Source organism: Triticum dicoccoides, chromosome 7B (assembly GCF_002162155.2).
Source record: "Triticum dicoccoides isolate Atlit2015 ecotype Zavitan chromosome 7B, WEW_v2.0, whole genome shotgun sequence".
In the NCBI taxonomy this organism is placed as follows: Eukaryota; Viridiplantae; Streptophyta; class Magnoliopsida; order Poales; family Poaceae; genus Triticum; species Triticum dicoccoides.
Genome location: NC_041393.1, coordinates 257,990,685 through 258,062,773, shown reverse-complemented (window position 1 = coordinate 258,062,773; position 72,089 = coordinate 257,990,685).

Here is a 72,089-nt window from a genome sequence, read left to right as displayed (position 1 = left end):
CTCGTCGCCGTCGTACTCACGCCGACCGCGGAAATCTTCATTCCGCCGCCACCGTAGCTGTCTTCCTCTGCCAAGTTAGGGCGTGGGAGATCTAACCTGACGAGCTTCACATCTGTTCTTCTCACTTCGTCGTGTTCTTCACTTCGGGTAATTAAAAGTTACTTTTATTACTCACTTTGATTCTCAAACTTTCCTGAAAATCTTCAACGGTGTTTATTCTTCAAATCTTCACACATATGAACACCTCACATCATATGATCTTGAACTATTTCTCTAAGCAATCATTTTTTTCAAGATTCCCTAATTGTGTGGATCTTCAATCTGTACAACTCTGGAACCTAAGACAAGAACGCTTATTGAAATTCCTCAAGGTTCATCTGGTCAAATTCCTCAAAACTTGTTCTTTTCGAAAAACCTTCTCAGAACGCATATGACCTCTGCGAATTCCTCGCACCTGTACTCTGTTCACAGGTACTGATGTCTGCTGCTGAATCACTAGGTTCTCATCAACTTAACTCATTTGCAGCGTTCCTCGAAGAAAAACTGCTTACTTCTTCAGAGAACTCGATTGTTCAAATTCCTCAACTGAAGAATATGGCAGACAGTAAGAAGCCGCAGAAAGGAGGAAAGAAACCTGAGGTTATGACTGCGTTTGAAATCCCTGAGGAAATTTATGCTGACTGTTGCACACCTGATGAAGCAAAATTTGGCAAAGAAAACAAAAATCAGCGCAAGGTGTGCATTCAGAGGATTGAACGGAGATGGGCAAGGGAATGGAGGGAATACAGATATGTGACTCCAAAGTACATGAGGAAATTCGCCCTCAATCCTCCATGCCCAAGAGCTCCATTGGCACCTGGCCAAGTAGCTGACCCCACAAGCATCAAACGTGGTGAGGACTTTCCTGAAGAATGGGCTAAGCGCCAAGCTAAATTGGCAAGACAAGCCAAGGAGGCAGTGAAGAAATTCAATGAGGATTCTGCCACTGCTACTGCTCCTGAGGCCTCGGTCAAACCGAGGAAATCCATGCCAAAGAAGCCTGCTCGTAAGCCAAGTGCTTCACCAACAGTGCCCTCACGGCAAATTCCTCACACTGCTACTGCTCCACCAAAGTCCTCAACAGCTCCTTCAAAGTCCTCAGCTCCTATGCATCTGGCTACATGTCAAAGGACTGCTGGTTTCTCGATTGCCTCTGGTGTTTCAGCAAGTTCCTCAGCTGCACCAATTTCCTCATCAGGCCCCACACTGTTGAAGACCAAAGCAACAGCTGGACGAGGTCCTCGGCCAAGTCCAAAGAAGAAACAGGTTGCATTCCATGTGCCTTCTGATGATGAAGCTTCTGATGATGAACTTGCAGAAATCATCAGAGACAGATAGGTGAAGGCCGCTAGAGCCAAAGGCACATCTGTGCCACTGCTGTTGGATCCGAGGAAAATCCTCGATTATATTGATCTCTGGCACAAGGATCCAAACACCCCAATGCCTGATTTTCATCTGACCCCTGGACAAAGTCATATGTTGACCCATTTCATCACTAAAGAGAAATGGAAGTTTGAAAAGGCAAGAGAGATCAGGAAAGCTCAATACAGAAAGGAGAAGCTCCTAAAGAAAAACGTTGTCAGAATGACACCTGAGGAACTTCTCCAGGCTCAGTCTGAAATTCAAGCCCTTGGCAAAGACTTTGATGCCTACTATGCTGATTGGCAAGGAGCTAAAGTAAGATTCGTCAATCTGACGAAGAAATTCAGAAATGTTGCAGCCCCATCGCAACAAGAAAATCTTCAGGCTGCAGACTCTGCTCAGCCTGCTGAAGAACATGCCAGCACCGCTGATGACTTCAGCCTACTGAAGATAATGCTCGTTCCAGGGCTGGTGAAGAAATTGCAGCCGCTGAAGAAATTGCCAGGGCATCCACTAGTGGTGCGCCTGAAGAAATTGAACAAGTCAGGGCAACTGCATCAGTTGCGCCTGAGGAAATTCATCCAGATTCCTCAGCTCCTCCTGCGCCAACACCAACTCCAATTCTTCCATCTGCTTTTGATGTGAAGAAGACCAAGGCTGCAGAGCGAGCTGCAGTGAAGAGAAGGAAGGCATCAGCTGCGTCAAACTCTTCGGCTGCGAAGAAAATGAAGCCAATGACCAGCTCACTCGAAAATCCAATTGATGCTGTTCCGATTTCCTCCATGCCATCAAAGGACCTTGTTCCTTTTGGAGAAGACTATGAGATCCCAAGCGGATCTGATGAAGAAAATCACTCTGCTGCTTCGTCAGAGCAGATTGATGAAGAAATTGAGTGGAAGCAATCCCTTCAACCCCAATCATTTCCTCGCCTATGCCTCAGTTCACAGCTGAAGAGGCCAGTGTTGAGGAACTTGAAGAAGAGGTGGATATTGGAAGCACAAGGCCAGTGATGAATGATGACTTTTGGGAAAGTCAGCATCCAAATTCTCCACTCTTCACACCAATCCAACAGATACCTCAGTCCCCTCCTCCAACTGTTCAAATGGGCTCTGAAGAAACTCATCCCACTTCATCTGTCCATGAAGAAATTCCAGCCACTAGTGTTGATGAACCTGTTGCTGCTGATCCTCAGACTGCACCTCTTGAGGAACAAGAAATTCCTCAGCCTGAAGAACCTGAGCTCGCGATTCCTGAGGTGGTGATGCAACTCACTGACACCACTCTGCCAAAGCCAAAGAATCCGTTCTCAAGCAAACAGAAGTTCAAGGCTGAAGATTTCTTTGCCAAGCACATATTCTTCACTAATTATAATCCATATGATTCTACTTGCATAAGGAAGAGGCGTTTCTGGACTGCCAGCCAAGCCAATTTCTATTCCTCAGTGCTCTTCAACAAAGACAAAGTCTTCGATCATGCACATATTCCTCATGTGGACATGGAGTCTCTACCCGGCTTTGAGCCAGTCCTCAGTGTTCTTCACGACGCAGGACTTCTGAATTTCGGCATTGATATCCGTGACTGGAATGAAGAACTCATTCTTCAATTCTATGCAACTCTGCACATCACCGGAGATGCTGAAGACGTGAACTGATGGGTATTAGACTGGATGTCTGAAAATACTCACTACAAGGCACCAGCAACTGAATTGCTTCGTGCTCTACCACTCAGTCCTCCACTTGATGGTGCTCGTTGTATCTACAACGAACCAAAACTTTCAAATCACTATATGCAAGTGCTGATGAAGCCTTTGAAGCCAAGGCAGGCCCCAAGAACCAAATTCCTCGTCAAGGAATTATTGTATGTGCCTCAGACTGTCTATCGAATTCTGACAAAGACAATGAGTCCTATCAAAGGCCACGACTCAAATGATGAAGAAGTCGTTGGCATCATGAAGAATATGCTTTTCAACATCATTCATGGTGTTCCCGTCAACTTCCATGATTTCTTCATGAGGACTCCGGCCAATATTGCTATGTCACCATTCGAGCTGAAGCCCTATGCTCCTTGGATTATGAGATTCATCAGGGCAAGATCTTCACTGAATTACAAAGCTGGCACTCTGAACCACTGTAGCTACTTGCCTCCCATTGAAGTCCTTAAATGGATAGTTTCATTAGCTGATGATAAAGGCAAGGCCGCTGCTGTGATCGATGAAGGCATTCGTCCATTGGATGGTCAATTTCGCAAGGCTGTATCTTACTCTACCAATGACGATTCTGCCACACATGACTCTGCCGCAAATACCTCAGCCAAGCAAAATCCTCAAGCCACAGCACCCAGGGTGATTACTGACAGTGAGTTACTCCTCAGTCTTCATCAGAAGGTTGATCGCAATCACAAATGGGTAAAGCGTCAGTTTGTTGCACTTCTTCACAATATGACCTCAACACACAATGAAGTGAAGAAGAACCAATACTACCTTCATGAAACCTTCAACCGCACCTGGGCTGTCCTCACTCATGTCCATAGCGCTGAAGAACTGAAGACTATGGGTCTCAAAGAAGAATTTGACTGGTCTGCACCTCCTCCGAAGAAATACAAGAGGGTCAAAATTCCTCCACTGGTGGCCAGCTCTTATTCTTCAACGCATGACACTGATGAGTATGAAGATTTGGACGACACTGCGGCAGGCCCTGCTACAACAAACAACCCCGACGATGCTGGTGCTCCTCCATCGACTTGAAATTCTTCAGGGGCGTTAGTCCTCAGTCACAATCCTTTTGGTCATTTGATGACAAAGGGGGAGAAATTTGAGTTAGTCTTCAAGCGGGTCTATATTAAGGGCATTTTTTAAGTTACAACTCTCATTCTTCTGAAACTTTTATTTGGATCGAGTTGTAATCTTAAACCTGATGGTGCGCTGATACTTTTGTTGCATTATGCTTTGCATGCTTATTCCTCGTTAATGACATTGCACGCATGCTGAATCTCATCAGGCACCATATTTCATCATGCATTTCAAATTCTTCATATTATATATCAAATGCATGTATGAATTACAAGATATAGGGGGAGATCTCCATGATTCAACTCTTCAAATGTGCATTGCCTCAAAAGCAAATTCCTCACTATGCACATCTTCAGGGGAAGTTCTTCTATATCTTGTAATCAAATTCCTCAATATCAGTGTATACACTTCATATTTTTATCCCCGTTGAAAACTTAACCTATGTTGTCATCAATCACCAAAAAGGGGGAGATTGTAAGTGCATCTAGTGCCCCTTAGTGATTTTGGTGTATTGAAGACTTATAGGTTAAGGGACTAATGCGTTTGTGAGTGTACACAGGTCTATAAGTCTATGAGGAGTTTGATATTTACAGAGAAAGTCGACCCCTAAAAATGAAGTTCTTCAACTGAAGACTTTGATATTCTGAAGACTTTCTGAAGACTTTGAAAGTGAAGAAATTGGTGTGACCTTGAAGACTTGGTATTCATTTGTGGAACATGAAGCGTGAAGACTTTTGTTTTCGTAGTTTCATTTTCTCTTTCTTGAGTCATAGGAAACACCGTACTGTTAAAGGGGGTCGAGGAAATACTAAGGAAAAATTTCCGTGTGATGCTCAACTCAAAATCCTACACCTACCAATCCCTTCGAGTGAAGCCTTTGGAAATCTCATACAGTTCAGTCACTTTCTTCAGTAACAGAGATGAAGTTCTTCTGGTCGCTGATGAATTTGTTCTGACTGAGGAGTTAGGAACTCGTCAGTGCGAATTACCTACACAGTGAGGAACATGATAGCCCTGAGGAATTTGAGAGTCAAATTTCCGACCGTTGCTGTGCTGCGCGCCAGCTGTCCCAAAATATCTTATCCACCTAACGGTCATATCATTGAGGGGCATTTATGTCTTATCATGTCGGGCTGCTCCCTAGGCTATAAACAGCCGCCACCTACAACCACTAGCTGGTTGGCTGCTCCGAGAGAACTTGACACTTGTCATTTGAGAGCAACCCATCCTCCGAGGACTTTGAGCTAGAAAATCATCAAGTGAGGAAAACCCAAAACCAAACCCCTACAAACCCAAAGTGATTGAGCATCACTGAAGAAATTGATCCTGCGTGGATCCGACGCTTCTTACCTTTGAAGACTGTGCTTCTTCCAGACAGTTAGGCGTCAAGGTCTAGAGCATCAAGGAGGAATTGTGGATTGCCGAGTGACCATGTCTGTGAAGGTTTGGAAGTCGCCTGAAGACTTACCACGAGTGATTGGACAAGATCTGTGTGATCTTAGTTCAAGGAGAATACGGTGAGGACTGGGTGTCCTGAGCTGCGTGCTCAGCGACTGGGTGTCCGGGACTGTGTGTCCTCGAGTTTAAATACTCAGCCGCTCCAACCAGACGTACAACTGAGACAGCAGTTGGAACTGGTCTACCAAATCATTGTCTTCACCAACCTAACTGGTTCTATTTCCTCAACCCTTTCATTTCCTCATTACTATGTTGAGTGTTTGTTCATATCTATGTTTGAAGACTTTGACTGAAGACTTTCTCAATTTCCTCAGTTCAATTTCTTCAGTCTGTTTGTCTTCATCTTGTGTTATCCTGTGATTACGCTTTGTGTACTCTGTGCTAGTCTTCATTTCATCATGATGACCATGCTTGTATTCTGTTATGCTTACTTCTGAGTACTTATTCCGCTGCTAATAGTTCTTCGCTAAGGAATTTCCTCACCTGCAAATTCCTCAGTTAAGAATTCATAAAAATCCCCTATTCACCCCCCCTCTAGGCGATATAACACACTTTCAGAGACCGTGATGGAGCTCCTTCTAACACTGTTAGGAGTCTGAGCACCTCACGTTCTTCGCGACTATCGTCGCCCCTACGCCAGCGGAGGCGTTGGCACGAGTGAAACTACTCCTAGATTTTCCTTCCACTGCGGAAAAGCTCAAAGAATGGAGAGCTACTATTCAGAGCCTCCTCGGTTTCGTTGACAAAGATGGGCATGTACAGGCGGAGCCTTCACAGCAACGGTCCACTAGGCTGGCGCATGCCGATGGCGGAAAGAATGGAGGTGGTGTGACCATGGTGCACTGTCCTCCACCATGACAGCAGCGGTCGCCAGTTCGGCGGGTCGATGCCCACGATGACGGATTCACGGCATCGTCCAACCCACGAGCTCGTCGCGATCAACCTCAAGTTCTTCGAGAACGGATGGAAGAAGATGATCGAACTACCATCGAGCGGCAGCGGGAAGCGTGCCATCAATCTGATAACCATGCAGGGCCCACCATAAACAGGCCTGCGCTGGGGCACTTTGGTGATCTATGTTACGAGGTGGGTTGTCCGCCTTTTACCCGTGAGCTGCGGCAGTTCCAGTGGACCACTACCGGCATGTTAAAACCAGAGGTCCCAGAGAAATACAATAGCAAGACTCATCCGTCTGAGTTCCTGAGCATTTACAACATCGCCATGCAGGCTGTCGGGGCTCGAGACGTCAAGGTGCTCGCCAACTATTTCCCGTTGGTACTCAAGCCCAACGTCAAGTCATGGCTGATGCACCTGCCAATAGATTCCATCTCCTCTTGGTTGGATCTGTGCCACGGGTTTGTTGGCGCCTTCACCGGAGGCCACCAAGCCCTGGCCAGGCAAGCAATTTACACCTCATTCCCCAGAAGGATGGCGAATCCCTGTGCAAATACTTACAGAGATTCAGCCGTGTGCAGTACAACATCCCAGATGTTCATCCTGCCACTTTTATTAGCGCGCTTCATTAGAATGTGTGTAACCACAAGATGCGTGAGGAGCTGGCGATGAACAAGGTTAGGGATGTTGCTGAGCTTTATGTTTTGGCCGATAGATGCGCGCGGGCTGAAGAAGGAAGGAAGTACCCCGCCGAAGACGCCAGAGCAGGAACTAATTGCAGAGAAGAAGACTCCGCCGCCCCAGCAAAGAAGGGCCGACGACGTAACAGGAAATGCAAGGGCAAAACCGTGATTACCGTCGAGGAATCCGGCAACCCCGGCACCGCCAAGAAGGCCAAGGTTGACGACCCCTGCAAGGAGCTTGTCGGGTGCGCCGCCTGCCAGGCCTTGGCGGTTACCGACAAGCCAGAGGGCTCCAACAAGCAGTACTGCAAGATCCATTGCACCAACGGCCATGACCTCTAGAACTGCCGACAAGTTGAAAAACTTGTCGAGAGGCAAAAAGATGAGTATGAAAGGGAAGATAAGGAGAAGGGCCAGGATGGTGCTGAGGGGTCCGGCAAGAAGCATGGTGGCCGAGGAGGCCTCCGCGGCAAAGATAAGCAACAAGAGAGGCTTGCTTCAGGCTGCAACAAGAAAGACGGGGATGATGACCATGAAGAGGATGATGAGTCCAGCGAACATGAGTTTCAGAAAGCTACAGAAGCCATGTGCATTGATGGTGGCTCCTCGCTGCATTCTTCTCACCACTGACTTAAACACTGGGCGCATGAGATCAATGCGACAGAGCCATCGGTCGATGCCCAAAAGTCATTGAAGTGGTACAACATGCCTATCATTTTTGACGTCGAGGATCACCCTGATCGCACAATAATGGGCCGGGTGTTTGCCATTGTTGGTCTTGCCAACAATTTGCAACCTCAAGGTGAAAAAAATGCTAGTTGACAGTGGGGCCGGTTTGAATTTGATCTCGCCCAAGGTGATCAAGAGGTTGCAAATTCCCGATGGAGATCTCGAAGACAGATGAACTTTTCAAGGGATCAATCCAGGAAGAAGCCATCTGAAGGGTAAGATCACGCTACCAGTTAGGTTTGGTGGTGAGCTGAATTACAGGATGGAGAATGTGACGCCCCCGATTCAATCATACACTAATCATGCACGCAAATGTGTACGATCAAGATCAGGGACTCACGGGAAGATATCACAACACAACTCTAAAACATAAATAAGTCATACAAGCATCATAATACAAGCTAGGGGCCTCGAGGGCTCGAATACAAGTGCTCGATCAAAGACGAGTCAGCGGAAGCAACAATATCTGAGTACAGACATAAGTTTAAACAAGTTTGCCTTAAGAAGGCTAGCACAAACTAGGATACAGATCGAAAGAGGCGCAGGCCTCCAGCCTGGGATCCTCCTAACTACTCCTAGTCGTCGTCTGCGGGCTGCACGTAGTAGTAGGCACCTCCGGTGTAGTAGGGGTCGTCGTCGACGGTGGCGTCTGGCTCCTGGACTCCAGCATCTGGTTGCGACAACCAGAAAGAAAGGAAAGGGGGGAAAAGGGGGGAGAAAGCAACCGTGAGTACTCATCCAAATTACTCGCAAGCAAGGAACTACACTACATATGCATGGGTATATGTGTAAGGAGGCCATATCAGTGGACTGAACTGCAGAATGCCAGAATAAGAGGGGGATATCTAGTCCTATCGAAGACTACGCTTCTGGCAGCCTCCGTCTTGTAGCATGTAGAAGAGAGTAGATTGAAGTCCTCCAAGTAGCATCTCCAAGTAGCATCTCCAGTAGCATCGCATAGCATAATCCTACCCGGCGATCCTCCCCTCGTCGCCCTGTGGAAAAGCGATCACCGTGTTGTCTGTGGAACTTGGAAGGGTGTGTTTTATTAAGTATCCGGTTCTAGTTGTCATAAGGTCAAGGTACAACTCCAAGTCGTCCTGTTACCGAAGATCACGGCTATTCGAATAGATTAACTTCCCTGCAAGGGTGCACCACATAACCCAACACGCTTGATCCCATTTGGCCGGACACACTTTCCTGGGTCATGCCCGGCCGCGGAAGATCGACATGTCGCAGCCCCACCTAGGCACAACAGAGAGGCCAGCATGCCGGTCTAAACCTAAGCGCACAGGGGTCTGGGCCCATCGCCCTTAGCACACCTGCACGTTGCGAGGGCGGCCGAAAGCAGAACTAGCCCCCTTAATACAAGAGCAGGCTTACGTTCCAATCCAGCGCGCGCCGCTCAGTCGCTGGCGTCACGAAGGCTTCGGCTGATACCACGATGCCGGGATACCCATAACTACTCCCGCATAGATGGTTAGTGCGTATGGACCAAATGGCCATACTCAGATCAAATACAAAGATCTCGTTAAGCGTGTTAGGTATCCGCGAACGCCGACCAGGGCCAGGCCCACCTCTCTCCTAGGCGGTCTCAACCTGCCCTGTCGCTCCGCCACAAAGTAACAGTCGGGGGCCGTCAGGAACCCAGGCCCACCTCTACCGGGATGGAGCCACCTGTCCTTTCAGCCCCCTCATAAGAATCACTTGCGGGTACTCATCGAGCTGACCCGACTTTAGTCACCATCTATATAATATGTATGTATGTATAGTATATACCCGTGATCACCTCCCGAGTGATCACGGCCCAATAGTATAGCAAGGCAGACTGACAAGAATGTAGGGCCAATGATGATAAACTAGCATCCTATACTAAGTATTTAGGATTGCAGGTAAGGTATCAACAGATGTAGCAACAATGCCAGGCTATGCATCAGAATAGGACCAACGAAAAGCAGTAACATGCTACACTACTCTAATGCAAGCAGTATAGAGGAGAATAGGCGATATCTGGTGATCAAGGTGGGGGGGCTTGCCTGGTTGCTCCAGCAAGAAGGACGAGTCACCACCACCGTAGTCGAACTGGGGGTCCCCGGCAGTCTCGGGGTCTATCGGAAAGAAGTAACGAAGAGGGAACACAATAAATAACAGAGAAATCAAAGCATCACAAAGCGTAACAAGACAATACGCGGTGTTTGATGTGCCCTAACGTGGTAGTAGGTGATACCGGTGAAGGGGGGAAAACATCCGGGAAAGTATTCCCGGTGTTTCGTGTTTTCGGACAGATGAACTGGACAGGAAAGTTGCGTGTTTGCTATGCTAGGGATGTGTGGCGGACGAACGGGTTGCGTATCTGGATTCGTCTCGTCGTTCTGAGCAACTTTCATGTAGAAAGTATTTTCATCCGAGTTACGGATTAAAAGATATGATTTTCTAAAGATTTAAATCATTTTCAGGAATTTAATTAATTATTTAAATCCAGCATTATCCAGAATAGTAAATGATGACATCAGCATGACATCAAAGTGATGTCAGCATGTCAACTGGTCGGTTGACCAGTCACACCAGACAGGTGGGTCCAGTGGGACCCACATGTCATTGACAGGGTACTAACAGAGTTTTAAAACTAACTAAATAGGCTAATTAGTGGGTGGGGCCCGGTAGTAAGTGAGAGATTAGTGTTTAATTAACTATTTAATTAATTAGCAAGTTATCTATTTATTTTTATTCGTTTATGACATGGGGCCCGCATGTCAGTAGCAGTAGCTGCCACGTCAGCAGTTGACTGGGTCAACCCAGTCAACTAGGACCCGCAGGGCCCACTAGCAGTGGCTCTGGGGTGGCCCCAGGCCAACCACGTAGGCGGCGGCCGGCGTTTGGCCGCCGGCGACGTCAGAACGTGGCGGGGGCACCCGGGCCTCGTCGGGATTTCGCTACACGGCGCCGTTCGGCGCGCAGCTTGGTCCAATCGAACGGCCACTCGATGCCGCGTCGAGTGAGGGTGGTGATATGGCCGGACTTGGCCGGAATCGGCACCGGCAACGAGCAGAGGCGGCAGCGTCGTTCGGGACATCATCGGGATCACGCTAGGAAGCACCAAACCGCGCGCAACAACTTGCGTTCGAACCGCAGAGGCATTCTACGTCATTTGGCGGTGGCGCTGGACCAAATGGTTGCCGGAAACATGGCCGGCGACGAGCGTTGGCGGCAGCGCGCTCGGGACGTCGATGGAAACTATGCTAGGAGGCATGGGGAGGTGTGTGCGTGTGTGCGTTCGGTTCCTGAAAGCACAAGGAACACGATGCCATGCTCACGCGAGCACGACGGAGATCATGGCCACAGCGGCAAGGCGATCCGCGGCGACGTGCTCACGGCAACGGCGACGGGGCAGCTACGGTGCGCGAGGGGGCTAACGAAGATGGCCGGGAGATGGGGAGCTCACCATGCGGAACGCAAGATGGCCCTTGGGTGGCTTAGTAGCTGCAGAAGGCGTCGCTGGAGTTGGTGAAGAACGCGGCAGCCGGAGATGTGGACGAAGGGGATCCGGTGATTCGGGGCTCCCCCGCTCCAGCTGAGGCCTCCGGTGGACGAGGAAGACGATGGAGGCGTCGACGGACACGCAGGTGCGGCGAGGCGATGGCTGTGGCCGCGCGGTTCACGGCGGCGGGTCCATGGCGGTGTTCGGGCATGGTGGGGGAACGTGGAGGAGAGCACGGTGGATCTGGAGGGGAGAGGGAGAGGTGGAGTAAATATCTGCAGGGGGAGGGGATCTGACGAGGCTGAGAGGGGGGCTGTGGCGTCCTTATCCACTCGTCGTCGCCGGCGAGAGGGTGCGGCGGGGATGCGCCCCTGTTCCGACCCGGGTCGGGGGAACAGGGAAGGGAGGCGACAGGGGGAGGCGGGCCGATTCGGGCGGATGGGCCAGGTGGGCCGGCCTGGCTGGTTGCGGTCCCAGGGGCAGGGGCTGTGGCGTGCGGGTGGGTTGGTGGCCAGCTGGGCCAGTCGGCCCAGTGGGGGGGTCTTTCTCCCTTTTTTTGTATTTATTTGTTTTCTGTTTATTAGTTTTCTCTTTTATTTTGTATATATTTTGTTTTATAAAATATACAAGTAGTATCTAAATTAGTGTTACAAAATAACCCCATGCCACAAAAAGTTTGGTGACAAAATAAAATAGTTTAGTAATTTATTAATTGTAAAAGGCATTTAATTAATTGCTTTTGCTATTGTTTAAATCCTTATAGTTCATTTAAGCATTTTATAAAAGCTTGGTTTCTCCACCATAATTGCTTACGATTTATTTGAAACAACCCGAACATTTCAGTTTTAATTTTAGCAAACATTTCTTGTTTGCTTTTCTTTTGAATTTGAATTTGAATCAGTTTCGAATCATCGCGAGGTTAACAACAGTGACCGTGGTGACGTGGCATCATTAGCGTGGGATTACTGTAGCTTAATTATCCGGTCGTCACAAATCTCCTCCACTACAAAAAATCTCGTCCCGAGATTTAAGAGGGGGACTAGGGGGAAAGGTCTGGTTACGAAATCCTAACGAATCTTCTCGTCTTTGGTTGCTCTTCTCGAAGAGGTGGATCCATTACGTTGAAGTCTTCATTTCTCTGCTCCAGGTCATCATGATGGAGCCGTCATCCTTTCTTCGGGATCTCCAACGTACTAACGAATCAATAAGGGGCAACTCGGCTACGACCAAAATGCTTATGAGGGAACAATCTGGGGGTTAACCCAAGAATGAGCATAAGAGTATCTCTCGAGTTGAACGTATAAAATACATCGAGAGTAAGGTACAAAGGTACAATAAGAGGTTCGAAGTGGATAGATAGTTGCTCGAGGTTTGAACCAGGGTGAGAAAGGGGTTCAGAGTAACGAGAGTAAGGATTGGGTCTGATACCAGAATAGAACACTAGAAAGGTGGCCCGTGAATTAAATACGAGGCCAAGCGTGAGGAATAAATTTGACAATAGGGTGTATAGGAGAGTCAGGTTTCGATCCTGTGGAACTGTGGTTATGGGCCCACCATGTGGTTTAAAGTAGAAAGGGGGTTGATATCTTGCACGGTCATGATAGCAAGGCATGTCAGAGGGTAGCCTGTCAGTTATGTCGGTAACAACATCGATACCAAGGGCGAGGGACGAAGAGAACCATTTTCCTGCTCGTTGAACGAGGCGGACCAATACGCAAAGTTCTCGTCCATCGGTGGCTACCGGAATGTCATCAACAATAGTAACAGGATCTTACAGACAGAAGTATCTCTGCTTACTTAAGTCAAATTCAGGAAAGGTTAAACAAAAGAATGGAAAAAAATATTGTGATTACACACAATTATTAGGAGTATATCCTTCCCATGTACAAGCAGAACAGGGCATAGAGGGTAGGAGAGCAAGTACCCAACCATTCAGATAAGAGGCAAGGATTAATCAAGATGTTAACCATACAACGGTGTTTGGATAACTGACCAAGAAACATTTAGCATCGCGCCTCCAATGTTCTTGTTGATGAGCGTGGTATCATAGTCATGCTTCGAGGTAGCAATGATATGGTGTTCCAATCAAGGGCCAGATTGGATACACAAATGATCCATCAGGAGCAACTTATAAATTAAGTCTTACAATTTCCTCCAGGAAGAATGGTTATCCTTGCAAAAGAAATTATAATGATAGGTCCTCCAGCCAGGGGTGCTAGGCATGACATCATATTACCAGGTCATCAAAGGACCAACATCATAACTCCTGGAAAGTTGTCCCAACCATCATATCTGACCAAGATTCAGATCCGATTGGGGTCATGATACCTCAGACTCAGGATGTCCGAGAAGAAAAGGTGCAACACAAATAGACGAAATGACATTGCAAGATTCACGGGAAATGAACTATGGGAGAGGGTTCCTGAAACAATAGATCATTATTAAACCAAGGAGAGGATGAGGAGGGGAGAGGATGAGGAGGTCGTTGATGGGCTCAGCGACATAGCATCTAGATTTCCCAAAAGATGGATTTCCACAATTATGTGAACAAGGAGATAACATTTGTCATATCAAATGATATAATGATGTATGCTCGAGGAAAAACATATACACGTAAACATTTGTTTGAAAGTTGCACCCGGCTTAGGGTGCATGATCAAGTTAGAATGGTGATCAATAAACAATAGTCTAAGAATGAACGGTTGACCATTTACTTGAAAGCAATAGGGTCGCTAGAAGTTTTGAATTCACACATCATAGTTCAATTGTCGTTTTTCCGTTTATAAACAACACGGGGACCAAGGAATGAACGAAGATGGCAGGAAGTATCACTTGTACCAAGAATGCATAAGAGGTGGTGAAATTCCCATGACATTATTGACACAAAAGATGGTAATACTCCAAGGTAAAGAAGATCAATTGATGGATAGCATGGATGTCAAGGTATAACACGAAACACTAACAAGATTGTGTTGAACCGGAAGGCAATAAAGTGGTCAAGATAACACAAATCATCGAGGGCGAGGATGGTATTTCTCTTCATGAATTCAATCGATATCCTGGAAGAGCTCAAAATGTTGATGATGATCATGACACATTTGTAGAGAGGTTTCATGAAGATATAATCGCTCGGCGATGACATCAAGTCAAATGAATGGTGAAGCGAAAGGTTATTGGAACCAAGGGTACGACACAAACTTGGAATCAAGTTTGTTGTTCAAGGAGAATTGATAGGACGAGGAAGCTCGACGTAAGCTTAGCTCATCATCGAAAGTTGTGCTCCGAGATTAAGGACCAGGTAGCACAGTTAAGGTTTAGCATGATAATGGTATAGCCGATCAGGCTAGGAGTTACGTGATGGAGTATTAAACTTGTAAGAAATGAAGGTTACCAAGAGTTGCTTAATCGCGATGCGGACTCGGTTCAGTTATCGGTGTCTTTGAGTGTTAAATAACTCAGAGCCCGTGAAAAATTGGAATCAATGAGAATGTAGTACTTGATGAAGAACTCATAAGGAGTTATGCAGTTCCAAGATAATCTCGAGATACCAGGCGATAATACTCGACGATGGTCCAAAGTAGAGCTTGGACTGGGGTATTGCTATAAAGAAGATAAGTGCTTAAACATGCACGAGAAATGGTATTTAAAGGAGATCATGGTCGGAACCACGATTGCAAAAGGCCAGATCCCAGACATAAGATGTACTTATACCAAGGGAATAATTAATTTAAGAGAAGCTTTAATGATAAGATCTGCATCGTGTCCATGGGCATGAACACAAAGTTCAAGGTCGACTCTCACTTCTCCAATGCATACCCTTTCATTCACTTCTCGCTTTCGATGAAGTTGTAGTGTTGAAAGTTTTACCTGGTGAAATACCAGATGAGTCTGACCCGTGAAAACTTACGAGTTCACACATATTAAGGAAAGCATAGGTTCAACCCATCAGGACATCTTACGAACATATACCACAAACTTCGGGGTGAATAATACGAGCTCGAAAGTAGAGCATTGTTCAGAAGCAGATGATACAATTTACCAAAGGCATTATATACCCATGGAAAGGATCTCAAGGTTATTCCAGCAAAGGAACCGATGGTCCACAAGGGATCTGATGTGAGCATCGGTACTCAACCAGAGGAAGAAGAATGCACGGGCATCATATTATACAACATCTGAATAATTCGATGCTTAGATAACAAAGGAATTATGATTTCCAAAACAAAGGATCAGAGGCAGTCGCTCTGATCAAGGATGGATAAGTTGGATAGACCAGAGGCACAATTGACGACAATTAGTTTGGTCGAGAACTAGCTCATGTTCAAAAATGATGTCTGAGCCGGAAAGATAATTTAGAAGGGTTGATAGATGATTGTGTGCATTCGCACACATGTTGAATAAATAGGATCAAAATGACGGTATCAAAAGATACTAATGAATATTGCCAGATATATGGGAAGCATCCATAATGCAAGTAGACAAGTATTTGTAGAGCAATAAAGCAGCTAAGGATTTTCGGAGGATTGAATAGTATTTCAAAGACTTTTGTGAAACATCTGAACAACTGGGATGAGCGGATACTCGGAAAGTGCGAGGAATTATTCTTAGGGGTATTCAGGTGGCAAAGAACTACAAGGCAGTAGGCACGAAATACTCTTGGGGTATCTTGTAATAACAAGATCGACTGGGAATAAAAGTAAGCACGACAGGTGTAAGTATTTATCCATAGGGATATTTCAGTGGAAGGGAAATGCAAAAGCAACGGGCACAAGGTCTCGAGAGAAAATCGGAGAGTATCTTCGAAATATTCTGATGCAGTCGGCGATCATCTGGACGGAAGGGGCTCTCCGGGAGAAAGTGTTTTCGAGAACCTAAAGTTAGATTTTAGTAAAATCATTTAATCCGAATAGAAGAGATGTCAGAGTCCTAGAGTATAGGTCGAGGAATAAAAGATCCTACTACCACCCAATGGCGACGTGGGCCCGTAAGCCACACGGCCATGTTAATAAAAGTTTTTCAATGACTAGACTCGACTTCGGCCAAGGAGTGTGGAAGGGGGGTTCCTACAGGCAGTCGGCTCTGATAACAACTTGTGACGCCCCCGATTCAATCGTACACTAATCATGCACGCAAATGTGTACGATCAAGATCAGGGACTCACGGGAAGATATCACAACACAACTCTAAAACATAAATAAGTCATACAAGCATCATAATACAAGCCAGGGGCCTCGAGGGCTCGAATACAAGTGCTCGATCATAGACGAGTCAGCGGAAGCAACAATATCTGAGTACAGACATAAGTTTAAACAAGTTTGCCTTAAGAAGGCTAGCACAAACTGGGATACAGATCGAAAGAGGCGCAGGCCTCCTGCCTGGGATCCTCCTAACTACTCCTGGTCGTTGTCCGCGGGCTGCACGTAGTAGTAGGCACCTCCGGTGTAGTAGGGATCGTTGTCGACGGTGGCGTCTGGCTCCTGGACTCCAGCATCTGGTTGCGACAACCAGAAAGAAAGGAAAGGGGGAAAAGGGGGGAGAAAGCACCCGTGAGTACTCATCCAAAGTACTCGCAAGCAAGGAACTACACTACATATGCATGGGTATATGTGTAAGGAGGCCATATCAGTGGACTGAACTACAGAATGCCAGAATAAGAGGGGGATAGCTAGTCCTATCGAAGACTATGCTTCTGGCAGCCTCCGTCTTGCAGCATGTAGAAGAGAGTAGATTGAAGTCCTCCAAGTAGCATCTCCAAGTAGCATCTCCAATAGCATCGCATAGCATAATCCTACCCGGCGATCCTCCCCTCGTCGCCCTGTAGAAAAGCGATCACCGGGTTGTTTGTGGAACTTGGAAGGGTGTGTTTTATTAAGTATCCAGTTCTAGTTGTCATAAGGTCAAGGTACAACTCCAAGTCGTCTTGTTACCGAAGATCACGGCTATTCGAATAGATTAACTTCCCTGCTGAGGTGCACCACATAACCCAACACACTTGATCCCATTTGGCCGGACACACTTTCGTGTCATGTCCGGCCGTGGAAGATCAACACGTCGCAGCCCCACCTAGGCACAACAGAGAGGCCAGCACGCCGGTCTAAACCTAAGCGCACAGGGGTCTGGGCCCATCGCCCGTAGCACACCTGCATGTTGCGAGGGCGGCCGAAAGCAGAACTAGCCCCCTTAATACAAGAGCAGGCTTACGTTCCAATCCGGCGCGCGCCGCTTAGTCGCTGGCGTCACGAAGGCTTCGGCTGATACCACGACGCCGGGATACCCATAACTACTCCCGTGTAGATGGTTAGTGCGTATAGACCAAATGGCCAGACTCAGATCAAATACCAAGATCTCGTTAAGCGTGTTAAGTATCCACGAACGCCGACCAGGTCCAGGCCCACCTCTCTCCTAGGCGGTCTCAACCTGCCCTGTCGCTCCGCCACAAAGTAACAGTCAGGGGCCGTCGGGAACCCAGGCCCACCTCTACCAGGATGGAGCCACCTGTCCTTTCAGCCCCCTCATCAGAATCACTTGCGGGTACTCATCGAGCTGACCCGACTTTAGTCACCATCTGTATAATATGTATGTATGTATAGTATATACCCGTGATCACCTCCCGAGTGATCACGGCCCAATAGTATAGCAAGGCAGACTGACAAGAATGTAGGGCCAATGATGATAAACTAGCATCCTATACTAAGTATTCAGGATTGCAGGTAAGGTATCAACAGATGTAGCAACAATGTCAGGCTATGCATCAGAATAGGATCAACGGAAAGCAGTAACATGCTACACTACTCTAATGCAAGCAGTATAGAGGAGAATAGGCGATATCTGGTGATCAAGGGGGCGGCTTGCCTGGTTGCTCTGGCAAGAAGGACGAGTCACCAACACCATAGTCGAACTGGGGGTCGCCGGCAGTCTTGGGGTCTATCGGAAGGAAGTAATGGAGAGGAACACAATAAATAACAGAGCAATAAAAGCATCACAAAGCGTAACAAGACAATACGCGGTGTTCGGTGTGCCCTAACGCGGTAGTAGGTGATACCGATGAAGGGGTGAAACCATCCGGGAAAGTATTCCCGGTGTTTCGTGTTTTCGGACAGATGAACCGGACGGGAAAGTTGCGTGTTTGCTATGCTAGGGATGTGTGGCGGACAAACGGGTTGCGTATCTGGATTCGTCTCGTCGTTCTGAGCAACTTTCATGTAGAAAGTATTTTCATCCGAGTTACGGATTAAAAGATATGATTTTCTAAAGATTTAAATCATTTTCAGGAATTTAATTAATTATTTAAATCCAGCATTATCCAGAATAGTAAATGATGACATCAGCATGACATCAGAGTGATGTCAGCATGTCAACTGGTCGGTTGACCAGTCACACCAGACAGGTGGGTCCAGTGGGACCCACATGTCATTGACATGGTACTAACAGAGTTTTAAAACTAACTAAATAGGCTAATTAGTGGGTGGGGCCCGGTAGTCAGTGAGAGATTAGTGTTTATTTAACTATTTAATTAATTAGCAAGTTATCTATTTATTTTTATTCGTTTATGACATGGGGCCCGCATGTCAGTGGCAGTAGCTGCCACGTCAGCAGTTGACTGGGTCAACCCAGTCAACTAGGACCCGCAGGGCCCACTGGCAGTGGCTCTGGGGTGGCCCCAGGCCAACCACGTAGGCGGCGGCCGGCGTTTGGCCGCCGACGACTTCAGAACGCGGCGGGGGCACCTGGGCCTCGTCGGGATTTCGCTACACTGCGCCGTTCGGCGCGCAGCTTGGTCTAATCGAACGACCACTCGATGCCGCGTCGAGTGGGGGTGGTGGTATGGACGGACTTGGCCGGAATCGGCACCGGCGACGAGCAGAGGCGGCGGCGTCGTTCGGGACATCATCAGGATCGCGCTAGGAAGCACCAAACCGCGCACAACAACTTGCGTTCAAACCGCAGAGGCATTCCGCGTCGTTTGGCGGTGGCGCTGGACCAAATGGTTGCCGGAAACACGGCCGGCGACGAGCTTTGGCGGCAGCGCGCTCGGGACATTGATGGGAACTACGCTAGGAGGCACGGGGAGGTGTGTGCGTGGGTGCGTTGGGTTCCTGAAAGCACAAGGAACACGATGTCGTGCTCACGCAAGCACGATGGAGATCATGGCCACGGCGGCGAGGCGATCCGCGGCGACGTGCTCACGGCAACGGCGACGGGGCAGCTATGGTGCGCGAGGGGGCTAACGAAGATGGCCGGGAGATGGGGAGCTCACCATGCGGCACGCAAGATGGCCCTTGGGTGGCTTAGTAGCTGCAGAAGGCGTCGCTGGAGTTGGTGAAGAACGCGGCAGCCGAAGATGTGGACGAAGGGGATCCGGTGATTCGGGGCTCCCCCGCTCCAGCTGAGGCCTCCGGTGGACGAGGAAGACGATGGAGGCGTCGACGGACACGTAGGCGCGGCGAGGCGATGGCTATGGCCGCGCAGTTCACGGCGGCGGGTCCATGGCGGTGTTCGGGCATGGTGGGGGAACGCGGAGGAGAGCGCGGTGGACCTGGAGGGGAGAGGGAGAGGCGGAGTAAATATCTGCGGGGGAAGGGGATCTGACGAGGCCGAGAGGGGGGCCGTGGCAGCCTTATCCACTTGTCGTCGCCGGCGAGAGGGTGCGGCGGGGACGCGCCCCTGTTCCGACCCGGGTCGGGGGAACAGGGAAGGGAGGCGACAGGGGGAGGCGGGCCGGTTCGGCCGGATGGGCCAGGTGGGCCGGCCTGGCTGGTTGCAGTCCCGGGGGCAGGGGTTGTGGCGTGCGGGTGGGTTGGTGGCCAGCTGGGCCAGTCGGCCCAGTGGGGGGGGGGGTCTTTCTCCCTTTTTGTATTTATTTTTTTCTGTTTATTAGTTTTCTATTTTATTTTGTATATATTTTGTTTTATAAAATATACAAGTAGTATCTAAATTAGTGTTACAAAATACCCCCATGCCACAAAAAATTGGTGACAAAATAAAATACTTTAGTAATTTATTAATTGTAAAAGGCATTTAATTAATTGCTTTTGCTACCATTTAAATCCTTATAGTTCATTTAAGCATTTTATAAAAGCTTGGTTTCTCCACCATAATTGCTTACGATTTATTTGAAACAACCCGAACATTTTAGTTTTAATTTTAGCAAACATTTGTTGTTTGCTTTTCTTTTGAATTTGAATTTGAATAGGTTTCGAATCATCGCGAGGTTAACAACAGTGACCGTGGTGACGTGGCATCATTAGCGTGGGATTACTGTAGCTTAATTATCCGGTCGTCATAGAGAAGATCATTTTCTATGTCGCCAAGATCCCGTTGCCGTGCAACGGCATCCTTGGCCGTCCAGCACTGGCCATGTTTATGGCGGCGTCATATTACGCTTAAAACATGTTGAAGATGCCCGTCCCGATGAGCATCATCACCGTCAACTCCTACAAGAAGGATGCAATCATTTGCGATGACCAACTCTACCGGGAGGCAGTTGTAGCAGCTGCCGCTAAGGCACCTGCTCCTGCCGTTGGAGCTCCCAGGGGGGATAAGACCGGCAAGACCTCTTGCACCCACTCCGGCAAGCGCGCCTCCTTGGGGTGCTGCGTTCCCGAAGAGGACGTGCCAGAGAGCTCCACCGGCAAGAGCAAGAAATCCAAGGCAGCTCCACCAGAAACTAAGAAGGTGACCATCAAGGAGGACGGCACGGGCAGAGCTTTCACTATAAGCTCCACCCTTGACAGCAAATAGGAAAGTGCTCTCATTGACTTCCTGCAGGCGAATGTCGATGTGTTTGCGTGGTAAGCATGTGACATCCCCGGCGTTCCCAGGGAGATGATTGAGCACCACCTTGCCGTCTATTCTCATGCGCGGCCCGTCAAACAGAAGGTCAGGAAGCAAGCTTTTGAGTGGCAAGAGTTTATTATTGAAGAGATTAGGAAGTTGGAAGCGACAGGCTTGGTCAGAGGACTGCTCCACCCAACGTGGTTGGGCAATCCGGTCGTGGTGTGCAAGGCGAATGGAAAATGGAGGCAGTGCGTTGATTATACCGATATCAATAAAGCATGTCCATAGGATCCTTTCGCCTTGCCACACAAAGACCAGATCAAGGCCTCCACTGCCGGGTGTGACTTGTTGTCGTTTCTCGACATTTATTCCAGGTGCCATGAGATCCTCATGCAAAGGAAGATGAAGAGAAGACCACGTTTATCACCCCATGTGGTATGTATTGTTTTATACGAATGCCTTTCGGCTTGAGAAGCGTTGGTTCAACATTTGCAAGAGAAGTTCAGATCGGTTTTGAGCCCCAGCTACATAGAAATATGGAAGCTTATATGGATGACATAGTGGTCAAAACCAAAGCCAAGGCAACGCTCATACAAGTTTTAGAAGAAACATTTGCGAATTTTCCCCAGATCAATCTCAAGCTCAATCCTGAGAAGTTTATGTTTGGCGTTCCATCCGGCAAGCTTCTCGGATTCGTTGTGTCTCAGCATGGGATCGAGGCGAACCCCGACAAGATCAAGGCAATTGAGCAGATTGAAGCACCAAGGCGAGTCAAAGATGTGCGTCGACTTGCTGGTTGTGTTGCTGCTTTAAGCAGGTTCATCTCCAAATCTGCGGAGCGCCCTGCCCTTTTTTAAGATTTTGAAAAAGGTAGGTCCAATGAAATGGACTCCAGAAGCGGAGGTAGCGCTGCAAGATTTGAATAGGTACCTCTCCTCTACGCCAACACTAGTTGCACCTAAGCCACAAGAGTCGTTGTTGCTATATCTAGCGGCGACGAATCAAGTGGTCAGTGCTGCACTAGTGGCACAAAGAGAAGTAGATGAAGAAGCAGCAGCAAACTCGGCAATATTAGTAGCAAAAATACACACCCTGATGTCTGCTTGTGGGAAATGAGCAATTGGCTCACACTGGGGGCTGGGTTGGGGGCTGTGTCGTGGGCTGGACTCCAGGCTGATTATGATCGTCACCGGCGCACTTGAGGTGCCTGCCGGGGGATCGTTTCTCGTTGAGGTCTTGGCCTGCCTCGCCATTCTCTGCACCAATGTTTCCGTGTCTCTGCGAGGACATGCCAAAGCAAGGATAAGAGAAACAAATCGGAGACTCGGGGGAGGGATAAAAAAATGCCAAAACACTTACTCGTCTACCTCTTCTGGCCTCTTCTCCCTCCTCGGGCAGAAGGAGAAGAGGTCAAAATCAACCTCCACTGTGACGTCCGTTCGGAGGGGTGGAGACGGGTACCTAGGCCGTTTGGCCGTGGTTGGAGCAGCAGGCTGGAGTGAGCCTGTTTCAGCTGCCTTCCTCGCTGTCGCAGTCGTGCGCCTCGTCTGGCACACGGGTTGCTGTCGAACCCTGATAGAGGCAAAGGTGTCCCGTCTTTCGATGAGATGATGGATATCGCTTTGGTGGAAGTCGACTTTGACGATTCGACTACGATCGTGCGAGGACGTCGCGCCTTAGCAATCGCTAAACCAACTCCGAGAGGTTATTGACCACGCCGGAGCACGATCAACCTAACCACGAGGGTCTGTTTCCTGCGAGCAAACGAAGAACAAGCAAGAAACTAAGATTGCAATCTGGATATTGCGAATATAAGATGAAAGCTTTATTGATCAAGGTGGGGTTCTATGACGCCTTTGTCTAGTCATTGAACACAAACGAAGTACGCGAAGTTGCAGCTATGGCGAACTTTAATCTAAACAAAACCCAAAGTCTAAACGGTGCCCTAAGGGCTGTATATATGGAGGAAGAGAGGGGGAATTTCGTGGCCCTTGGTGGAGGGGTCCGAAATCAACCATATCTCTTGTTTCCCCACACATACGGACTCTAAAAATAGCCTATACTTATGTATTACGAAATTACATGGGCCTGGCCCAATAAAAAGGTGACGCAGCACCTATAATAGCCTCTGGACGAAATTTATGAAGTGACATCTTGTATATTTCGTCCAAGGCTTCATGCACTCGTTATGGTGGCTTCAAAGACCTGAAATCATCACTTGTAACTCTGTTCTTGTTCCCCTTGCGCATGCCATCATCTCCATGCTTGTTCTTGCTCCAATGTTCATCCTTCTCCAAGCTAGGCCCTTCATTTTTAAGCAAAATAAATGTATCCAATTTAGGCAGCATCATATTCTCATGAACATTAGAATCATTACCAAGAAACAAAAGTACCTGGTAATTTAGTTGGCGTGCGCGAGCTCTAGTAATTGGTCCAGTATGTATAGCAGCAGGGGCTGTGGGTGTAACAATGGTATTGATGTCCTCATCATCCTCCCCTTCTTGAAATGAAGTCGTCCTCGATGGAAGCTCATCTTCCTCACCCAAATAAGGCTTCAAATCTGCAATGTTAAAAGTGGGACTAACCCCAAAATCTGCAGGCAGCTCAAGTTTATATGCATTATCATTTATTTTCTCTAACATCTTAAAGGGACCATCAGCCCGTGGCATGAGCTTTGATTTGCGCAAATCAGGAAATCTATCCTTACGCAATTGTAACCAAACAAGATCTCCAGGTGCAAACACAACATGTTTTCTACCCTTATCTCCAGCAAGTTTATATTTGGCATTCATACGCTCAATGTTTTCCTTAGTTAACTCATGCATTTTTAAAATCAATTCAGCACGTTGTTTAGTATCAAAATTAACCTTCTCCGAAGATGGAAGATGCAACAAATCAATAGGTGCACGAGGTAGGAAACCATACACAACTTCAAAAGCGCACATCTTAGTAGTAGAATGCAATGAACGATTATAAGCAAATTCAATATGAGGCAAGCATTCCTCCCACATTTTCTTATTACTCTTCAAAACAGCCCTAAGCATAGTAGACAATGTTCTATTGACTACTTCAGTTTGGCCATCAGTTTGGGGGTGACAAGTAGTACTAAAAAGCAGTTAGTCCCCAACTTAGCCCATAAACATCTCCAAAAGTGGCTAAGAAATTTAGTATCATGATCTGAAACAATAGTATTTGGCACACCATGCAAGTGAATAATTTCACGAAAGAACAAATCAGCAACATTAACAGCATCATCGCTTTTATGACATGGTATAAAGTGTGCCATTTTCGAGAATCTATCCACGACAACAAATATGCTATCCCTCCCCTTCTTTGTTCGAGGTAAACCTAAAACAAAGTCCATAGATATATCCTCCCAAGGAACACTAGGTACAGGCAAAGGCATATATAAGCCATGAGGATTGAGTCGTGACTTAGCTTTTTGACATGTAGTGCAGCGAGCAATAAAACGCTCAACATCCCGTCTCATCTTTGGCCAAAATAAATGTGTAGCAAGTATGTCCTCCGTCTTCTTCACGCCAAAGTGTCCCATTAATCCTCCTCCATGCGCCTCCTGCAGCAACAAAAGACGAACGGAGCTAGCTGGAATGCATAGCTTGTTAGCACGAAACACAAATCCATCGTTAACGACAAACTTGTTCCACATTCTTCCTTCTTTACAATTCTGCATTACATCTTTAAAATCAGCATCATGCACATATTGATCTTTGATGGTCTCCAAACCAAATATTTTGAAGTCAAGTTGTGAAAGCATAGTATAGCGACGAGACAATGCATCAGCAATAACATTTTCTTTTCCCTTCTTGTGTTTAATGACATAAGGGAAAGTCTCAATGAATTCAACCCATTTAGCATGTCTACGATTCAGTTTAGCTTGACTTTTAATATGTTTCAAAGATTCATGATCAGAATGTATAACAAATTCTTTGGGCCATAAATAATGTTGCCATGTTTCTAAAGTCCGAACAAGAGCATATAATTCTTTATCATAAGTAGAATAATTCAGACTAGGCCCACTCAATTTTTCAGAAAAGTATGCAACAGGTTTGCCATCTTGTAATAACACACCTCCTAATCCAATTCCACTAGCATCACATTCAAGCTCAAAAGTCTTATTAAAATCAGGAAGTTGGAGTAAAGGAGCATGTGTCAACTTATCTTTCAATACCGAGAAGGCCTCTTCCTGTGCGGTACCCCAAAGAAAAGGCACATCTTTCTTTGTAAGCTCATTGAGAGGTGCAGCAATGGTGCTGAAATCTCTCACAAAACGCCTATAGAATCCAGCGAGGCCAAGAAAACTCCTCACTTGTGTGACCGTTTTGGGCTGCGACCAACTCTCAATAGCTTCAATCTTGGCTTTATCAACTTCAATTCCCTGTGGAGTAACAACATAGCCAAGAAAAGATACTCGGTCGGTGCAAAAGGTGCACTTCCCAAGGATACCAAACAAACGTGCATCACGTAGAGCAATAAAAACAACACGTAAATGTTCCAAATCTTCTTCCAAAGATCTGCTATAAATCAGTATATCATCAAAATAGACTACCACAAATCGTCCAATGAGAGCACGTAAAACTTCGTTCATTAGTCTCATGAAAGTACTAGGCGCATTAGTTAACCCAAAAGGCATGACTAAGCACTCATATAATCCAAACTTAGTTTTAAATGCTTTTTTCCATTCATCCCCCAATTTCATACGAATTTCATGGTATCCACTATGCAAATCAACTTTGGAGAATATTGTAGAGCCACTCAATTCATCAAGCATATCATCTAGCCTAGGAATAGGATGACGATAACGAATAGTAATATTATTAATGCCTCTACAATCAACACACATACGCGATGTACCATCCATTTTTGGCACTAGAATAATAGGAACAGCACAAGGACTAAGGGATTCGCGTATATAACCTTTGTTGATAAGCTCTTGTACTTGACGCATAATCTCCTTTGTCTCCTCTGGATTGGTACGGTATGGCGCACGGTTTGGTAGTGAAGCACCGGGAATTAAGTCAATCTGATGCTCAATCCCTCGAATAGGTGGTAATCACGGTGGCACGTCTTGTGGAAAGACGTCAGCGAACTCCTACAAAATGTTAGTGATAGTAGGAGGCAAAGAGGAAGGCACGTCCTCGAATGAAAATAATGCCTCTTTGCACACAAAAGCATAGAAAACAGATTTGCTGAAATCTAGCTCATCAATATCAGATTTGGTGGCAAATAAACATGCACTTTTCAATTTAATTTCAGAAGCAACACTAGATGGTTTATGATTAGGCTTCATTTGTTGCTCAAATTCTTTTGCCACAATATGATATTCACTCTTATTCTTCTCCTGTTTTTCTTTATTAGCTCTATTAATATCATCTTTCAAAATAGAATCAGGAGTCATAGGAAGCAAAGTAATATTTTTATCCTTATGAACAAGAGTATACTGATTGTTTCTACCATGGTGTACATAATTTTTATCAAATTGCCATGGTCTACCAAGTAATAAGGAACATGCTTGCATAGGTACCACATCACAATCAACATAATCAGCATATGTAGAGATACTAAAATGCACATGAACAGTACGTGTTACCTTAACCTTGCCGATGTTGTTGAACCATTGGATGTAGTAAGGATGTGGATGTGGTCTTGTGGTGAGAGAAAGCTTCTCCACCATCTCCATGCTAGCCAAGTTGTTGCAGCTCCCTCCATCTATGATGACGCGCACAGAACGTTCTTTCACAACTACCTTGGTATGGAACAAATTGTGCCTCTGATTTTGCTCAGCTTGTGTGACCTGCACACTCAAAACACGTTGAGCAACTAAACATTCATACCTGTCAGCGTCTTCAGGAGCCATGTATTGCGTCTCATGATCAGAATCATCTCCACCATGTTCTTCACGTGTAATAAGAGCCAAAGTCTCCTCATCATCGTCACTAGCAGACTCATATCCACCATCTGCGGTAGCAATCATCACACGTGGAGATTTGCATTCTCTCTCATAATGACCTCCTCCCTTACAACGACGACAAATAATATCACTTGTGTGCCCTGTTGATGCCATAGAAGAAGAAGAACTCTATGCAGGCCCAGCAGGTGCGCTCTTGGCAGATAATGGTGGTTGTGCCTGTTTTCTTGTATCATGACTGGAGGAGGCACCTGATTGAGGTGCTGGTGCAGTTGAAGTAGAAGATGCACGCGGTGTCCATGATGAAGGTCGGCCTGCAGAAAAGTTAGTTCGCGCCAATGCTTGTCGATCCTGCACTTCACGTTCAGCTTTACAAGCAAGATGGAATAAACGAGTGATATTAGTATACTCCTTATAGTCTAAAATGGTCTGAATCTCTCTATTTAATCCACCCAGAAAATGTGCAAGCATAGCTTCATTCTCCTCAACAATACCACATCTAATCATGCCAGTTTGTAATTCCTGATAATATTCTTCTACAGAATTTTTTCCTTGTCTTAAGCACTATAATTTTTGAAGCAATTCACGTTGATAATATGGTGGAACCCAACGAGTACGCATCGCAGTTTTCAAAGCAGTCCAAGTAGTTGGAATAGGATATAATCTACAATGTTCAGACCACCATACACATGCAAAACTAGTGAAAGCACAAACAGCAGCGGCAACCCGTCTCTCCTTGGGATATTGTAAACATGTAAATCGTTGTTCAGTTTCTAACTCCCAAGTAAGATATATATCAGGAACATATCTACCCTCGAAAGGTGGAATATTCAATTTCAGTTTAGGAAGATGGTCATGATCTCGTACCTGAGGGAAAGCCCTACCATTGTGATTATTTGCATGTGGACAACCTGGTCGTTGTGGTGCAGGTGGTTGCACGTAGTTCTGATTTTGAGCAACCTCATCCTCGTAATCTCCCACATAATCATCCTCCTCCGCATCAGCAGCAGGAGCCACAGAAGTAGCAACAGCAGCACCAACAATTTGGCCAAACGCAAGAGGAACACGGCTCGCTCGGTGGAGGTCTGTTTCGCGACGTGGAGGTAGTCGTTGTTGTTGTTGTTGGAGAGGTGCGTTAGGTGCAGCGGGTGGTGGTGGTGGAAGACGCGCGAGCAATTCATTAAACTTGTTCTCGAGCTTTGTTTCGAACGTCTTCTCCATGCCATCTATCTTCTCCATGGCCTCTTCAAATCTGTTTAGCACATCTTGCACCTGTCCACTCATCATTTGCTGAAATTTATCACGCAAATCCTTATTCGTCATGTTCTCCTAGTCAGTCTCGTCGGCTTGTGATCCTGGCATGGTTAGCAGCAATAGAAACACACAAGAATATGATCCTACAGACTACTAACAAGAGGTGGTGGTGGGTGTCACAAATCCGTCAAGGACATCTCAAATTCTTACCAGTTCTTACCCAGCAGCAGGCGGTGATCGGCAACCGTTGTAGTCAAAAACTCTCAAAGCTTGGATAGAGCGATTACCAGGGAGAGTCAAATGCACGACGTAGATGTATGTGGAGCTGGGAAGGCTTATAATATGGTAGCAAAAAGGGTCAGCAATAATCAATTCAGAGATGCAAAGTTGAATAAACGCTCAACGACAGTACTGTGCTGGTCCTAGGCTAGACTGTGCTAGAGACGCGAGCCTAGAACACCAACAAAATCACGGCGCGGCACGTAAACAAGGGAAAGCACACTTTGGATTTTTTTTGCTCTTTTTTTTGTTGTTTTTTATTTGCGCTGCTTTTTTTTGCGAAAAATCATTATAATGGCGAGTGTCTCAAAACTCTTCCTAGGTCAAACTGACAGGATGGGCACGAAATTTTTTCGACCATTTTTTTTCGACTGCCCGGACCCAAAAACTGGAAACGGGTCAAAAAAAACTTCCTATAATGGCACCTGTCTCAAAACACTCAGAAACACCTAAAAATAGGATAGCCAGAATTTTTTTTGAAAAATGCGTTTTCGAAAAATTTTGGGCCTAAACGGAGGGTGGTTTCCGGACTCTTTTTTTTTCCGAAACCTACTCCGGCAAGGAAACACGAATCGGAATCTAGATGGATCTCGAAAACAAACCTAATATGACAAGAACTCGGATTGGTGGTGGATATATGGTGGTAGATGGCAGCGGTGGTGGTATATGACAGCGGTGGTGGTATATGGATACGGATTCGAAGCGGTGGCGGATAAGCGGTGGTGGTAGATGGCAGGGGCGATGATGATGGTGCGGCGGCGGCATGACAACTTATGACCAGAACGCGAAACTCTAAAAGACTAGACTCTAAGACCAGCAACTAGACACGACGATGCAACCGCAAATTCAACAAAGCAAAACCCTAAAAAGATTATGCAAAGGCTCAGATTGGTTCGGATATGATGAACTAACCCTAATTTTTTTGTGGCTTTTTCATGCACTGTAGGTATGAAGAACAGACTCGATCTAAACTACGAAAAACTGTAAAATCTCACCGAGCAACCTGGAAATCTGATACCACTTGATAGAGGCAAAGGTGTCCCGTCTTTCGATGAGATGATGGATATCGCTTTGGTGGAAGTTGACTTTGACGATCCGACTACGATCGTGCGAGGACGTCGCGCCTTAGCAATCGCTAAACCAACTCCGAGAGGTTATTGACCACGCCGGAGCACGATCAACCTGACCAGGAGGGTCTGTTTCCTGCGAGCAAACGAAGAACAAGCAAGAAACTAAGATTGCAATCTGGATATTTGCAAATATAAGATGAAAGCTTTATTGATCAAGGTGGGGTTCTGTGACGTCTTTGTCTGGTCGTTGAACACAAACGAAGTACGCGAAGTTGCAGCTATGGCGAACTTTAATTTAAATAAAACCCAAAGTCTAAACGGTGCCCTAAGGGCTGTATATATGGAGGAAGAGAGGGGGAATTTCGTGGCCCTTGGTGGAGGGGTCCGAAATCAACCCTATCTCTTGTTTCCCCACACATACGGACTCTAAAAATAGCCTATACTTATGTATTTCGAAATTACATGGGCCTGGCCCAATAAAAATGTGATGCAGCACCTATAATAGCCTCTGGACGAAATTTATGAAGTGACATCTTGTATATTTCGTCCAAGGCTTCATGCACTCGTTATGGTGGCTTCAAAGACCTGAAATCATCACTTGTAACTCTGTTCTTGTTCCCCTTGCGCATGCCATCATCTCCATGCTTATTCTTGCTCCAATGTTCATCCTTCTCCAAGCTAGGCCCTTCATTTGTAAGAAAAACAAATGTATCCAATTTAGGCAGCACCATATTCTCATGAACATTAGAATCATTACCAAGAAACGAAAGTACCTAGTAATTTAGTTGGCGTGCGCGAGCTCTAGTAATTGGTCCAGTATGTATAGCAGCGGGGGCTGTGGGTGTAACAATGGTATTGATGTCCTCATCAAACCCCTTGCCGCTCCTCAGCCTTCCCGGCAACATCCTTGTCGGGGACCTTTTCGGACGAAGGAGCTCGGTGGACTACCTTGCCGGAAGTGGCATGCCACAGGACTCGCTTCTTCGCCTCCAGAGCTGGGGGATCCTCGTGCGGCTATTCCTCAGCTGTATCTTCAGTGGCAGGGCCCCCGACAGCTGCGCCACAATGCTCTCTGGCAGGCTTCCCTTGCTCGGTGAAGTCCTCCTCGGCATTGGCTTCATTTCCACAAATCCAACACTACCAGCCTCCTCGGCAAGGGCCGCCTCTTCCGCCATGCTTGCAATACATGCCACTTCGTCCTCGGTGGTGGGGCGGATGAGGTCCGTTTCTTCCCGGCGGGCCCTCTCCGACAAGTTGTCGTAGAACTCTTGTGCCTGCTCCACGGAGGGCTCAACCCAGGTCTGGTCAAGGCCGCAAGCATTGAACATCGGTATCCTGGCGATGGTTTAGGTCAGAGTAGAGTTGTTGCACAAGGGGATCACGCCCGCTGGAAACTTGAGCATCCTGTCGGCCTTGAGTTGGAACAGTCGCTGGCATAGAGCCGCATGCTGCATGACCGTCAGAGGGGCGATGCGGCAATAGAGGAAGTCGGCACCAATCATCTCGATTGTAAGCCCGACAGCCTTGAGGCGCTGGATCCTGGTGGTTGCGACTGTGAGCTTCTTATCTTGAGGGTCAAGGTCGCTCCATCCGCTGTCACGGGTCAGCTTCATTTGTCTGGGCATGCAGAACGGTTGCGGGTCCTCCTCCATGATCCAGCACCACTTTCCCCGCCATTCGTTCCACTTCTCGTTGTAGGCCATGTCTGGGTACGTCTTCTTGGTCCATGCCCTTGGGATCTAAGTGATGCAGCTAGAAAGGGGCTCTTCTGGCTGGATGCGGGGGACGAAGTACTGGCGGAAGAGGGGCGTATTGGGGACCACTCTGGCAAAATTCTCACAGAGGTGGGCAAAGGTGGCCATACATGCCACAAAATTCGGCGTAAAATCCAAGAGGCAGAAGCCGAATGTTTACATGATGTCATTGAGGAAACCAGAAAATGGGGGCAGAGGCCACAGTAGAGGAAATCGACAAAGAAAGGGAATTTATCTGGGGCGGCCTCGACGCAGGAAGCTGGGATGACGCGGGTAGCAGGATGCCCCTTTGTCTTTCTTCCCCACATACACTGGTATCGATCCCTCAGGGCGCGCACGTCGAGCGTTGGGGTGAAGACGATGTTCTGCTTCCGCATTTTCACCAGTTCGCTCTCCGTCACCTCCTTTCCCTTGCCCGCCTTGGGTGCCTCCTTACCCTTACTCGCTTTGGGTACCATGGTGGTCGGGGTGAGGAATGGGAGGCCGAGGGCGATGCAGGCATGGAGGCGGCAGGCGGAGGAAAGGGCTCTGTTTTGGGCTGAAGGAAGAAGACGACGACAGTTTCTAGATTGGAACCGGCAAGAGGTAAATGAGTGGCGCCTCTGCGGATTCTGTTTTTATGTGGAAGACGCGAGGCTACCTCCTTACTGTTTGATGTGAAAACACGTTCATGAGTGTGCTGCTGCTGCGACCGTTCCAAGCACGTATCCCACATTGCGCACTCAATGCAGATCATGGGGAAGCGCAGCAAAAGAGATGATTATAGTAGTTAACCCCTGCCACGCATGCCTATGCACTGTTTGGGCCTAGCCCACCAATCCCTTGCACCCGTGTGTGGCCTAGGCATGGAGGCTCCTGTCGGTGTACTAAAGTTTGGACCCTTTTAGTACACATACTTGTGCACGGGCAGTTGCAGCCCCACTCGTGGCAAGGCCTGACAGGGACAGCTGGAAGCAAATACAAGACGACCGAAGAAGGCCATGAGCTGGGCTCCCGGCAAGATCCTTGCCGAGGTGGTTTGTGAAGCGAAACCCCGAAAAGACCACCACCCTGGGGGTTGAGAGCTCTGACACCATCGACAATGTCAAGACCAAGACCCAGGGGCGTTTACGTGGTGGTATGTAGATCTTTATGAAGACCAGAAGGCGAGGTTCCGAGCAAGATTCTTGCTGGGGATGCTTGCGAGGCGTCTGCGTGGTGGTATGCAGATCTTTATGAAGACCAGAAGGCAAGGTTCCCAGCAAGATTCTTGCTGGGGACGCTTGCGAGGCCCTGGCAAGATTCTTTCCGGGGATGTTCGCGGGCCTGCGGCGAGGCTCGCACACGGCAAGGCTCCACCTACCCTATCGATGTTCCAGCATGGCGACTAGCCTGCCAGCTTGGCAAGCGCCTGCGTGGTGGCATGCAGATCTTCGTGAAGATCTCGCCACCATTCTAGCGCAGCGGCCATCCATCCAGCCTGGCATTGCATGCCTCTTTGTCCTGGACGCGTGGCAAGATGAGGTGAGGTGGCGACGGATGGAACGAGCTCTATTTCCATCCCCGATGAAGTTAGGGACACATAAACAGTGCATTAAATGTGTTTGTCCTAAGACGACAGAGATAAGTATGCGCACTATAGCAACTTTACACCTCTCGCATGCCTGTACGCTAGCGTGGTAACCCCTTGGTATAAAAGGAGGCCCAAGGCGATACAGGAAAAGTCTTTTGGACTTTCCGGCCCTTGCATGCGTAGCAGCTAGCCGAAGCTCAAGAACCCTTAGTACACTAAAGCAGGACTAGGGTAAAAAACCGTCGTGCTGATCGTTAGATCTGCTCTTTGCGCACCCCTCTCTCCCTTCTAGATCGTAGAAGGATCCTCGTGATCCCATTAGGTGTTGTTTCCGAGACACCTAGGATACATCAAGATTGTGACATCTCAAGAACACAAGAGAGAGAGATCAAACACATAGCTATTGGTACAAACCCTCAACCCCGAGGGTGGACTACTCCCTCCTCATCATGGTGGCCTTCGTGATGATGAAGATAGCCATCGGTGAGGATTTCCCCCTCCGACAGGGTGCCAGAACAGGGTCTAGATTGGTTTTTTTGTGGTTATAGAGGCTTGTCGTGGCGGAACTTCTAATCTAGGGTTAGTTTTGGGGGTTCTCGGATATTTGGGGATTTATAGGGCGAAGATGCTATGCGGGAGGTTACCGAGGGGGGCACAACTCCGTTGGTTGCCCCTGGGCCCCTGGGCATGCCCAGGTGGGTTGTGCCCACCTTGGGCCTCCCCTGTGGTACTTCTTGGTCCCATCCTGGGTCTTCTGGTCCAAAAACATTCTCCAACAAATTTCGCTATGTTTGGACTCCATTTGATATTGATCTCCTGCAAAGTAAAAAACAAGCAAAAAACAACAACTGGCACTGGGCACTATGTCAATAGGTTAGTCCCAAAAATGATATAAAGTTGCTATAAAATTATTGTAAAACATCCAAGAATGATAATATAATGGCATGCATACTTCATAAATTATAGATACGTTGGAGATGTATCACTTATCATCATTAGACTGTTCAAGTATGAATTTCATTGTTTCTTGAGTAGATCTCCTGGCTTTAGACACTGGAGCCCTCCTGGCAAGGGCTTTGTTTTGGAGATCTGGCTTTGTAGCAGCAGCAATAGCATAGTCTTTCTTCAGCACTTTCGTCTTTGAGGTGACCTCCTCTTGAACTACAAAATCTTCATCCTCACTATCTGAGGTTCTCTTGTTCCTTTGTTTACTGGACGCTTTGGGCAGATTTCTAGGAGTGCTTCTGCTGCCCTCATCATACCTTCCACTTGGGCTTGTGCCCTCATTGAGATTCACCTCTTCCTATGACCTGTTCTGGCAGTCACTTGATTCAGACATCTTGTAGACAGACCTCGTGAACAGATCGGTATGGGCATAGTGGATGAGCATCACAAAACGAAGAATTTTTTTCAAAATTTGAGTCAAAACCTTAGTTTTAGTTTTCTCCAGAAAGCATTTCGGAGCTACCGATATGAAAATCTCAATGACACTGAAGCACTAATAGAGTCTAAACACACAACATCGGTCAGACCGAGTTGCTGTTCGGTGACTCCGAGATGCTAGGGTTTCACTAGGGTTTTGCTTTTGGCCTCACCGATCAGTACACTTTCGTGGCACCGAGTTGTACTTAGTGCAATGGACAGGGCCAATTAGTGGGACTGAAAACTTCATTTCGGCCGGTCTAAGATGAGCTCAGCGGAAACCTAGCCCTAATTTTTTTTCATCGAATCTAATCTAAAGGATTTTTTTCGGATAGAAGGTTCTCATTCCTGGCAAGAAGCTGGGACTTAACTTTGTGCATCGAATCAGAAAGAGGAATAGCACAGAGTGGTCGAACCGTACCCTAACTAGGTGACGATTCGCTATGGCGGCAACGTCGGTGAAGATTTCCGTTGACGGCGACACTGATCTGCGGCGGAGGCGCACATGCGGAGATGGCAACGATCCAGAGACCAAGGGGTGGCAGCACTGGGGTGCAAGCTCGTGTGGTTTGAAGAAGTTTTCAACCGTATGGGTTCACAGGATATATATACCCAGTCACTGTCGGTGGCACTGAATGGAATGGTTCGGTGGTGCCGAGATGGAAAACTGTGTGTAGTTATTGCAACTCGGTGGGACTGAGTCATTCTAATCGGTATCACTAAGATGAAAACCTAGATTGTCGGGGAGAACTGATCCTCGAGCACCTATGGGGCCGGCGGACCGGGCCCCTTTCGGTTCGGCGGGGGCGGAGATCGCACGAAGAGCAGATCGAGGCGAAGCACACGAGCAGTTTACCCAGCTTCGGAGCTCTCCGGAGAGATAACACTCCTACTGCTGCTTGTCTAGTTGTATTATCTGTTGTTCTTGCTCTCGAGAGAGAGAGCGTGATGTTTTCTGGGCTACGAATGAATCGAAGCGAACTGTCTGAACCTCCTCTACGTTGCGCATGGGCCTCCTTTTATACGCTAAAGGGGTCACCGACAGGTGGCAACGCAGAGGAGGGTAGTTGGTACAGTTACATGTATAGTGCACTCTACCTAACCCTGATGGTAGGGGACAAGGGCATTAAATGCCCGTCTGAGTCGCCCGAATAGTGCAGAAAAGGACCGTTAGGGGCGCCACCGTTCGCCACGATGGCGATCTTGTCAGCTTCGCGTGCCACTGCGCACCACTGGCTACACAGCCTCCCGCCACACGCGCCTAGAGAGGCCCCCAGAGCGACACGTTGGTGGATGCGCTGGAGCACGGGCACAGAGTGGCCGCCTGCCGCGGCAAGCGCCTTGCCGCTGTTGTTATCTTGTCGGGCCCGGAAGCTTGTCGCTCTCCGGGCCTCGAGGTACCTTGGTTGGTCTGCCCGGCAAGCTCCTCTTGCCGGGGCCTTGCTGCCTTGCCGGAGCGCGTGGTGCATCGCGGCAAGTTCCTTGGAGTGCCTTGGTCGGCCTTCCCGGCAAGCTCCTCTTGCCGGGGCCTTGTCTCCTGAGCTTAAATACTTTGTTCTTGAATGGCTCCAAGGGAACCATGGAGGATCCTGGCGTTCTCCCGGCAAGCCTTGCCGCGGGGTGCTGCAACTTACCGTGCACAAGTTCGGGGTACTAGGGTACCCCTATTCTAGTACACCGACATAGATCAATCTAGAGATTATGGTGGGATCGAGTAGGAGTGACTTGATCTGATCAAAATACACAAGAAGGTTTTAGAAGGCAGCCCTTGACAGATCGGTGACTCCGAGTGCTCCTCACCGGCCCGAAAAAGACTTGTTCAAAATTTTGTGATGTAGCATGAATAGAGTTTGAGATGAGAAAAGCATAGATAGCTAAAGAAGGTTCTTAGGCATTCTTGTCCATCCATTTGGTCAATAAAAGCCAAACAATCAATAACAACAAATGGATGTCCTCGAATGGAGAAATTATCCAACCAACATGCCACACAATAAGATAGCAAATGGAATATGTAACAAAGCATTCACAAACACTTCTAGTATCTATCAAGCAATTGGCGATGACTAGGTCATCTATATATGAGTATATTGACTGAGGACTCAAATAAGAACATTTGATCGTAGGTCATACTCATCGTTTAATCACAAGTGGGGTTGCCTCTTTTACATAAAGCATTGATGTGTTCACACCATTAGAGTTGCTTTTGCTCTATTTTAGAGCAAAGCTCCCCCTACATGTGATATCCCCCCTAAGAGGTATGATCTAACCTTGGGTTTTGTCGATGATGACTTCATGTAGATAGTGAAGATGTGGATGCTCGATGTTGATGTAGATCTTTTGGAGCAATCCATTGGAGTGTTGCACTTTCAATACATACATGAGTTAGTCCCACAAGGAACATACGAGGATATCCATTGACATAGAGTGAATCTACCATTCTTAAGAAGTTGCTCCCCACTTCTCCCTATTATCTCAACATGCAGCCCGTCCACGTCATCATCAAGCCATGTCAGCAATTCTCCTGATTTTTCCTCACCTATTTCACCTTAACTATTGCGAGCATAAGTGCAATAGATAATTAGCAAAAAACTGAATGTAAGCGTCATGCGTCCCTTGCTTGCCATGCATAATAAACGGTAATCAAAACTTGCATGCGGTCGGTTCCACAAATATAGCCATTAATATAGGAAACTGCTAACTATGCACACAGGATGTGAATAAGGAAATTGCTTTGACTAATGAAAATTAATACTCCGACGACTAGGTTCCTTCGTCTTCCTGAAGAAATAAATCTCCACGGGTTCCCTATAAAAATCCCAACCAATTTTCCCATATATATCTCTACCTGTCTCTCTATACTGTGCCGCCGCCGGCCATAGGTCCATAGACATTGGAGTCCCGCGCACTGCTGCCATAATACTTGATTGTGTATGCCCCTGGTTTGTTCACACCACAGTCGAACACCATGTCGAGTGGTGTCTCCGACTTGAACGCGACAACCCGTGCCCTTCTGGCTGGTCAGATCTTCGATGAGCACTACTCCTCACAAATCAGCCGGCACTGGTCATGATCTTCCAACTCGTGTCCACTGCACTCCCAATAAAGGCGCCATCCTGGTGGTGATTCCGGACCAGTACATGGTCATCGAGCACTTCTGCAGCGCTCGCCACGGCCTCCATTGCACCCTAGCACGGACGCCAGCGCTAGGTACGCCTACGCGTGGGTGGGTGATGCCGAGCGCGACTACCCAGGCCAGTGCTCGGGTATGCCCAATAGTTTATGGACTAATATTGCACTGAAAGAGTGTCAGGTTTTTTTACCTTCTGCTCATGTGCTCATGTATTTTTATGCAATGGAAAATATAGTGATTATTAATCAAGTATATTGGATGCATGCCATCATTATATTTTTGTTCATGAAATACTTCTATGAATTTTCAAGGGGATTATCTTTATATCTTCCTAAGTGACTTGCAGCTAGCAGTGTTGGATTGGTAACTATACCTTTTTTGCAACGAGGTAACTATGCACTAACTCTTTTTGTATGATGATTGGTTGTTAACATTATACACTAATATTGGATTGATTTTTTTCTACCATAGTATGCTGCTTGCCAGGCGTTTCTACACTGGAGCACCTTCAGTCATTTGTGCACGTACAGATGTGTAATCCGGATTATATATGTTAGATATTTTTCAACAAAACTGCAATCTTAATTTTAAGTGACACCATTAGTTCAATGGCAAAATCTGTCCAAGCATTTTATAAGGCTTTAGGTATTGTGACAGGATTAATGTAAATACGTTTTCCTCTCTTCATATCCTTCTTAAATCACGACATTAGTTCTCATAATGACCAGTAACATCTTATTGCCGAGGTTACATATTCTTCAAGTTTATGTCAAGCTTAAAGGGAGAGCGTTGAGTTACATAACAATCTTGCATTAGTATACCCGTGGAGTATAACTATGATAGTACCTAATACATCTCCATCGTATCTACTTTTCCAAACACTTTTGCCCTTGTTTTGCACTCTAACTTGCATGATTTGAATGGAACAAACCGGGCAGACGCAGCTTTCAGCAGAACTGCCATGGTGTTATTTTTGTGCAGAAATAAAAGCTCTCGGAATGACCTGAAAATCCCCAGAGCAAATTTTTGGAATTAATAAAAAATACTGGCGAAAGAATCAACACCAGGGGGCCCACACCCTGTCCACGACGATGGGGGCACGCCCAACCCCCGGGGCGCGCCCCCTGCCTTGCGGGCCCCCTGGAGCTCCATTGACCTCAACTCCAACTCCATATATTCACGTTCGGGGATAAAAAATCAAGGAGAAGGATTCATCACATTTTACAATACGGAGCCGCCGCCAAACCCTAAACTCTCTCGGGAGGGATGATCTGGAGTCCGTTCGGGGCTCCGGAGAGGGGAATCCGTCGTCGTCATCATCATCAACCTTCCTCCATCACCAATTTCATGATGCTCACCGTTGTTCATGAGTAATTCCATCGTAGGCTTGTTGGACGGTGATGGGTTGGATGAGATTTACCTTGTAATCGAGTTAGTTTTGTTAGGGTTTGATCCCTAGTATCCACTATGGTCTGACATTGATGTTTCTATGACTTTGCTATGCTTAATGCTTGTCACTAGGGCCCAAGTGCCATGATTTCAGATCTGAACCTATTATGTTTTCATGAATATATGTGAGTTCTTGATCCTATCTTGCAAGTCTATAGTCACCCATTATGTGTTATGATCCGACAACCCCAAAGTGACAATAATCGGGACCACTCTCGGTGATGACCGTAGTTTGAGGAGTTCATGTATTCACTAAGTGTTAATGCTTTGGTCCAGTACACTATTAGAAGGAGGCCTTAATATCCCTTAGTTTCCAATAGGACCCCACTGCCACAGGAGGGTAGGACAAAAAATGTCATGCAAGTTCTTTTCCATAAGCATGTATGACTATATTCGAAATACATGCCTAGATTGTATTGATGAACTGGAGCTAGTTCTGTGTCACCCTATGTTATAACTATTGCATGAGGAATCACATCCGACATAATTATCCATCACTGATCCAATGCCTACGAGCTTTCCACATATTGCTCTTTTCTTAGTTACTTTATCGTTGCCACTGTTACAAATACTACACAACTGCTACTATTACTTTTGCCTTTGTTACCGTTACTTCGATATACTTTGCTACTAAATACTTTGCTGCAAATATTAAGTTATCCATGTGTGGTTGAATTGACAACTCAACTGCTAATACTTGAGAATAATCTTTGGCTCCCCTTGTGTCGAATCAATAAATTTGGGTTGAATACTCTACCCTCGAAAACTGTTGCGATCCCCTATACTTCTGGGTTATCAGTACCTTACATCCTTATGGTTGGTGTAGCATCTAATATATATTGGTATGCTTAAGTAGTTGGTAGTTACTCGCTTGGAAAATTATATTATGTTCTGTATATACTTCATCGGTGGTCAGTAGAAAATAATAAGACATGCATTTTGAGGTCCTAATATTTGTGATCCTGAACCTAAATATTCTCTATAATTATATGATGTTTTAGATATTGCTTCCGCTAAAGATTTTCCATGCGCATTATAGTCGCTTTCTACAAATTCCCGCAGCAATGCGCAGGGTATCTTCTAGTTGCACATATGATGATGTTCATGAAAGCGTTAGGTTACCTTGTCCCTTGTCTTACCAACAAGAGGGTTTGTGACTCCATGAACTTGTGCAAGATATGGAAGTTGATTGCACAAGTCCTCGCCAAAATGAATATGAGTGAAGTATGTTGTCGGAGTCACCCTCAAGAACAATGTAGTTCTTATTCTTTGGGATCCACATCAATTTGATGGGAATACTTGGAGTTGTAGTCGAACTTGATGATGTAGAACTTCACGTAGCCTTGGGAACCCACTTGACCATGGCCTTGGGAGCTTCTTCAAATGAGTAAATCTCTTCTTGAAGCTTTTCATTGCCTTTTATCTTGTTGTTTGTGGTGGAAGATCATCTTGATCTTGTGTTCCCTTGAAAGAAGTGGGGTCACACTTCACTTGTTGAGGAACAAACTTCATCTTGGGGTATTGATCTTCTTCCCACTCAACTCCATTGGCATTGAACTTTCATGCGAAACCAACACCTTGGTTCTTCCGATGTCTTCCTTCCTTGCATACAATTTCCTTAAATTGCCTACTCCCGGCGAGGCTCTTGTATACAACTTTATCTATAATTCCCTTCAATAAACTATTTTCTTGCTCAAGTGGAACTTGGCTAAGAGAATCATTAGTGGAATCAAGAGAATTACTAGAAGCAACAATATTGGATTTAACATGGTTATTGTTACAACTAGAGGAAGAATCTTTCTTGTTCATGTTGCTAGATTTTACTTGTGGCATATAAGTAGACAAGAGGAGACGCTTGGCAAGATAAGAATAACTCTTCTTTCGAAGATCATCATTAATAGCTTTTAGAAACTCATGCTCTTGATCTAAATTTAGCTTCTCGAAGCTTAGCTTCTCATGAGTTCTTAGGAGCTCTCTATGATCCTCTAGAGTTGTTTGATGAGCTAACTTAAGAGTGTTTAGTTCTTTAGTTAGATGCTCAATCTCGTTCTTATCATCGTCCTTCGTTTCATCTTGATTGGCATGATTACTAGCAAGTTCATCATAGTTTCATCACTAGTGTTGTCAACAAGTAAATCATCATCACCAAGCAAATCATCTTCATCACTATTGAAATCAACATACTCAGGAGTTATACCTTAGGTCCTTTAGCCATGAAGCATCTTAAAATTCCTTCATTTGGTGAGTCAAATATGTTTTAGGAGTTAGATGACACAAGTGCAAGACCGGCAACACCTTCATCTTGAGTATAGTCGGAGTCTGAGTGATAGCTTCTCTCGGAGTAGTTGTCGGAGTCGGAACCGAATACCCATTCACCAACATGAGCTTGATGTCTTCGTCTTGTGTAGCTCTTTGATGACTTGTCCTTCCTTTCCGAATCCTTGCTTCTACGAGAGGTTCTTTGTTCATAATGATCATCTCTACTCCTTCTCTCTTTTGGAGGTGAGTGAGCTCTTCTACTCCTCCTTTTTGGCTAGTGTTCTATTTCTTATAGGGAGTCATACACTCATTGGAGTAGTGTCCGGATCTTCCACAATTGTTGCAATTACAATCTCGACTAGAAGATCTTTTGTCATTGTAGGACCTTGACTTGGAGCTTCTCTCTTTGCTTCTATTCTTGTAGAACTTGTTGAAGTTCTTCACCATTAAGCTCAATTCTTCATTAGAGATTTGCTTCTAACTTGATGTTGTAGGAGCACCACTTGAAGCTTTGTAAGCACCACTTGACTTGTTGTGGAGCTCTTCCTTATCCTTGAGTGACATCTCATGAGAAACAATTCAACCAATGACTTCTGTGGGCTTGAGATCTTTGTAGTTGGCCATCATTTGGATCAAGGTGCAAACGGTGTCGTATTTTCCATCCAAGGCTCATTTTTGGTTCATCGCTTCACTTCGTAAGCCGGCAATCTCATTTGCGATGAGAGCAAGCCTACAATACATTTAGGCGACTCCTTCACCATCCTTCATCTTGAACTTGTCAAATTGACTTTGAAGCACATCCAATTTGGATTCCTTGATGGACTCGGTACCTTCATGCATATCAACCAAAGTATCACAAATTTCCTTTGCATTCTCAAGGCGGCTGATTTTGTTGAATTCTTCGGGGCACAATCCATTGAAGATAATATCACAAGCTTGAGCATTGTATTGCAACATCTTCATTTCTTCCCCTGTCACTTCACGATCCGGTTCTTCTCCATCCTTGAAGAAATCACCTTGCAAGACAATACACACAACAACCCAAACTACGGGGTTATGACCAACAATATGCATTTTCATCTTATGCTTCCAACTAGCAATATTTGTACCATCAAAGTAAGGACCTCTACGGTGGTAATTTCCATCGCTAGATGCCATACTCTTGTAGGTTGTGAAAGCAAGGCTATGATCACCAAAGCTATGGAAATCAAGGCAAATGGAGACGAAATCTCTGATACCACTTGTAGATCGAAAGTATGTCTAGAGGGGGTGATTAGACTACTTGACAAAATAAAAATCTAATTTTTTCCCAATTTTAGTTGTGGGCAGATTTTAGCAATTGGCATAAGTCAAGCAATCAACCTACACATGCAATTCTAAGAGTATAGCAGCGGAAAGTAAAACATTGCATACGAAGGTAAAGGGAAGGGTTTGGAGAAGGCAAACACAATGTAGACAAGAAGATTTTTGGCGTGGTTCCGATAGGGGGTGCTATCGTACGTCCACGTTGATGGAGACTTCAACCCATGAAGGGTAATGGTTGTGCGAGTCCACGGAGGGCTCCCCCCATGAGGGTCCACGAAGAAGCAATCTTGTCTATCCCACCATGGTCATCTCCCATCAAGGACTTGCCTCACTCAGGTAGATCTTCACGAAGTAGGCAATCTCCTTGCCCTTACAAACTTCTTGGTTCAATTCCACATCTTGACAGAGGCTCCCAAGCGACACCTAACCAATCTAGGAGACACCACTCTACAATAGGTAATATATGGTGTGTTGATGATGAACTCCTTGCTCTTGTGCCTCAAATGAAAGTCTCCCCAACACTCAACTCTCTCTCACAGATTTGGCTATGGTGGAAAGATGATTTGAGTGGAAAGCAACTTGGGGAAGGCTAGAAATAAAGATTCTTATGGTAGGATTGAAATATCTTGATCTCAACACATGAGTAGGTGGTTCTCTCTTAAAAAATGTATGGTGGAAGTGTAGGCACGTTTTGATGGCTCTCTCACAAATGGAGAAGGGGGTGGAGGGCTATATATAAACTTGTGGCACCCGGCTCAGAGGAACAAGAACACCCAGTATTCCAGCCCAGAGATCAAGTCTTCTGGATTATGGCACTACTTGACATAGAACAAATCATCTCTTAATACAAAGGATAATGGTACAAGGGTCTGATGTTACAAAGGATCACATCAGCATAGTGACACTACACCTGCTAAGGTAGCTCTATGATAGCAGCGCACAACTCGTAGCAGTGGAATACATCTAGTAGCCGAATAACGACGACAATGGTGAACTCCACTCCGCAAGGACTTTGGCTGGGACACGATCTAGCTCGCACGAATGGAAACCTTGACAAACAATCAATCATGACTTCTCCTGCAATCTGGCATGACACGCCAGGTCAGTACATTGAATGTACTTGCAAGCTTACAACAACCAAAGCATCAAGGAAAGACAATAATATAGCATTAACAGGTTAAGTTATGCACAACTATTATGATGAGCAAACAATTATGAAACATGATATGGTACTACTAAGATTACTGCTAAACCACCATCTCAAGAACCATCTCACTCTTGGCTATCCAGCCAAGCAATCAATCACCTCGATCACCTCATGATCAATCCCTCCATGTGATCACCACGTGACCACATCACAAACTGAATGATCATCCTCGAGATCATACCAACATCCTCATCATCATCCTGCCAAACTGTACTTCTCAAATATATCAACATATAAATCACCTATAAGTCATTCCATCATGTGAGTGTTGATCGAATGGTGTGACCTAGTATGAACTTGTCCCCATGACCGAGAACGCGACTATCGATAGATTAAACGCACACTCTATAGAGGTTAGCACATTGTACCCACATTACAGAACCCATGGCCTCGTGCTCCTATTCGGGTGGACCAAGGGGGTTCCGACAAAATCGATCTACTGCCATGATGCTCTCCCAGCCACTCCGACCAACTCCCCTTTGGGATCATTCATGGGTGGCCCTGATTCAACTATGGATATCCAAGAGCCACCGTCGTGGCAAAGCATACACGGTCCCAAATAGGTACAAAGGGCCCTACAACTACGGGCACACAAGGCTTATACCAGCCTACCTGATCATGGTAGCACACGCGTATAACCTTTCCTAGTTGGAGGCACTAGCGAGAGGCATAACAATAGACAGCATTAGGGCCTCCCTATAAAGGCAAATGTGGTTGCACTCGAAAAGCCCGGTTCGGTGGCACCTGAAAAATGGGATGACAGAATTTGTCCCCAAAGATAGATCTGTGATAACAGGTACTCCCATATCATCTATCAACCTATGATCCAAGTCATAGCAATATCCAACAAATAATGTAGAACATACTATCAACATATCAAAATAATCCGAGGGCAACATATCACTACTATCATGAGGAATCCAAATACCAAGATACTACTAATCCAATAACAAGAGCAAGCTAGCTAACCGTAGATTAACATGATGACATCTTATCCAAAGTAATACTCCAACGCATAATGTCAAATACCTTCATGAAAGATAATCATAATAGCCACTAATAATCCAATGGCAACATGTCATCCACCATCTACAAAATATTAGTCCTAGAAATCCAAGCAATACCATGGCCGTAGCAAGATCAAGATAACTCCAACAAATGCCATGGATAAATCATTTGTAGGTAATGCAATATTTTAAGAAATTTAATTTAAATAAACCATATCATTGCATTGCAATCATGCAAACGGAGGATGTGGCTTGCTTGGGAGGGATGGAATCACCGAGAAGAGTGCGAGAAGCTCGCGAGAAGAATCACCGGAAAACATTCTCTCTCGGAGGGGGATGAATAAGGGCAAGGGAAAATGGTCATTTTCAGAATATTATCACATGGTGAAAATGATTACATCAGAACGGGCTTGACGAAACAAAGAAGTGGGATTTCGAATCACCTCATTTGGAGTAGGGAGTGAAAAGATATGATCATTTTTCTTCTAGGGACCTATCTATAATAAAATCCTTACAAACAGGCCCTCAGCTAAAAAAACTGAATGTGCCTTTGCTGAAATATGATTTCCCCATCAGAAAGCGCATTACTACCAAAAACCGCACCAGTCTATGCTTTCGTTTAGGGAAAAGGTATTCCTAGGAATACGCATCCACTAATCCACATCAGCGGGTAGGCTGGGTCAAACGCATAGAGGGTGATGAGCGGGACCCACTGGTAGGGGGGTCATCGTCTTCAACTTCTTGCCCGCACGCAACCGAGGTAGAGGCCAGGCTCGGCCGGCATTTGTCGGTGGCTCCGGCCATCTCCCGTGGAGTTCTACACATGAATGAGCCCATCACGGAGCAGCGCATCCAGTGGTGTAGGCTACGACATCCGAGAAGGACCGAGGCGATGGCCACTTTGACATTGGTGGAAAAGGTCATTAGACGATGATGGAGTTGGGGCTCTGGTGCGCCGGTGGTCGAAGGAACAGGGTGGGAAGCTCCGGCGGAGATAGTGAAGTGATCTGGTTGTGGTGGAACGGAGAGGGGAGCTCGGGTTCGCTCGGATTTGACCAGATGCTGGCGGCGGCTGAGGCGGCCATTGGAGGGCTCGACGCATCCTTGAGCTAGCTTGAGTGGTCGGGGCGGCACTAGGAAAGAGAGGGAGTGGATGGTGAGGAGAGACGCATAAGCTAGGGTTTATGCTTCTTTCACCCGAGCAACCCATCATCTACTTATTACTTCCCAATGCCTTCCCCTAGGCCCAAAGAATGGTGAAGTGTCATGTAATCTATGTTCACATAACACCATTAGAGGAAATACAACATACATCTCATTAAAATATCGAATGAATATCAAATTCACATGATTACTTATAACAAGACTTCTCCCATGTCCTCAGGAACAAATGTAACTACTCACAAAACATTTTCATGTTCATAAGCAGATGTGTATTAATTATCATTAAGGATCTGAACATATGATCTTCCACCGAAATAAACCAACTAGCATCAACCACAAGGAGTAATCAACACTACTAGCAACCCACAGGTACCAATTTGAGGTTTTTAGACAAAGATCGGATACAAGAGATGAACTAGGGTTTGAGAGGAGATGGTGCTGGTGAAGATGTTGATGGATATTGACCCCCTCTCAATGAGAGGATCGATGGTGATGATGATGGCGATGATTTCCCCCTCCCGGATGGATGTTTCCCCGGCAGAAAAGCTCCACCAGATCCCTAGATTGGTTCTGCCCAGGTTCCACCTCGAGACGGCGGCGCTTCATCCCGAAAGCTTCTCTCTAATTTTTTCCAGATCAGAACACACCATCTAGCAGAAGATGGGCTTTGGGGGCCTGCTAGGGGGCCCACAAGACCGGAGGGCACGCCCAGGGGGTAGGGCGCGCCCTCCATCCTTGTCGATGGCAGGTGGCCCCCTTTGGTGCTTTATTCGCCCAATATTTCTTATATTTTCCAAAAAAAATCTCCGTGAAGTTTCAGGACTTTTGGAGTTGTGCAGAATAGGTCTCTAATATTTGCTCCTTTTCCAGTCCAGAATTCCAGCTGCCGATATTCTCCCTCTTCATGTCAACCTTATAAAACAAGAGAGAAATGGCATAAGTATTGTGATATAACGTGTACAGCCCATAATGCAATAAATATCAATATAAAAGCATGATGCAAAATGGACGTATCAACTCCCCCAAGCTTAGACCTTGCTTGTCCTCAAGAGAAAGCCGATATCAAAAAATATGTCCACATGTTTAGTGATAGAGGTGTCGATAAAATAAAATGTGGACATGAGGGCATCATGATCATCTTTAGAAGAGCAACATATATTTTCATATAATTTCTTATGCTAAAGTAACAATTCATTCACAAGGTAAAGTATGAATTGGAAACTTCATTGAAAACTAACAAACTCTGATCTTAGTCATTGAAGCAATTGCAATTTATCATAATATCGGAAAGAGTCGATATAAGAGCTTTTCAGCAAGTCCACATACTCAACTATCATTTAATCTTTCACAATTGCTAACAATCATGCGATTCTTATGGGTACAAAGTTTCAATCGGACACAAAGAAAAATAGGGGCTTATAGTTTCGCCTCCCAACCTTTTACCTCAAGGGTAATGTCAACAATAATACTTTATGAAAACCTACATCCGAGTGGATATATATATATATATATCCCGATCTCTCCAACAGATAGTGCTTGCCAAAGGAAAAAGTGTAAAATGTAAAGGTGAAGATCACCATGACTCTTATATAAGGGTAGAAGGTACAAATAATAGATAGGCCCTTCGCAGAGGGAAGCAGAGGTTGTCATGCGCTTTTATGGTTGGATGCACAAAATCTTAATGCAAAAATAATGTCACTTTATATTGCCGCTTGTGACAAAGGAATTTATTATGCATTATGTCGCTTTTATTTCTTCCATATCACAAGTTAGTATAAAGCTTATTTTCTTCACACTAATAGATCATACATATTTAGAGAGCATTTTTTATTTCTTGGACCGATGACAACTTACTTGAAGGATCTTACTCAATCCATAGGTAGGTATGGTGGACTCTGATGGCAACACACGGTTTAGGGATGTTTGGAAGCACAAGTAGTATCTCTACTTAGTGCAAAGAATTTGGCTAGCATGAGAGGGAAAGGCAAGCTCAACATGTTGGATGATCCATGACAATATAACTTAAATTCGGATGTAAGAAAACATAACTCATTATGTTGTCTTCCTTGTCCAACATCAACCTTTTAGCATGTCATATTTTAGTGAGTGCTCACAATCACAAAAGATGTCCTAGATAGTATATTTATATGTGAAGCATCTCTTTCTTTGTTACTTCCTATTAATTGCAGCAATGACCAAAACTATGTTTGTCAACTCTCTTCAACTTTTATTCATCCTACTCTTTATATGTGAAGTCATTACTCTCCATAAGATCAATATATGAACTTTTTATTTCTTTTTATTCTTTCTTTAATTTCCTCAAGATCATAAAAAGATAGCAAAGCCCTCAACTCAAAACTACTCTTTATTATATATAACGTATGGACTCGATTACATAGATAGAGATCAAATCAAAACTCAAGGCTAGATCATACTAAAGTTTATTCTACTAGATCAAGAGATAACCAAAAGGATCAAACTAAGAAAAACGATAAAGATAAAGGTGTGATGGTGATACGATACCGAGGCACCTCCCCCAAGCTTGGAAGTTGCCAAGGGGATTTCCCATACCCATGTATTTATGTCTCTTTCTTCGGAGGTGGTGATGATGGAGTTGTTGATGATGTATGCTTGTCGTCCATCTTCCAGGTCATAGGCTCACCATTCTAGAAGGATGAACAAGTCTCTGGGATCCTCAAATCTGCAGCTGAACTCATCCTCTTGAGTCTATATTCATACTCACAGTTTTGGTTTTGCAGGTCATAGATCTGGGCTTGGATATGCTTGATTTTCTCATGAAGCTTGAAGATGGCCTCCCCGATGTTCTTGGCATCCAACCTGTGATTGTTGGTGAACTCCGCGATCATCAAGTGATTGGAGTTGAGTCCACATTCCACCATCATTGGCACTTGAAAACTTGCTGCTCCATTGCTTCGAGTCTTGTCTCCACGCTTCCGGTCTTCTTCGGCCCCTCAACATCGCGGATGTGCAGCACCCCCTCAAGCATCTCAATGGTTTGAGGGTGTTGCAGCACCTCCACAAGGTAAGGGTTGATGACCTTCTCAAGAAACTTGTCCTTGGGGGCGCTTGGAGACGTCATGGTGATCTAGATCTGTCAGAAAAACAGCTCAAACAAAAACAGAGGATTTTGTCTAGGTACGGTAGTCAAAACCTTTAGGAGATTATATAATGAATTTTTACAAATCAAAATAAGTATTGTGCAAGAAAATAGAGTCCGAGGGGCACACAAGGTAGCCACAAGGAAGGGGGCGCGCCCTCCACCCTTGTGGTCTCCTCGTGTCTCTTTCAGACTACTTTTAATTTTCCTTATTTTTTAAATATTCCAAAACGGAGAAAAATTGCTGTTAGAACAGTTCTAGAGCCGGCTTACTTACCGTACCACATACCTATTCCTTTTCAGAGTCTGAAACATTCTGTAAAGTGTGCCTTATGTACTACTCCGGTGTTACAGTGTATATTATATTGGTCTCAACATTTATGGGATTACCTGAGATATAATTTTTTATTCTTTGACCGTTTACCTCCTTCGGATTTGTGCCTTCGGCGTTGTTGACTTTTATGTCACCGGAATGATAGACCTCCTCGATAATGTAAGTACCTTCCCATTTAGAGAGAATTTGTCCTGCAAAAAATCTTAAACAAGAGTTGTATAGCAAAACATGATCACCTACATTAAACTCACACTTTTGTATCCTCTTGTCATGCCAGCTTTTAACCTTTTCTTTAAACAACTTGGCATTCTCATAGGCTTGGGTTCTCCATTCATCAAGCGAGCTAATGTCAAATAACCTCTTCTCACTAGCATGTTTGAAATCATAACTAAGCTCTTTAATAAGCCAATATGCCTTATGTCCTAGTTCGAGAGGTAAGTGACAAGCCTTTCCATAAACCATTTTATATGGAGACATATGCATAGGATTTTTATAAGCAGTTCTATAAGCCCATAATGCATCATCGAGTTTCTTGGACCAATTCTTTCTAGATCTATTAACAGTCTTTTGTGAAATCAATTTAATCTCTCTATTACTCAATTCTACTTGACCACTAGACTGAGGATGATATGGAGATGCAATTCCATGGTTAACATCATACTTAGCAAGAATTTTACGAAAAGCGCCATGAATAAAATGTGAACCACCATCAGTCATTAAATATCTAGGGACTCCAAACCTCGAAAATATAACTTCTTTAAGCATCTTAATAGAAGTTTTATGATCGGCACTACTAGTTGGAATAGCTTCTACCCACTTAGTACCATAATCAATAGCAACTAGAATATGTGTATACCCATTGGAGGAAGGAAAAGGTCCCATATAATCAAAGCCCCAAACATCAAATGGTTCAATAACAAGTGAATAATTCATAGGCATTTCGTTATGTCTACTATATTGCCAATTCTTTGGCATTAATCACAAGACAAGACAAACTTACGAGCATCCTTGAAGAGAGTTGGCCAATAAAACCGGATTGCAATACCTTGTGTGCAGTTCTATCTCCAGCATGGTGTCCTTCGTAAGCCTCGGAGTGACACTTGCGTAGGATATGTTCCTGTTCATGCTCTATTAACACCATTTACTCCTTTATGAAGGTGTGGGTCATCCCAAAAGTAATGTCTTAAATCATAGAATTTTTTTTCTTTTGCTGGTATGTGAAACTAGGTGGTATAAATTTAGCAACATATAATTAGCATAATCAGCACACCATGGAGTATTACGAGAAGCATTTATGAAAACTAATTGTTCATTAGGAAAGCTATCATTAATAGGCAGTGGGTCATCAAGAACATCTTCTAACCTAGACAAGTTGTCTTCAACGGGGTTCTCAGCTACCTTTCTATCAATAATATGCATATAAAATCTTGTAACAAGAGAATCCATCTGATGAGTCTAGGTTTAGCATCTTTCTTTTCCATAAGATATTTAATACCAGCATGATCAGTGTGAACTATTACTTTGGAATCAACAATAAAAGATCAGAACTTATCACAAGTAAATACAACTGCTGAAAATTCTTTTTCAGTAGTAGCATAATTTCTCTGGGGACTGTCTAGAGTTTTACTAGCATAATTAATAACATTCAATTTCTTATGAACTCTTTGCCCTAGAACATCACCAATAGCATAATCACTAGCATCACACATAATTTCAAAGGGCAAATTCCAATCAGGTCGTTGAACAATAGGTGCAGAAATCAAGGCTTTCTTAAGTATTTCAAATGCTTCTACACAATCATCATCAAAAACAAAAGGAACATCTTTTTGCAAGAGATTATTGAGAAGCATAGAAATTTTAGAGAAGTATTTAATAACCTCCTATAGAAACCAACATGTCCAAGGAAACTTCTTATACCTTTGATATCTTTAGGACACGACATCTTTTCAGTAGCATCTACTTTAGCTTTATCAACTTCAATACCTCTTTCAGAAATTTTATGCCCCAAGACAATACCTTCATTAACCATAAAGTGGCACTTCTCCCAATTCAAGACAATATTAGTTTCTTCACATCTCTGCAAAACTCGATCAAGGTTGCTTAAGCAGTCATCAAAAGAAGTTCCATAAACGGAGCAATCATCCATGAAAACCTCAACAATATTTTCACAAAAGTTAGAGAATATAGCAGTCATACATCTTTGAAAGGTAGCAGGTGCATTGCATAAACCAAAAGGCATACGTCCATAAGCAAAGGTACCAAAATGGCAATTAAAAGTGGTCTTTTCCTGATCATCTTTTGACACATATATTTGAGAAAAACCAGAATAACTATCTACAGAGAAAAAAATGTTTATGTTTGGATAGTCTTTCTAGCATTTGATCAATAAAAGGAAGAGGGTAATGATCTTTTCTAGTAGCTTTGTTTAATTTGCGAAAATCAATTACTATCTATAACTTGTAACAATTCTTTGTGGAATCAACTCATTCTTATCATTAGGAACAACAGTGATACCTCCCTTCTTAGGGACACAATGAACAGGACTTACCCATCTACTATCAGCAATAGGATAAATTATACCTGCCTCCAGAAGCTTTAGTATTTCATTTCTTACCACTTCTTTCATCTTAGGATTTAACTATCTGTCGTGGAATTGTCACGGCAGATGTCCTAGTGAAAGGACTTAGTCATGGAGCCATCGCAACTAGGAAGCTTGAAGGGGTTAATTGGGACAAAGGACATGAGGTTTATACTGGTTCGGCCCCTTACGATGAAGGTAAAAGCCTACGGTCCAGTTTTGAGTGGGATTGCTTATGTCTTGATAACCAGGGAGCAAATCGCTTGACCTAGCTCTCGAGTTGATGTTACTTGCCCTGAACCGCCGCCGGGTCGTCCCTTTATATACAGAGGCCGATGCCCTGCGGCTCTACAGAGTCCCGGCCGGCTTATAAACAGTATCTGGCTCGGTCTGTTTATATTTCTTGCCTTACAATACAAGTCACACATATATGGCGGTTTATCACTACGGGCCTTAAGTCGCCACTGGGCTTTGGGCCCTTACTGAGCCGCCATCTTCAACCTTGGTCTTGGGCTTCAAGAATACTCATAGGTATAACCCGGCCCCTCTTGGGCGGGTCATACCTAATAGTTATATCCCCAACATTAGGCCCCGGATTGATTTGAACTAGTTCATGTCAATCTTCAAAACTTAAGAAAAATCTTTTGTTCCTTGGTTATGAAGCTTTTTTGTAACCCGCCATGACGTCATCCTTTGAATTTATGATAACCCGCCATGACATCACCTGCCATAAATACGTGGTTCGTCCAATGTTTCTCAACGGATCTTTGTCTTAATGACCAACCGAAAATCAAGGTGTCCTTATAGTTGGATAACTATGTTTTTTGGTCTCCTCGTTTTTCATGCCCACTTAACAGTTTTTTTCCTTATAAATAGACCCGACTAGGCTCTTCTCATTATCCCGTTTCGCATCTTCTTCCTCTCGCCCCCATCTGCTACTGGAGCTCCGCCGCCATCGCCACAGCGCCCTTCGTCCTCGTCGAGCTTGGATGCTGCATCGACCTGATCGTGACCAGAGAATGGCAACATCCCTCCTCCGCAGATCCTTCGCAGTGAGTGCTTCCCCTTTCCGCGCCATAGATCTACTCTAGGGCTACCGTGTTCCTCTGTACCGAGCGTAGTTCATCCAGGTTCTTGTATTCCACCTGCTATGGCTTCTTTCGATCCAAAAACCCCATAGATCTTATGTGGTTCATGTTCCGCATCCATTTTGGGTCCCAGTAGATCTCTTTTTCATGTAAGAAGACCCCATTATAGCTCATGAACTCATCTGCACCCTGTTTTTAGGTCTAGTGATTTTTCTTCTCTGAACCTTTGTTTGATCCAAAATAACAGCTCCAGATTATGAAACCTGTTTGTACAACACTTAGGCAAAATCTGTACTTGTTAGATTTATCTAGTCATGGCGACTCTGATTGCCGGCTTTAAGGAGGCAATGCTCAACTAATAACTTGAACCACCCTTGACATTTTACATAGTCTTGCCGACTTATAGAGCTTGTGGCAGCTTAACTAACCAGGACATAATTATCCTTATACCATTAGGCCCCTTCGTAAGCCGCCATTTTGAATATACCCAGTGATATTTTTGTCCTCCCCGGCTTAAATTTGAACTGGCGCTTTTATTTTGTCTTAGGCTTGCAATCAGAATGGCACCCAAGGCTCCTACCTCCTGCAACTGTGTTAAACCCATTGTCACTGATAGCACCTTGGATGACTTTGTGAAGACCGGCTATCTGCCGAAGAAAGAAGTCATTCCTTATCGTCCTCCTAACCCGAACAAAGAAATTCCTCAACCCAAAGATGGAGAGGTTGTGGTCTTCATAGATCATATGAACCGAGGATTCACTCCTCCCGGCTCAAAATTCTTCAGAGATGTGCTGAACTTTTTTGACCTTCACCCACAAGACATCGGACCCAATTCCGTGTCTAATATCTGCAACTTCCAAGTGTTCGTCGAAGTTTATCTTGGTGAAGAACCCAACTTGCGGCTTTTCACAGAACTGTTCTACTTGAACAGCCAGACGGAATGTGCAAGTGGCCAGAGCTTGGAACTTGGCGGAGTTTCGATCCAGCGCCGCAGGGATGTGATCTTTCCCAATGCTAACCCGCCAAGCCACCCCAAAGACTGGAACATGACATGGTTCTATTGCAAGGATACCTCTCCGGCTGACGAGAACCCTCTACCCGGCTTTCGTTCCCTTCGTCTTGAAACCAATTATCCTCTGCATGACAAGATTACTGCCACAGAGCGTAAATCACTTGCTCCTACTTTGGCCAAGATCAAGGCTCTGCTGGGGAACGGGTTTACTGGTATCGACCTGGTCCGGGTTTGGCTCTCCTGGCGAGTTATTCCATTGAGCCGCCACACCGGCTTGATGTGCGAATACACTGGCGCCAAGAAGGATCCCCTGCGTCACAGCCTAGACGACTTACCTGCCCATGTCATTGATGAAATGACCAAGTCTCTTCTTAATGAGAGTCTAGCGGACTATGGCAAGGTGGGCCTAGCCCCTTTCTGCAAAGATAACCCGGCTCCAAAGGTAAATCGCTCACATGAAATGATTATCTTAATTTCTTAGTGTTTCACCCATACTCATGAATATGCTTAATCTTTCCAGGCGGGTGATAAATTTTGGAAAGTTAAATACGACCATGAAGCTGCCAAGAGAGCCAGAAAAGAAAAGAAATCCACCAGGAAAGAAGCTGTCAAAAGGAAGGGCAAGAAGGCTACCGCTTCTGACCTGCTTCGGCTAGCAGACTCTGATACGTCTCCAACATATCTGTAATTTTTGATTGTTCCATGCTATTGTATTACCCCTTTTGGGATGTTTATGGGCTTTATTTTACACATTTATATCATTTTTGGGACTAACCTACTAACCGGAGGCCCAGCCCGTATTGCTGTTTTTTTGCCTATTTCAGTATTTCGAAGAAAAGGAATATCAAACGGAGTCCAAACGGTATGAAACCTTCGGGAGCGTGATTTTTGGAACGGACCTGATCCGGAGAACTTGGAGTGCAAGTCAAGAAGCTTGCGAGGCGGCCAGGAGACAGGAGGGCGTGCCCAGCCCTCTAGGCACGCCCCCAATCTCCTGGGCCCCACAGGCAGCCACCAACGTACTTCTTCCTCCTATATATATCTACATACCCTGAAAACATCCAGGGAGCCAACGAAACACAATATCCACCACTGTAACCTTCTGTATCCGCGAGATCCCATCTTGGAGCCTTCGTCGGTGCTACGCCGGAGGGGGAATCGACCATAGAGGGCTTCTACATCAACACCATAGCCCCTCCGATGAGTTGTGAGTAGTTTACCACAGACCTTCGGGTCCATAGTTATTAGCTAGATGGCTTCTTCTCTCTTTTTCAATCTCAATATAATGTTCTCCCCCTCTCTTGTGGAGATCTATTCGATGTAAACTCTTTTTGCAGTGTGTTTGTTGAGATCCGATGAATTGTGGGTTTATGATCAAGTTTATCTATGAGAAATATTTGAATCTCCTCTGAATTCTTTTATGTATGATTGAGTTATCTTTGCAAGTCTCTTTGAATTATCAGTTTGGTTTGGCCTATTAGATTGATCTTTCTTGCCATGGGAGAAGTGCTTAGCTTTGGGTTTAATCTTGCGGTGTCCTTTCCTAGTGATAGCAGGGGCAGCAAGGCACGTATTGTATTGTTGCCATCGAGGATAAAAAGATGGGGTTTATATCATATTGCTTGAGTTTATCCCTCTACCTCATGTCATCTTTCTTAATGCGTTACTCTGTTCTTATGAACTTAATACTCTAGATGCAGGCAGGAGTCGGTCGATATGTGGAGTAATAGTAGTAGATGCAGGCAGGAGTCGGTCTACTTGTCGCGGACGTGATGCCTATATACATGATCATGCCTAGATAATCTCATAATTATTTGCTTTTCTATCAATTGCTCGACAGTAATTTGTTCACCCACCATAATACTTATGCTATCTTGAGAGAAGCCTCTAGTGAAACCTATGGCCCCTGGGTCTATCTTTTATCATATAAGCTTTCAATCTACTTTTATTTACATCTTTACTTTTTGCATCTATATTATAAAATACCAAAAATATATTTATCTTATCATACTATCTCTATCAGATCTCACTTTCGCAAGTGGCCGTGAGGGATTGACAACCCCTTTATTGCGTTGGTTGCGAGTTCTTTGTTTGTTTTTGTACGTGTGTGGGACTTTTGAAGAGCCTCCTACTGCATTGATACCTTGGTTCTCAAAAACTGAGGGAAATACTTACGCTACTATTGCTGCATCACCCTTTCCTCTTCAAGGAAAACCAATGCAAGCTCAAGACGTAGCAAGAAGGATTTCTGGCGCCGTTGCCGGGGAGGTCTTCGCTCAAGTGAAGACATACCAAGTACCCATCACAAAATCATCTCCCTCGCATTTACATTATTTGCCATTTGCCTCTCGTTTTCCTCTCCCCCACTTCACCCTTGCTGTTTTATTTGCCCTCTCTTTCCCAATCTTCTCCTCTCTTTTTCGTTTGCCTTTTTATGTTTGCTTGTGTGTTGGATTACTTGTTGCCATGACGCAAGATAATACCAAATTGTGTGATTTCACCAATACCAATAATAATGATTTCCTTAGTACTCCGATTGCTCCTCTTAATGATGTTGAGTCTTCTGAAATCAATACTACTTTGCTGAATCTTGTTATGAAAGATCAATTCGCCGGCCTTCCTAGTGAAGATGCCGCTACTCATCTAAACAACTTTGTTGATTTGTGTGATATGCAAAATAAGAAAGATACGGATAATCATATTGTTAAATTGAAGTTATTTCCGTTTTCACGTAGAGATCGTGCTAAAGTTTGGTTTTCGTCTTTGCCTAAAAATAGTATTGACTCTTGGAACAAGTGCAAAGATGCTTTTATGTCTAAGTATTTTCCTCCCGCTAAGGTTATCACTCTTTGGAACGATATTATGAATTTTAAAGAACTTGATCATGAGCATGTTGCCCAATCTTGGGAAAGAATGAAATCGATGATTCGCAATTGCCCTACTCATGGTTTGAATTTATGGATGATCATACAAAAAATTTATGCCGGTTTGAACTTTGCTTCTAGAAATCTTTTAGATTCGGCCACGGGAGGCACGTTTATGGAAATCACGTTAGGAGATGCTACAGAAATTCTTGATAATATTATGGCTAATTATTCTCAATGGCACACTGAAAGATCTTCTAGTAAAAAAGTGCATGCTATAGAAGAAATCAATGTTTTGAGTGGAAAGATGGATGAACTTATGAAGTTGTTTGCTACTAAAAATACTCCTCTTGGTCCCAATGATATGCCTTTGTCTACTTTGATTGAGAATAATAATGAATCTATGGATGTGAATTTTCTTGGTAGGAATAGTTTCGGTAACAATGCTTATAGAGGAAACTTTAATCCTAGACCGTTCCCTAGTAATTCCTATAATAATTATGGAAATTCCTACAATAATTCTTATGGTAATTTTAATAAGATGCCCTCTGATTTTGAGATTAGTGTGAAAGAATTTATGATTTCTCAAAAGAATTTTAATGCCTTGCTTGAAGAAAATTCCTCAAAGTTGATGATTTGGCTAGGAACGTTGATAGACTTCCGCTTGATGTTGATTCTCTTAAACTTAGATCTTCTCCTCCTAAGCATAATATCAATGAGTCTCTCAAGGCAATGAGAATTTCCATTGATGAGTGCAAGGAATGAACCGCTAGATTGCGTGCTAAGAAAGATTTCTTTGTAAAGGCGTGTTCTTCTAGTTTCAATGAAAATAATGATGAAGATCTTAAAGTTATTAATGTGTCTCCTATTAGATCTTTGTTTTGCAATATGAATCTTGATAATAATGGTACTGGAGATGAGTCAACTTTAATTAGAAGGCGTCCCAAGAATCCGGAGTTTTTAGATCTTGATGCTAAATTTGGTAAAAGTGGGATTGGAGAGGTCATGACTTTAAATAGCATTGAACCCACTATCTCGGATTTCAAGGAATTTGATTATGATAATTTTTCTTTAGAAGGCTGTATTTCCTTGTTGCAATCCGTTGTTAATTCTCCACATGCTTATAGTCAAAATAATGTTTTTACCAAACATATCGTTGATGCCCTCATGCAATCTTATGATGAAAAACTTAATTTGGAAGTTTCTATGCCTAGAAAACTTAATGATGAGTGGGAACCTACTATAAAGATTAGAATTAAAGATCATGAGTGTTTTGCTTTGTGTGATTTGGGTGCTAGTGTTTCCACGATTCCGAAAACTTTATGTGATATTCTAGGTTTCTATGATCTTGATGATTGCTCTTTAAATTTGCACCTTGCGGATTCCACCATTAAAAAACCAATGGGAAGAATCAATGATGTTCTCATTGTTGCAAATAGAAATTTGGTGCCTGTAGATTTTATCGTTCTTGATATAGATTGCAATCTTTCTTGCCCTATTATTCTTGGTAGACCTTTCCTTAGAACGATTGGTGCGATTATTGATATGAAGGAAGGGAATATTAAATTCCAATTTCCATTAAGGAAAGGAATGGAGAACTTTCCAATAAAGAAAGTCAAATTACCTTATGAATCTATCATGGGGGCTACTTATGAATTTAGTGCCAAAGAGGGCACTACTTAGATCTATCTTGGCTTTTATGCCTAGCTAGGGGTGTTAAACGATAGCGCTAGTTGGGAGGCAACCCAATTTTATTTGTGTTTTTTGTTTTTGTTCCTGTTTAGTAATAAATTTTGCCTCTACCTTCTGTTTAGATGTGTTTTTATGTTTTAACTAGTGTTTGTGCCAAGTAGAACCTATAGGATAACCTATGATGATAGTTGATTTGATTCTGCTGAAAAACAGAAACTTTGCACGCACGAATTTAGTTTTGTTAAATCACAGAAACGTGATTGTGCATTGCTTATTTTTGCATATGATCAATAGACAAATTGTCCCGGACTTCCTATTTTGGTAGGATTTTCATAGTTCCAGAAGTTTGCGTTATTTACAGATTGCTACAGACTGTTCTGTTTTTGACAGATTCTGCCTTTCGTGTGTTGTTTGCTTATTTTGATGCATCTATGGCTAGTAAAATAGTTTATAAACCATATAGAAGTTGGAATACAGTAGGTTTAACACCAAAATAAATAAATAATGAGTTCATTACAGTACCTTATGTGGTGGTTTTGTTTTCTTTCACTAACGGAGCTTATAAGATTTCCTGCTGAGTTTTGTGTTGTGAAGTTTTCAAGTTTTGGGTAAAGCTTTGATGGACTATGGAATAAGGAGTGGCAAGGGCCTAAGCTTGGGGATGCCCATGGCACCCCAAGATATTAAAGAATAGCAAAAATCCTAAGGTTGGGGATGCCCCCGGAAGGCATCCCCTTTTTCGTCTTCGTTCATTGGTAACTTTACTTGGAGCTATATTTTTATTCGCCACATGATATGTGTTTTCATTGGAGTGTCGTGTATTATATTAGTCTTTGCTTTTTAGTTTACCACAATCATCCTTTCTGTACACACCTTTTGGGAGAATTCCACTTGATTAGAATTTGCTAGAATACTCTATGTGCTTCACTTATATCTTTTGAGCATGATAGTTTTTGCTCTAGTGCTTCACTTATATCTTTTAGAGCACGGCGGTGGCTTAATTTTGAAGAAATTGCTAGTCTCTCAAGCTTCACTTATATTATTTTGAGAGTATTTTAGAACAGCATGGTATTTGCTATGGTTACAAATTTGGTCCTAGAATGATGAGCATCCAAGTTGGGTATAATAAAAACTATCATAGGAAGTGAATTGGATGCTATGATCAATTTGATGCTTGATAATTATTTTGAGATATAAAGGTAGTAATGTTAGGGTCATGCTAGTGGGTAATTATGAAATTGATCAATACTTGTGTTGAAGTTGGCAAGTCCCGTAGCATGCACGTATGGTAAAAGTTGTGTGACAAATTTGTTGCAGGAGGTGCTCTTTTGATTGTCTTCCTTATGATTGGAGGTTGGGATCACCGATGGTTAACTCCTACCAACCGTTCCCCTAGGAGCATGCGTAGTAGTACTTTGCTTCGAGGGCAAGTAAACTTTTGCAATAAGTATATGAGTTATTTATGACTAATGTGAGTCCATGGATATACGCACACTCATCCTTGCACTTTGCTAGCCTCTTTTATACCGCGCAACTTTCGCCGGTATCATGCACCCATTATTTACCTTCCTCAAAATAGCCACCATACCTACCTATTATGGCATTTCCATAGCCATTCCGAGATATATTGCCATGCAACTTTCCACTATTCCGTTTATTATGACACGTTCCATCATTGTCATATTGCTCTTTGCATGATCATGTAGTTGACATCGTATTTGTGGCAAGCCACCTTCATAATTTTCATACATGTCGCTCTTGATTCATTGCATATCCCGGTACACTGCCGGAGTCATTCATATAGAGTCATATCTTGTTCTAGATTTGAGTTGTAATTCTTGAGTTGTAAATTAATAAAAGTGTGATGATCTTCATTATTAGAGCATTTTCTCAGTGAGGAAAGGATGATGAAGACAATGATTCCCCCACAAGTCGGGATGAGACTTCGGACTTTAAAAAAAGAAAAAAAAAGGAGAAAGGCCAAAAAGAAAAAAAAGAAAGGCCAAAGAAAAAAAAGAAAAAAATGAGAGAAAAAGAGAGAAGGGACAATGCTACTATCTCTTTTTCCACACTTGTGCTTCAAAGTAGCACCATGATCTTCATGATAGAGAGTCTCCTATGTTGTCACTTTCATATACTAAGTGGGAATTTTTCATCATAGAACTTGGCTTGTATATTCCAATGATGGGCTTCCTCAAAATGCCCTAGATCTTCATGAGCAAGCAAGTTGGATGCACACCCACTTAGTTTCTTTTGTTGAGCTTTCATATATTTATAGCTCTAGTGCATCCGTTGCATGGCAATCCCTACTCACTCACATTGATATCTACTGATGGGCATCTCCATAGCCCGTTGATACGCCTAGTTGACGTGAGACTATCTTCTCCCTCTTTTTGTCCTCACAACCACCACCTTGTACCACCATAGTGCTATGTCCATGGCTTGCGGTCATGTATTGCGTAAGAGTTGAAAAAGCTGAAGCGCGTTAAAAAGTATGAGCCAATTGCTTGGTTGAAACCGGGGTTGTGCATGATGGGAGTATTTTGTGTAATGAAAATGAAGCATGGCCTAACTATATGATTTTGTAGGGATAAGCTTTCTGTGGCTATGCTATTTTGATAGGACATGATTATTTGTTAGTATGCTTCAAAGCATTATTATTATTTTTATTTTATAAGCTTTTATCTTGAATCATTTGGATCTGAACATTCATGCCACAATAAAGAAAATTACATTGAGAATTATGCCAGGTAGCATTCCACATCAAAAATTCTGTTTTTATCATTTTCCTACTCGAGGACGAGCAGGAATTAAGCTTGGGGATGCTTGATACGTCTCCAACATATCTATAATCTTTTATTGTTCCATGCTATTATATTACCCCTTTTGGATGTTTATGGGCTTTATTTTGCACATTTATATCATTTTTGGCACTAACCTACTAACCGGAGGCCCAGCCCGTATTGCTGTTTTTTTGGCCTATTTCAGTATTTCGAAAAAAGGAATATCAAACGGAGTACAAACGGAATGAAACCTTCGGGAATATGATTTTTGGAATGAACGTGATCCGGAGAACTTGGAGTGCAAGTCAAGAAGCTTGCGAGGCGGCCAGGAGATAGGATGGCGTGCCCACCCCCTCTGGGTGCGCCCCTATCTCCTGTGCCCCACAGGAGGCCACCGACATACTTCTTCCTCCTATATATATCTACGTACCCCGAAAACATCCAGGGAGCCAATGAAACACAATTTCCACCACCATAACCTTCTGTATCCGCGAGATCCCATCTTGGAGCCTTCGTCGGTGCTCCGCTGGAGGGAGAATCGACCACAGAGGGCTTCTACATCAACACCATAGCCCCTCTGATGAGTTGTGAGTAGTTTACCACAGACCTTCGGGTCCATAGTTATTTGCTAGATGGCTTCTTCTCTCTTTTTGGATCTCAATACAATGTTCTCCCCCTCTCTTGTGGATATCTATTTGATGTAAACTCTTTTTCTGGTGTGTTTGTCGAGATCCGATGAATTGTGGGTTTATGATCAAGTTTATCTATGAGAAATATTTTAATCTCCTCTGAATTCTTTTATGTATGATTGAGTTATCTTTGCAAGTCTCTTCGAATTATCAGTTTGGTTTGGCCTACTAGATTGATCTTTCTTGCCATGGGAGAAGTGCTTAGCTTTGGGTTCAATCTTGCGGTGTCCTTTCCCAGTGACAGCAAGGGTAGCAAGGCACGTATTGTATTGTTGCCATCGAGGATAAAAAGATGGGATTTATATCACATTGCTTGAGTTTATCCCTCTACATCATGTCATCTTTCTTAATGCGTTACTCTGTTCTTATGAACTTAATACTCTAGATGCAGGCAGGAGTCGGTCGATGTGTGGAGTAATAGTAGTAGATGCAGGCAGGAGTCGGTCTGCTTGTCATGGACGTGATGCCTATATACATGATCATGCCTAGATAATCTCATAATTATTCGCTTTTCTATCAATTGCTCGACACTAATTTGTTCACCCACCGTAATACTTATGCTATCTTGAGAGAAGCCTCTAGTGAAACCTATGGCCCCGGGTCTATCTTTTATCATATAAGCTTTCAATCTACTTTTATTTGCATCTTTACTTTTTGCATCTATATTATAAAATACCAAAAATATATTTATCTTATCATACTATCTCTATCAGATCTCACTTTCGCAAGTGGAAGTGAAGGGATTGACAACCCCTTTATTGTGTTGGTTGCGAGTTCTTTGTTTATTTGTGTAGGTGCATGGGACTTTTGAGGAGCCTCCTACTGGATTGATACCTTGGTTCTCAAAAACTAAGGGAAATACTTACGCTACTATTGCTGCATCATCCTTTCCTCTTCAAGGAAAACCAACACAAGCTCAAGACGTAGCAGACTCTTCTGAGTCGGAGGTAGCCCTTGACTCCCTTGGCTTATTTTTTAACCATCTTATTGACACTGATCATCAGCAGGAGGACACAGGAACAAGCCGTAGCAAGGCTGATGAGGTAACTATCCTTTCCTCCGACTCCGAGCCTTGGCCAAGACAGAAAATCCGCAGAGTGACCCAGAAAGTAAGATTTTCTCATCCTTTAGCTCATCACGATCCTCAATTTCTTTTGAAGCGGCAAACTCATGAGAGCCGGAGGCTGACCCGGACCAGCAAGGACGCGGAGCTTTCCTCCGGCTTACCAAACACTCCAAGGAAATGCCGGAATGAGGTCACTTCTGTTTTATATAAATTTTACCCCTTGGCGGGTCTCTTTCATCAACCACTCAATCCTTCTGACTCGGATTATCAGGATACCTCCCCTTCCTCCGGCGAGTCATTGCAATCCACTCTGCCAACCTTCAAGAGTGCTCCGGGGTATGCTAACCCGCTCATCTTGCATTTATTTTAATCCCTTGCATTTGTATTAATCTTTTGTTTTAATGCAGTGGTCAAGCCAAGCGCAGCAAAAGGGTTAGGAAAAATAAACCAGCTGAAGACAGAGTTGCGACTGAGCCGGTTCTTGAGACAGTCATACCGGACTCAACCACTCGTGAGCCGCCATCTGAACCAGCTCAAGACTTGCTCCTCCTGCCACCGACCTCCCCACTGATCAATTTGTCAATGAGTCAGAGAATCCAGAGGCTACATTGATGTGGATGACCCTTCAAGGGCCGACATGTAGTCCCCAAGGGCCGACTTAACCAATATGGTTGAGTCAGTTCTTTATAGTGAAATTCTTATGGGTCTTTGAACAGCAATACGCATTAGCCCCCAAGTGCTAAGTATTATTGCTTGCAAAATGCTTGGGACTTACTCTTATAAATCGCCATCTTATGAACCGCCATGGAAAAGAAAACTCTTTGGGACATTAGCCCCCAAGTGCCAAGTGTTGTTGCTGGCACAATGCTTGGGACTTTAATATTGCATAAACATTTTGTTTGATTTTAACTTTGCACTTGTATAGGCCACCAGTGGGTCATCTGCTTCAACATGTAGTCCCCAAGGGCCGACTTAACCAATATGGTTGAGCCGGTTCTTTATAGAGAAATTCTTATGGTTCTTTTAACAGCAATACGCATTAGCCCCCAAGTGCCAAGTATTATTGCTTGCAAAATGCTTGGGACTTACTCTTATAAATCGCCATCTTATGAACCGCCCTGGAAAAGAAAACTCTTTGGGACATTAGCCCCCAAGTGCCAAGTGTTGTTGCTGGCACAATGCCTGGGACTTTAATATTGCATAAACATTTCGTTTGATTTTAACTTTGCACTTGTATAGGCCACCACCTAATCCGAGGTGACCAATCTAAAGTGCCGCCTTGAGATCCAAGAGACGTAACTTGAAAAAGCCAACACCAAGTTCATATTCAGTGTTTCTGAACAAGAGAAACTGAAGAAAGAATTTGAGGCTGAGAAGAAAGCCTGGGCGGATTAAAAGACCGCACTGATAAGCCGAGCTGAAAAGGCAGAGGCGGCTCTGGAAGAAGTCACTGGTGAATTATCCGGTTTAAAGCGCCATGTCTCTCAAATGGTCTTAGCCATCTTTGGTAAGTCGCCTTGCAATTGCTTAAATATCTAAGCCTTTCAATAGATCATAAGACTGGAATTAACTCACCTGATTATGTTTATACAGGCCCCAGAAGCTCCAACTTGGACCAAAACATGCTGACCAAATTGAAAGCAGTGTACACCTTGGTGGAATGGTTGTACGCCAGGTCTCAACGTGCATTAGCCACAGTGGGTCTGTCGAATGAAGTCCCAACCCTCCTAGGAGAGGTCTTGAGGAAGCTTTCCGTCCTTCCTCAACGGTTCAATGAACTGAGACGGTCAGCCGCAAGAGCCGGAGCGGTAAATGCTGTAAGCCGGGCCAAGGCTTGGTTACCAGAACTAGACCCGGCTGACATTGCAATCGGCTACCCAAGCCTGAAGGAAGATGGCACTCCATTTGAAGACGCATGCTTTCTCGCCTGTGTTAAAGAGACACGTCCCATGGCGACTCTGATAGCAAATGAAGTGGATCTTACCAAGTACTAGGCGGGTTATGATGAAGATAACCAGAGAATTCCAATGCCTCAATATGACGTGATCAGTCTGATTCCCCCACTCCGTAAGCATACCTTTGCTCCTAAAGTTGATCCGATTGGCCTTGTTGACGCTGAGGCTGAATTTGAAGCCTTGAACAACATTGACTGGTCATCGTCAACCTTCCAGTAAAAGGAGTAGGGTGAAGGCGCGGAGAGGGCTAACCCGGACCCTTCAGGTCAATCATGAAGGTGAACCTGCCGTGGCGGTTCATACCTGGGGTGAAAAACAATGTGAACTATTTGGACTCAATGAGTCCTGTAATAGCATAGAGATAACTTTATTTTGGTCGTGCCATTGTGCATGTTTTGATGCTTAACGTCATTAAGCCGCTGTGTTGTATCCATCCATGTTACTTTTCATCTGCCTAACGTATGCTTGATCAGGTTTCGAGAAATTGTCCTGCATATGAAAACAGACTGCAAAAAATCCCTTGACATCGGAAAACCAAGCGGGTCAAAAGGATTTTAAAAAGAATCATAGATTAGCTTGTTGTAAAGAACACAACGATGATCCTATGCTTAAGACTTCTTAGATTTGCACCGGCGGTTTATATGACCCGGTCAGTAAGGGTGATAACCCAGTCTTTGGATACCCAAAAATTTCAAAGGTACAATGATGCTTATGGATCGGCGACTCATCGGTCAATATTGAGCCGGGTTAAAGCAATCATACTTAAAATTTGTAAGCCTTAGACATAATCTCAAGTCAAAAAAGGGGGTTTCCAAAGACAACTTAAATTGAAAGAGAATAAAAAATTGTAAGGCTACTAATTCGAATACGATCAGTAAACCGTTCAAGAGGGGTTTAAGCTAGGATTCAAATATGATCATGTAGCCCCCAATGGCTTTGGCGCTGCGCCGATCAAGAGGGTACCGACAGCTGTGTTCTCTTTGGTTCGAATATGACCTATGTTTGAACAGGAAGCCCCCTAATGACCTTAAGAGTTTTTTTAACGAATTTGATTCGAATATGATCAAAGTCGGTTCCCAAAAGGGGTTAAGCTATGATTCGAATACGATCAAGAAGCCCCCTAGTGAGCTCGGCATTGTGCCAATTAAAAGGGTACCGACAGCTATGTTCTCTTTGGTTCGAATATGACCTATGTTTGAACAGGAAGCCCCCTAGTGATCATAATTTTTAATGGCTAGATTCGAATACGATCTTAAGCCGGATCAAACAGGTTAAACCGGATCAAATGTGATCAGCCCCAAGTGATCATGTATGATAATAATGACAATGATAATGATAAATTTACCTTGGGGGAAGGAAAAAGGATAGAGGTCCTGCTTTATTATTTATCATAATATATACATTGGCAAAATATGTACATCAGGGGAGCCTATGGCTCAAGTGTAGTAGGGCCAAAGATGAGCAATATTCCATGGCCTCCGGGTCTCTTCCTCCGACTTACGTGAGTCTTTGCGCTCTCGAACATCGATAAGGTAATATGACCCATTGTTCAAGTTCTTGCTGACCACAAAGGGTCCTTCCCAAGGTGGGGATAGCTTGTGTGCATCAGTTTGAGCCTGGATGAGCCAGAGCACTAAATCACCTTCCTGAAAGGCTCTGGACTTAACCGGGCGCCTGTGATATTGGCGCAAGTCTTGCTGGTAAATCGCCGAGCGAGTTGCGGTCAAGTCTCATTGTTCATCTAACAAGTCGAGAGCATACTGACGCGCTTGTTCATTGTCTGCTTCAACGTAAGCTGCAACACGAGGCGAGTCATGAGGGATGTCGCAAGGGAGAACCGCCTCAGCTCCATAGACCGTGAAGAAGGGTGTATAACCCGTAGATCTGTTAGGAGTAGTGTTAATGCTCCATAACACAGAGGGTAACTCTTCAGCCCAGCAACCCGACGTCCACTGCAAAGGGACTAAAAGCCGGGGCTTAATGCCTTTTAATATCTCCTGATTGGCTCGCTCGGCTTGACCGTTAGATTGGGGGTGAGCCACTGATGAAACATCAAGCCGAATGTGCTCCCGTTGGCAAAATTCTTACATGGCACCTTTAGACAGATTAGTGCCATTGTCAGTTATAATGTTGTGTGGAAAGCCAAAGCGAAATATCACCTTTTTCATGAATTGAACCGCCGTGGCTGCATCACACTTACTGACAGGCTCTGCCTCAATGCACTTTGTGAACTTATCAACCGCCACCAAGAGGTGGGTCTTTTTATCTTTGGACCATTTGAAACGCCTAACCATGTCAAGCCCCCAGACTGCGAATGGCCAGGTAATTGGAATCATCCTCAATTCTTGAGCTGGCACATGAGCCCATCTTGAGAACTTCTGACAACCATCACATCTACCGACCAAGTCCTCTACATCAGCATGAGCCGTCTGCCAGTAAAATCCATGACGGAAAGCCTTAGCCACGAGGGATTTTGACCCGGCGTGGTGACCACAATCCCCTTCATGAATCTCACTGAGAATTTATTGGCCTTCTTCAAGAGAGACGCAATGCTCAAACGCCCCTGTAACACTACGGTGATGCAACTCGCCATTGATAATTGTCATAGACTTAGATCACCGGGTTATCTGCCTGGCCAATGTTTCATCCTCAGGCAACTCGCCCCGGGTCATATAAGCCAGGTATGGTACCGTCCAATCTGGAATGATATGAAGAGCCGCCACCAATTGTGCTTCTGGGTCAGGAATAGCCAAGTCTTCCTCTATGGGTAGCTTGACAGAAGGGTTATGGAGAATATCCAAAAAAGTATTAGGCGGCATCGGCTTACGCTGAGATCCCAGCCGTCTTAAAGCATCAACCGCCTCGTTCTTTCTGCGGTCAATGTGGTCCACCTGATAACCCTTGAAGTGTCCCGCAATTGCATCGACTTCACGGCGATAAGCCGCCATGAGAGGATCCTTAGAATCCCACTTTCCTGATACCTGTTGATCCACCAGATCTGAGTCGCTGAAGCACCTTACCCGGCTTAAGCTCATCTCCTTAGCCATCTGGAGACCATGGAGTAAGGCTTCATACTCAGCTGCATTGTTAGTACAGGGAAACATCAACCGGAGCACATAACAAAATTTGTCACCTCGAGGGGAAGCCAAAACAACTCCAGCCCCCGAGCCCTCCAATTGCCTGGACCCGTCAAAATGAATTGTCCAATATGTGTTGTCCGGCTTTTCTTCAGGCATCTGCAGCTCTGTCCAATCGTTGATGAAATCCACTAGCGCTTGAGACTTGATAGCCATGCGTGGCACATACTTTAAGCCATGAGGCCCAAGTTCAATGGCCCAATTGGCAACTCGTCCTGTGGCCTCTCTGTTTTGAATGATATCCCTTAAAGGGGCAGAACTAACCACAGTGATGGTGTGGCCCAAGAAGTATTGCTTAAGCTTCCGGCTTGCCATGAACACCCCATAAACGAGCTTCTGCCAATGCGGATATCGCTGCTTGGACTCAATCAGCACCTCGCTGATGTAGTAAATCGGCCGTTGAATCGGGTGTTCCTTGCCAGCCTCCCTGCGCTCTACCACGATGGCAACGCTGACAACATGCATGTTAGCAGCCACATACAGTAATAAGGGCTCTTTGTCAATGGGAGCAGCAAGAACCGGCGGCTCAGCCAACTGTCTCATCAGATCTTCAAAAGAAGCATTTGTGGTGTCACTCCAAGTGAAGCTATCTGTCTTCTTCATCATTTGATATAGTGGCATGGCCTTCTCTCCTAACAGGCTTATGAACCGGCTTAGAGCAGCGATATGACCCGCCAAACGCTGAACGTCATTAATACATGATGGTTTGGCCAGAGAGGTGATGGCCTTGATCTTCTCCGGGTTAGCCTCGATGCCCCTGTTAGAAACCAGAAAACCCAAAAGCTTGCCTGCAGGCACACCGAAAACACACTTGGCCGGGTTAAGCATCATCTTGTAAACCCAGAGATTGTCAAAGGTTTCCTTAAGATCATCGATCAAGGTCTCCTTCTCTCAGGATTTCACTATGATGTCATCCACATAAGCGTGAACATTGCGCCCAATTTGATTATGAAGACAATTCTGCACACATCGCTGGTAAGTCGCCTCGGCACTCTTGAGCCCAAAAGGCATTGATATATAGCAGAAGGCTCCAAACGGAGTAATGAATGTTGTCTTCTCCTGGTCCTTAACTGCCATCTTGATCAGATGATAACCAGAGTAAACATCCAAAAAACTCAAACGCTCACAACCCGCCGTAGCATCAATGATTTGATCAATACGAGGGAGAGCGAAAGGATCAGCCGGACAATCCTTGTTTAAGTCCGTGTAATCCACACACATACGCCAAGTGTCGTTTTTCTTGAGCACGAGCACCAGGTTAGCCAACCACTCTGGATGAAACACTTCGATGATGAACCCAGCTGCTAAGAGCCGGGCTACTTCCTCACCAATGGCCTTCCTCTTCTCCTCATTAAACCGCCGAAGAAACTGCTTGACCGGCTTATACTTCGGATCAATATTAAGAGTGTGCTCAGCAAGTTCTCTCGGTACACCTGGCATGTCTGAAGGTTTCCATGAAAAAATGTCCCGATTCTCACGGATGAACTCGATGAGCACGCTTTCTTATTTGGGATCCAAATTAGCACTGATACTGAACTGTTTGGATGAGTCGCCTGGAACAAAGTCAACAAGCTTACTATCATCAGCCGACTTAAACTTCATGACCGGCTCATGTTCTGTGGTTGGCTTCTTTAAAGATGTCATATCTACCGGGTTGACATTGTCTTTGTAGAATTTTAACTCTTCCGTCGCACAAACCGACTCAGCATAAGCCGTGTCACCTTCTTCACATTCTAGGGCCACCTTCTGGCTCCCGTGCACTGTAATGGTTCCCTTATGACCCGGCATCTTGAGATGCAAGTACACATAACACGGCTGTACCATGAGTTTGGCATAAGCCGGCCGTCCGAACAGTGCATGATACGGGCTCTTCATCTTGACTACCTCAAACGTCAATTTCTCAGCTCTGGAGTCATATTCATCCCCGAAAGCCACCTCCAATTCGATCTTACCGACTGGATACGCTGATTTACCGGGTATGACCTCGTGGAAGACAGTGTTGGACTGCTTGAGGCTCTTATAAGTTAGCCCCATGTGACGGAAGGTCTCATAATAGAGGATACTGATGTTGCTGCCTCCATCCATGAGCACCTTGGTGAATTTATATCCACCCACCTGAGGGGCCACCACAAGGGCTAAGTGACCCGGATTATCAACCCGGGGAGGGTGATCCTCCCTGCTCCATAAAATAGGCTGCTCTGACCATCTCAAATAACGAGGAACTGTCGGCTCAACAGCATTCACAACCCTCTTATGAAGTTTCTGGTCTTGTTTGCATAAGCTAGTGGTAAACACGTGATACTGCCCACCATTCAGCTGCTTTGGATTACTCTGATATCCACCTTGCTGCTGTTGCTGACCGCCCTGGCCAGATTGTTGGTTATACCCGCCTTGGTTGCCTTGAGAATTTTGGAAATTGGGATTTGACCCGCCGTCTGGGCCATGAAAGCCGCCGCCACCTGAGCCGCCGCCCTACCCATTGTTACCATCAAACATGTTGGAATTTTTGAAGGCCCTCATGATCGTACAGTCCTTCCATAAATGGGTAGCCGGCTTTTGCTGAGTGTCGTGTCTCGGACAGGGCTCGTTCAACAATTGCTCAAGTGTGGGGCCTGACCCGCCAGATCGGGGAGGCGGCCTCCCTTTTTGCCGTTGGTTGTTACCCTGCGCACTGGTGTTAGCCACAAAATCCAAACTACCATCAGCCTTACGTTTATTACCTCCATGATTAGCCGGGTTGTGCTGAGGGCCCTTGCCATTTCCATTCTTCTTTCCCTTCCCTGCCTTGTCATCATCAGACTCGGGATCCTTGGTACTATCAGAGTCGGCATACTTGAACAGAGCCGCCATCAGTGTGCCCATATCATTACAATCGCGCTTGAATCGCCCCATCTTTTGTTTCAGAGGCAAAAAACGACAATTTTTCTCCAACATTAAGACTGCAGAGCCGGCATCCATCTTATCAGATGAATGTATTATGGCCTTAACCCGACGCACCCAATGGGTTGTAGACTCGCCCTCCTCTTTCTTGCAATTCGTCAGATCCACAATCGACATGGGCTGCTTGCATGTATCTTTGAAATTCTGGATGAACCGGGCCTTTAGCTCCGTCCATGAACTGATTGAATTAGGTGGCAGGCCTTTCAACCAAGTGCGGGCGGTCCCATCGAACATCATGGTAAAGTACTTATCCATTGCAGCATCACTGACCTACAATAACTCCATAGCCATCTCATAGCTTTTGATCCATGCCCCGGGCTGTAAGTCGGCCGTGTAATTCGGCACCTTCCTAGCCCCCTTAAAATCTTTGGGCAAGCGCTCGTTGCGTAGAGCCGGCACCAGACAGGGGACTCCTTCGGTCCTGGTGGCCACACCTGCCTCGAGAGAAGCTGTCGGATAAGCCGGATATGGCTGGTAAGCCGTCAACTGAGCCGCCTGCTCAGCCGCCTCCTGAGCCGCTCGCTCAGCCTCTTGACGTACTATGTCTTGCTCTACCAAGTTGCAGGCCTCATGGCGCGTTGGGTCATGCCCACCCGGCTGGTTACGTTGCCGGATGTTGCTTGAAACAGCCACTGAATCCATGTGCCTGCTATAACTCGGGCTCCGGCTTGGACGAGGGGTCGAATGGATCCTGTCCTAGCGGTATGAGTACGCCTCCTGCTGTGCTAAGGCCGTTTGAAGAAGTTCCCTCACCCGGCGGCTTTCAACCGTCGTCGGAGAGTCACCATCAGTAGGGAGAGCTGCCAACCGCACTGCTGCGGCTATCATGTTCTCCAACGGGTTAGAA